The sequence below is a fragment of the Chenopodium album genome, chromosome 14 (genome assembly GCF_948465745.1).
Source record: "Chenopodium album chromosome 14, dcCheAlbu1.1, whole genome shotgun sequence".
In the NCBI taxonomy this organism is placed as follows: Eukaryota; Viridiplantae; Streptophyta; class Magnoliopsida; order Caryophyllales; family Amaranthaceae; genus Chenopodium; species Chenopodium album.
The window spans coordinates 17313840-17385928 of NC_137847.1; the positions used below are offsets into that span (position 1 = coordinate 17313840).

The 72089-nt window shown below is 32.7% G+C and overlaps 2 protein-coding genes across 2 annotated transcripts; both read left to right on the plus strand.

The window, feature by feature from the left end:
• Nucleotides 1-7872: 7872 nt before the first annotated feature.
• LOC145577854 (uncharacterized) lies at nucleotides 7873-8676 on the plus strand. Its single transcript, XM_081635285.1, has one exon. The coding sequence runs from the start codon at nucleotides 7873-7875 to the stop codon at nucleotides 8674-8676; it is 804 nt and encodes a 267-aa protein (XP_081491411.1).
• A 14260-nt stretch (nucleotides 8677-22936) lies between these two features.
• On the plus strand, nucleotides 22937-24846 carry LOC145579031 (uncharacterized). Its single transcript, XM_081636312.1, has 4 exons — nucleotides 22937-23075; nucleotides 23713-24180; nucleotides 24285-24343; nucleotides 24443-24846. The coding sequence occupies exons 2-4, from the start codon at nucleotides 23757-23759 to the stop codon at nucleotides 24599-24601; spliced, it is 642 nt and encodes a 213-aa protein (XP_081492438.1). The 5' UTR covers nucleotides 22937-23075; nucleotides 23713-23756; the 3' UTR covers nucleotides 24602-24846.
• The last annotated feature ends 47243 nt before the right edge of the window (nucleotides 24847-72089 follow it).

The following is a 72089-nucleotide window of genomic DNA, read 5'->3' on the forward strand; positions in this document are numbered from 1 at the left end:
GGGAAAAAATAAGTTTAACTGAGGGTTAATAAGGGATACCCAAGTTCAATTTACATTTTTCATAAGTTCTTATAAATTTTTAAAGTTGAAGTAGTGTTTGAAAAAGTGTTGCTTAGGCACAAGGTATCAGGAGCCATGTGCGTTTTGTTGTCCAGGCAAAAAGAATTTGGTGAAGCGCAATTGAGTTGCACTGAGGCATTGGTGCACTGTGAGATAAGTGAAAATTGGATGAATAGAACACACCCTAAGTAGCATAGATAGGTATTTATGCAAATAGATCAGCCATATAGGCATACACCCACCAAGTATCCATATCATATCATCAAAGTAACAAGTTCCAACCAAATCAATCAGACTATTGCTTTAAATGTAAGCAGAAACATACTATGTCATCAAAGTAAAAAATTCCCGCCAAAACAATCAGATTATTGCCCTCGTAATTGTAAGTAGAAACAAGTCTGTGCCATATTTTTCCTACATGGGTTTATAGCAATTGAAACAAGAATATCAGAGTTCGAGCAAGCATAAAACAGGGCCAAACATGTAGAGCATCAGGTTGCATTAATGCTTCATTTGTAGGGCCGAGGGAGTGAAAAGAGTTACAAGTCTACAACCATGTACATTTACAGAACAAGGTCATAATTTACATAGCAACATTAGCAGAAAATCCATACCAAGAGTACAAATTAGATGAACATAATGTGAAAAAATCAAAAGGGTATTCCAAAATTCCATTTCTAACACACACACACCAATGTAAAATAATCAAAAGGGTATCCCAAATTCATTGAATATCAACATCTTCAACTATTAATTAGTCAAATATTTCATCAAAATATAAACCCAGTATCATCAAATCTGTCAAAATACAACTTTAATCCAATAAATACAGCATTTAAACAAAGTTGAAGATACAAATTGAGATGTGATAATGATGGAAATTTGAACAGAAAATGATTGATTAAAAAAAAAAAAAAAGGATATACCTTAATACAATCAGACTCGCTAAGACACTTGACAAGCTCCTCTGCCAAGCCTTTGCAAGACTTTGCCATAACCAGCCACTCTATCTCTTGCTTGTAGCTCCAAGGATTTCGCAATTGCAGCAATTCTTCTTCTGTGCTTTCGTCTGCCTTATAAGAAAAGTTTTTCTTGAATGATTTTTCAATTGATGTATTCATATATCATATACTGTATGATGTAGTAGCACGTAGATCTATTAGAAATGGACCCAAACCCGAAACTATATGAGGAATTGGGCTTTTGAAATCAACCCGAATTTAGTAGACCTGCATAATGCTCGTGCGATGCACGGTTTATAAATTAAATTACTAATTCCGTAGGAAAATAACAAATATAGTTCAATGGTCGATACAAGAATAAAGGAACGTAATTTAAATAGTATTTTAAGTTATTTGTATTTTTTTATCAATTCATTTTATTAATTGAAAAATAAATTAATATTATTCCACATAATTATGTAAGAGAAATTGACTCATTCATTTAATTTCCTATCTCTCGTAGAGAAAAAAAAAAAAAAAAAAAAAAAAAAAAAAAAAAAACTAAAATTTTCTTGTCATACCTTCCGCTTCAATAGCTACAATCTAATACGAAATACATGTTTTACCTGTCGTATTCACAAAAATCCTTAAATATTATTATTATTATTATTATTAATATTATTATTATTATAAAAAATTTAGCATAATTTTTTATCTAAGTTAATTTAATTTTACGTTAGGTTTGTATAGTAAAAATTTGGAAACTCTATATTTATTTAATATTACATTAGATATGTAGTCTTAAATTACATAGAATGGAAAATATTAATTACAGAAACGAAAAATATATGAATCAATATAATCACAAATATATTATATGATTTGGTGAATATTTTGTGTATAACTTATAGTAGGTAATTAATATTATTGGCTAAAAAAAAAGGAAAAACAAGGGAGGGGATTTTGGAGGGAAAAACAGCACCAGGAAATGACACGTGTCATTCCCGATGTCTGTTTTAGTATTATGTATTGATTGATTGATGATTGATTGTACATATTGAAACTTATGAGACTTTATTAGATCTTATATTTAGGGGGTTGTTAAATATCGCTCTCGATTATCTAACTAATGCCCGCAAAATATAGTAAAATTACAAACTTACCCTTTTTTATCAAAAAAAATTACCCCCTCAAACAAAAATTACCCTCACTCCTTATTCACTCTCTTAATTCCTATTCTCTCTCTAAACAACAACAACCACCACCACCACCACCTCTTCATACTACCCACCACTACCACCACATCCACCTCCACCACCACCACACCGGCGGAGCAGTAGGTCACCGATCTACACAGTGGTAATGCCGAGGAAGGACAAAGGGAAGTCGGTCGCCGGCGGAGAAGAGGTTTTTTTTTCTGGAATTGCAGTAAACGCCTAGATTTTTCGCACATCCTAGGCTGAAACGCCTAGTTCGTGCGAACAACCGTGTGGTTGTACGAAAAATCTGGGCAGTTGAGGTGAAACTCCCAGCTTTTTCGTACAACCACACGGTTGTTCGCACGAACTAGGCGTTTCAGCCTAGGACGTGCGAAAAATCTAGGCGTTTTCCTGGTTTTTTTTTTCGGTATTGGGTTTTAATTGCTTGGCTTTCAATTTTCGTAGTTGTTTATCATTATTAAGAACTGATTGAAAATTAAATAATCAACTAAAGTTGAAGATTTTTGAATTAAAATGATGTTACCCAAATAATCACTAGAGTATGCTTGACTAGAGCTAATCATAACGTGATGAACCCAACTAGTACAAGATCCATAATATTTCCAGATTCATCTAGTTGATGGTGATACTAGTATATCATTACTTTATGTCGGCTAATGCAAGATTAACTAAGGAATAATGTAGAGTATTAAAAAGGTTAATCACTGTTGGTCCCAAATCTTACTTTTAATCAACTCATCTGATCCCGTAATTATGGAGATCAATTTATGTACGGCATGGTCCCGTAATCTTATTTTTTTATTTTTGAGTTGAAAATTAAATTTATGATTTAGTATTTGGTTGAAAGTTTGGATATTTAGTTGTTATTGAGTAGAAATATTATTTGTTGGATTTTGTTATAATTAATTGGTTGATATGTGTACTAGTTTATTATTTAGAAAATTAAATTTATGATTTAGTATTTGGTTGAAAGTTTAGATATTTAGTTGTTAATTATTAGAAATATTGTTTGGTTGATTTTGTTATAATTAATTGGTGTTGTTAGATTTGAATTTTATGAAATGTTTGTTTGGTTGATTTTGTTATAATTAATTGGTTAATTATTAATTATTAGAAATATTGTTTGGTTGATTATTAATTATTAGAAATATTGTTTGTTTGGTTGATTTTGTTATAATTAATTAGTGTTGTTAGATTTGAATTTTATGAAATGTTTGTTTGGTTGAGTTTGTTATAATTGTTAATTATTAGAAATATTATTTGGTTGATTTTGTTATAATTAATTGGTTAATTAATTGGTGTTGTTAGATTTGATTTTATGAAATGTTGATTTAGTATTTGGTTGAAATGTTTGTTTGGTCGAGCTTGTTTGTTTTATATCAATGCTATTTTAAACTCATTAGATTAAAAAGCACAAGTATTAATGCCATTTTATTCTAAATTTAGAATGTAGTCGAGGGTTCTGGTCCACGCCAGGCTAGATCACGCAGCATTAATGCGTCGATTAGGAGAGATAGGGGGCCGGGGATTAGTATACGGGAAGGTAGTTCTTTACCAGAGCGCGACAGAGAAGTGGAGAGTTCTGGGACTTATTTGGATGAGCAGGAGGGAGTCGGTCCTAATCCTTTGTTGAGGACTACTAGCTCGGTTTCGGGTTCGGGTACGATGATGATGGACCTGAGGACGATGATGCTAATGCTGATGCTGAGGAGCTCGATCCTCATCATTTTCATCAACTATATTAGGAATGTCGACACCATCTCCAATGACAAGGGTCCTCCAATATGGATGAATGTCCTTCGAATACAACCCCTTCCTTGCAGCAATCGAGTCGTATATTTGGCATGCACAAGGTAAGCCGTGGGTAGTACGTAGAGCACACCCACATCGTCGATGGATATCCGTATTCAACCCTCGCATCCTGCTCGTCTCACCGAGAAGAATAGATAGACAATAGTGGGATACCTTTCCATTCAACTGATGCAAAGGCTTATGCTTACACTTTTGACCATGACTTGTTTTACATGTCTCCAATCCATTACGAATGGCTATGATCTTGTTCTCAATTGAGCAGTGCACCTGAGCTCAAACCGTGTCTAAAGAACCTGTTGAACAGTCAATCCAACACTTCAATGCTGAATGCTGGCTCTTAACCCTGCAGTTGTTAACATTGCCGAAGTGTGGTACCTGGTTTGTCCAAAACAATACAAACTTCTCCTTGTGTACGAGCAAAGTGTAACACCCCAATTTTTGGAGTATTTTTAGTCAACGATTTCTTTTCAAAAATAAACTTTAAAACTAATTATTATTATTATTTTTGGATTTGAAAAAAAAAAAAAAAAGAAAAGAAAAAAACTGATTTTGGATAATTTACAGAAACTGGTTTGAAAACTGATAAAAAGGAATTTTGAAAGTCTGTTTACTGAGATAATGTAACAAACTCAAGATAAGTTTGACCCTTATCTTGTGAAATTTCTAGAGTCAAAGCTAAACAACTCAATTATATAAACCCCTTAACCTCAAATTTCAATACGTACTATCTTTTCTCAAAAAAAAAAAAAAAAAGAAAATCGAAGCCGACGAACCGAATTCAAAAGTAATCTGCAACCCGTCACTTCCTCCTTATTTTGGTTTTGGTTTTGATAACTAATCACTATTTCTTTAATTTTTTTTCTTTATCGATTCCCTTAATTTGGTGGAGCATAGTATGTTTGAGGTAGTGGATTTTTAGGGGTGAATGTCAGTGATGATGTCGGTGATGATGATGATGATGATGGTGATGATGATGGTTGTGATATGATACATAGTATCAATCGTTTAACCCCTTAATTAGTTATTAGTTGTTGATAATAATATCTTTGGGCTGATTAGATTATAGGTGGTGATAAATAAATTTACGCTCATTTTTTTTTTGTTAATCGTACAACTATCTAATTTAGGTTATTTCTTTGTTTAATTGTAGACAGAGGCTACTAGGTGAACATTTCGGAGGATAATTACCTTGAGTTTTACGCACGATCAAGGTAATTTTCAATGTCCATCATCTCTAGAATCCCGTTAGGAAATTGTTTTGAAATATTGTGTGCCAAATACGTGCTTACGTAATTATATGTGATGAGTGGGCTATCGTATGATATTATGGAATTATATTATATACGAGTTTTCTATTTTGTGTACTAGTATATGTATTTTCGAAAAAATGATTATTTGACATCGTATGAGGTATTTAAAATAAATAAATCTTTGGAAATTGGATGATTTGATTATATGTGATTGGTGGACTCATGTGGGATGACTATGGACTAATAATACTGAAATTGAAGTATTGTTACTTGGGATTAAATTGATTTGTGCAATACTTGTGTACAGTGTAATCGGATGATTTAATCTAATAAAATGTACAGTGAGATTTAATTTAAGAAGGGAAATGAAACCCGAAAGGGTGAATAACATGTTGCCCACTAGTAGTTATGGTTGCTACTAGTTGGTTTAAATTATTGTATATTGCTGTTAGTCTTCCTCCTAATCACTGGGTATTAGTGAGGGGTGTGCACACTAGGGACATTTTGTTTATTTCATGGCTATTTGGGGTAACGCGCGACCCTCTGTAAAGTAGGTGGTGACAGGGACTATTCCTGGCTTACTGGCGTTCTCTTTCCCTCTATTAACCAAAGTAATAAATTGTTATGTGACAAGTTAATTTTGGTGGAGTATTATAATGTCTATGAGACTATATTATGTATAGAATGTTTTGAACTAAAATTATTTATTTTACGGGATGGAGTTGGAATTACTCAGTTTATCTGATTTTTTGGGAATTTTCTCTCTTTTCTTGTTTCTGATTTATTTTACAGGTTGGTAAGAGGGTACTCGGTTACGTGTGAGGAGACGTTAGAATAATCACGTATCTAAGACATTTTAGTTTATTTCCGCATTTAATTATTTTCTTCAACTATTGGTTTCAAAATAATTGCAGTTTTGATGTAATGACTATTTTATTTTGCCACCAATTAGACCACTTAGTTTATTAGTTATTATTTCATTTTTTGCTTTGCATTTATTTTCTACGGAAAATAGGTGTAGCAGTAACACTCCCAGAGTTCGATGGTTGGGTTTTGAAAGTTAAAAAGGTTACTCTTATTGTTTTAAAAAAAAAAACTCGAATTTTGGGGGTGTTACAAATTGGTATTCAGAGCCAAGGTTTTTCAAAAGTTAGGGGCTAAAATGAATTAAATTAAAGACTTAGGTTTAAAATTTGTATATAAGTTTAAAAATTGATTTAAGCTTAGGAAAGCCGTGAGTGTGGGAATCACGATAAGGGATTTATGTGTTTTATAGTACTTTTATACTTATTATGTGGTTATTTATTTTCTTTTATTAGATGGTACGAGAACGTAAAACTGCAAGAAAGTCGAGTGCTAGGAAGAGTACACATGTATTACCTGATTCTCCTTACATGGTTCGTATGAAGTACAATGAAAACATTCGACATTACGTGAACCGTTTAAATCTCTGCATTGAACATTTCCATTACAATGTACTTGAGGGCCAATCGGATTACCTTACTCCGGAGAGACGATCTCAAATTCTTTTACACACACTACACTTAAGGGGACCTTTTTCTCAACTTAGGAAGAAATATGCTAACTTATACATCAATGGTGAACCAAATGATAAATATTATAATGATGGAAGATGGATCCCTACTGTGGACTACCTTGAGAAGGCAATGATGGAAGCCAAGCGAGACTTTGACTATAACCTAGATGATGATGAGGAGGATGAGCCCCATGAAAGTGAAGCTTGTGAAAGTCAAGGGGAAAATAATAATTGAATTTTTTTAAGCTGCGTTTTGGTTAAAATTTTACCAATAAAAGCTAGTTTCTTATGACTAGAAACTATAGTTTTGGTTTATTTGTAACTAGTAGTTTATTGAGCTATTTAGTACTAGTATTTTATTTCAAAGACGATTTTTATTCTCTTTTGGTTTTGCAATAAAATAATTTTGATTAACATATTTATACTTTGCTATTTTATGATTATTAATTAAACGTAATAAAAATCGCTTCATTTTTCTATCTATTGTTTTTATATAGAACAAAGCTCTTATTTTCTTATGCTTACTTTAGTCAAGACTAGTAATGACTTGGTCGGGTGATAGAGAAATCACAAAGCAATGTGCGAATTTGTAGTCTAATGCTAAGTGATGCATTATTTGGTTTGGAATTTGGCCGACTCTATGGATGCTATTGAGATTTAATAAATCGCTTAATTCTTGTTTATATGTGCTGATGTGTTACATGAAAGAATGTGGTTGATGATTTAATTGCAATTCACACGATCTAAATAAGTCGTGTTAAAATGTGTATGGTGGTAACACCAGTGTTGAAATTGTGCAGACTGTGTTGCAAAATTACCACGTTTACACCAGGTCTCGTTGGAGAAGAATTGCACAAATGGCTGAGACTCCTAAACAACTTGCTGCTAGGTTAAGAGTTCTTGAGAAAATATACCAGAACCTTGGAATTTTGTTGCAAAACCAGCTGAATAACAACAACAACCACAACAACAATGACAACGACCCTCAAGCTGCCATGGCTAAGAAACTTGCTGCATTGAAATCTCCACTATTCATGGGGAAGTAAGATCCCATGTTGGTTGAGAACTGGATACGTGACTTTGACAAGATTTTTACTACTGCTGGTACCCCTGATGCTCAGAAGGTGGATCAAGCCACTTTCTATTTACGTGAGGCTGCTGATATTTGGTGGGAAAATGAAGGAGCCACTATAAGAGCTCAACAGAACTTTAACTGGGAGGCTTTTAAGAAAGCAATTAGGGATCGTTTCTTTCCTGAGCATATCAAGAGGCAGAAGTACAGTGAGTTTAGTAGGTTTAACCAAACAGCTGGTATGAGTGTGCAGGAGTATGCTGAGAAATTTAATGAGTATGCAAGGTTTTGTCCTAATGTAGTGCCTAACGAGAGATCCAAGGCTCAGAAGTTTGAAGATGGGTTGACTTTTAGGATCCAAAAGAAGGTGATTGGGGCTGGTACTGCTGCTACTTATAAGGAGGCCTATGATAGAGCTTGTAATATTGAAAGGATTTTGAAACGTGAGCAGGAGGTCAAGGATAGGCATAAGAGGAAAGGGAATGGTGAGAGTTCATCGAACCCTCAAGGTTATGACAAGAGACCACGCCTCGGGGGTAATAGCAATGGGAATAGTGGAAATGGTCAGCAGGGAGGCCGTAACAACAACAATCGAAGCAATAACCACCGGGGCCAGGGACAACAGAATCAGCAAGGATCTCGTAATCGACCATGTCGTAAATGTGACAAGAGCCATCCAGGACGCAACTGCAACGGAGATTTGCTTACTTGCTTTGAATGTGGGGAGGTTGGTCACAAGAAATTTGAGTGCCCAAAGAAGCAGAATGGCAATAATCAGGCTTAGAATGGGCAAGGAAACAACAACGGCAATAATGGAGGTGGTTATGGGAGGAACTCAAACTACAACAACCGTTTCAACAACAACAATTCTCAAGACCAAAATGGCAATGCTCAAGGAGGGAATGACCAGAACAACAACAATAGCGGAGGAAGCAACCACAATGGCAATGGTAGGACCAGTAATGGAATAATCTATGTCATGAACCAGAGCGAAATTGACTCTAATGCCAATGTTGTGACGGGTACTTTTCTCATGAACTCAAAACCTGCTTATATACTTTTTGATTCTAGGGCATCTCATTCTTTTGTAGCCATTTCTTTTGTGAATAAACATGCTTTAAAATCTTCATCTTTGTGTCAAACCAATATAACGATTCCTTCAGGGGAGGTAGTTCCTTGTAGATCCATATACCAAGACATTACAGTTAACATTGCTGGAACTGAGTTGCTTGCAAACCTTATTCAATTTCACTTAACTGACTTTGATGTGATATTGGGGATTGATTGGCTTAGCAAATATAAGGCTAGAATTGAGTGTCATACCCAAAAGGTGTCTCTTAGGGGGCTAAGGGGGAATAGAATCTCTTACCAGGGAGTTGTGTCAAAACCAGGGATCAGTATTGTGTCAGCCATGAATTTTCATTCTTTTATCCGAAAAGGATACCCTATTTATTTATGCCATGTGCAAGATGTGAGTGTAGAAGAGAAGTCCATAGAACACATTCCAGTGGTGAGAGAATTCCAAGATGTGTTCCAGATGAAATTCCAGGGATGCCGCCGGTTAGAGAGATGGATTTCAAAATAGACTTAGTGCCTGGGACTGGAGCTATTTCTAAAGCACCATATAGAATGGCACCAGCAGAGATGAAAGAGTTGAAGGTACAGTTGGAGGAGTTGCTGGAGAAGGGTTATATAAGGCCAAGTGTTTCACCTTGGGGAGCACCGGTTTTGTTTGTGAGAAAGAAGGACGGATCCTTAAGGTTGTGTATTGACTACCGAGAGTTGAATAATGTCACTATAAAGAACAAATATCCATTGCCTAGGATAGAGGACTTGTTTGATCAGCTTAAAGGTGCTGGGATATTTTCAAAGATTAACTTGAGGACGGGATACCATCAGTTGAGGATTGCTGAGGAAGATATACCAAAGACAGCCTTTCGCACGAGATACGGGCATTATGAGTTCACTGTTATGCCTTTTGGACTCACTAATGCACCGGCAGCTTTTATGGATCTCATGAATAGAACTTTTCAGCCATATTTGGATAAGTTTGTGGTGGTGTTCATAGATGATATTTTGGTGTACTCGAGGGATAGAGAAGAGCATGAAGAACATCTAAGAAAAGTGTTGGAGATCCTTAAGGAAAAGAAATTGTATGCTAAATTTTCAAAATGTGAATTTTGGCTAGAGAAGGTAGCATTTCTAGGCCATGTGATCTCAAAGGAAGGAGTTGCGGTGGACCCATCTAAGATTCGGGCAGTTTCTGATTGGCCAAGACCCAAAAGTGTGACTGAAGTGAGAAGTTTCTTAGGGCTTGCTGGATACTATAGGAGATTTGTGCAAGACTTTTCGAGGATAGCTCAACCCTTAACAAATTTGATGAAGAAAACTACTAAGTTTCAGTGGGATGAGAAGTGTGAACAATCTTTTCAAGAATTGAAGCGAAGACTCACCTCAGCACCAGTCTTAACCTTACCATCAGGGACCGAGGGGTTTGAAATCTATAGTGACGCATCTAAGAATGGCTTTGGGTGTGTACTTATGCAACATGGGAAGGTTGTAGCTTATGCATCAAGGCAGCTCAAGCAACATGAACAGAATTACCCTACTCATGATTTAGAGTTAGGAGCTGTAGTGTTTGCTCTCAAGATTTGGAGACACTACTTGTATGGTGTGAGATGTAAGGTGTATACGGACCATAAGAGTCTTAAATACATATTCACACAGACTCATTTAAACGTGAGGCAAAGGAGATAGCTTGAGGTGCTAACCGACTACAACCTAGACATTCTATATCACGAAGGAAAGGCGAATAAGGTAGCTGATGCTTTGAGTAGGAAGACAAGTCATATAGTGAACTTGATGATTTTAGCCAAGGAACTTTGTGAAGAATTTAGGAAGTTGAACTTGGAGGTTGTGGAGTATGGCCAGGTGAACGCTCAGTTGAATGCAATGTTAGTCAAACCTACCAAACCTACCATATATGATGAGATTCGTGAGAAGAAAATATTAGATGAGTGGTTGACCAAGGTGAGAAAGATGAAAGAAGAAGGAGCAACAACTGAGTTTGATGTTGATAATAGCGGAGCAGTGAAATACAAAGGGAGATGGTGTATTCCTAAAGATGAAGATCTCAAAAAGAAGATTTTGGAAGAAGCTCACAACACCCCGTACTCTGTACACCCGGGAGGAGATAAGCTCTATAAGGATCTTAAGCAACATTTTTGGTGGCCGAACATGAAGCGTGAAGTAGCCGAGTTTGTGGCAAAGTGCCTTACATGTCAGAAAGTGAAGATACAACATATGAGACCTGGAGGGAAGCTGCAATCGTTAGATGTGCCAGGATGGAAGTGGGATTCTATCTCTATGGATTTTGTGATGGGATTACCACTTACAAGGGCAGCAAAGAATGCTATTTGGGTCATAGTTGATCGTCTAACAAAGACAACAAGATTCATAGCAATAAAGGACACTTGGAATGTGAATCAGTTGGCAGATTCCTATGTGAAAGAAATTGTGAGGCTACATGGAGTTTCTAAAGATATTATTTCAGACAGAGATCCAAGACTTTTATCAAAGTTCTGGGAAATGTATTAGCAAGCATTTGGTACTATCCTGAAGTTTAGCACAGCGTTTCACCCTGCTACAGATGGACAAACAGAGAGAACAATTCAGACCCTGGAGGACATGTTAAGAGCTTGTGTGATGGACTTTGGTGGATCATGGGACGAAAGATTACCTATGATCGAATTTTCATACAATAATAGCCATCATGCAAGCATAGGAATGGCACCTTATGAAGCGTTGTATGGGAGAAAATGTAGGAGTCCTTTGTGTTGGAGCGATATCAGTGAGTCTTTAACTTTGGGGCCAGAAATGATTGAAGAAACAACGAAGCAAGTTAGGCTTATCCAGGCAAACATGAAGGCAGCTCAGGATCGACAAAAGTCATATGCAGACCAGAATAGGAGAATAGTGGAATTTGAAGTCGGGGAAAAAGCTTTACTTAAGGTTTCACCTATCAAGGGAGTCATGCGGTTTGGTAAAAAGGGGAAGTTGAGTCCTAGATACATTAGCCCGTATGAAGTATTGAAGAGAGTTGGAGAGGTAGCATATCAACTAGCCTTACCCATGGAGTTAGCCAATGTTCATAATGTTTTTCATGTTTCCCAACTCCGAAAGTATGTTCATGACCCTACCCATGTCATCCAACCCGAAACTATTGAGCTAGATGAGACCTTAACTTTTGAGGAACGCCCTGTGAAAATTCTCGACACCAAAACGAGAAGTACTCGGAATAAGGCGGTAAAGTTAGTTAAAGTGCTATGGTCTAATCAGAATTCTGAAGAAGCGACTTGAGAAGCGGAACATGATATGAAAAAACGCTACCCAGAACTTTTTAAGCAGGTACGCTAAGTTTCGAGGTCGAAACTCTTAAAGGGGGGTAGAATGTAATACTAACTTATCTTTTGTCATCGTGTGTGCATTATTCTGAGAGCTACCAAACTTAAAAGTTTGAGGACGAACTTTCATTTTAGGGGGAGTAGATGTAACACCCCAATTTTTGGAGTATTTTTAGTCAACGATTTCTTTTCAAAAATAAACTTTAAAACTAATTATTATTATTTTCAAATTGTATAATTATTATGATTATTATTTTCGGATTTGAAAAAAAAAAAAACTGATTTTGGATAATTTACAGAAACTGGTTTGAAAACTGATAAAAAGGAATTTTGAAAATTTGTTTACTGAGATAATGTAACAAACTCAAGATAAGTTTGACCCTTATCTTGTGAAATTTCTAGAGTCAAAGCTAAACAACTCAATTATATAAACCCCCTTAACCTCAAATTTCAATACGTACTATCTTTTCTCAAAAAAAAAAAAAGAAAAAGAAAATCAAAGCCGACGAACCGAATTCAAAAGTAATCTGAAACCCGTCACTTCCCTTATTTTGGTTTTGGTTTTGATAACTAATCACTATTTCTTTAATTTTTTTTCTTTATCGATTCCCTTAATTTGGTGGAGCATAGTATGTTTGAGGTAGTGGATTTTTAGGGGTGAATGTCAGTGATGATGTCGGTGATGATGATGATGATGGTGGTGATGATGATGTCGGTGATGATGATGATGATGATGGTGATGATGATGGTTGTGATATGATACGTAGTATCAATCGTTTAACCCCTTAATTAGTTATTAGTTGTTGATAATAATATCTTTGGGTTGATTAGATTATAGGTGGTGATAAATAAATTTACGCTCATTTTTTTTGTTAATCGTATAACTATATGTAGACACCCAAATGTGTCTCCCCAAAACCGAACCCAGTGATGAATACCTTTTGCGTCGAATGATTATCGAACAAAGTGAAAGTGTGAAAGGTCAAGTGTTGCGGTTGGTTTTTATTAAAATTCTTTCTGTTTTCGAAAAATCTCTATTTTATGAAAATAGTCAATCCAGTTTAGTTTGGTCCATGACAGGGGTCCAATAATAGTGTTGTTGGATGGGGCTTGCAAAGAGCTTTCCAACGATATATTATAAGCCCAATTCCGATGAATAATGAGGAAGTTATGGCCAAAATACTAAACTGGGCCCGGTTTGATCTTTACATGCGGCCCGATGATCTAGGGGAGGGCCCAATGTTAATTATTATTCCTAAAGTTATTAGAATTGATTATAGTCTTCTAGAATTCTCTAGAATGTTCTCTTTAATCCTAATAAGATTAGAATTAATAATTATATTTTGATAAGTTTTATTTGGAATAAAATATTATTTTATGAAAGATACGATTTCAGTTTCATACGGACTTTACAAATTGATTTTGATTCATATGTGGACTCCGTGTTGAAAGCGCGTAGAAATCCAGGCTGTCGCCACGCGACAAGCCTTGTCGCCACGCGATAGACCCTGTCGTCAGGCGACAAGGTCGGTTTTGCAGCAACAGTGTGGAGTTTTATTCCTTATCAAATTCTACTTATTTCCGGACTGTTTTCTTATAAATAGGGTCCTAAACCTCCGTTTTTAATCATCCACAATCAATCAATTCTCATCTACAATCAATTCTCATCAACAATCATCTTTCTCTCTCTAAAGCTAGAAGTTTTCTCTCTCTATTCTTTTTCTAAACCTTCCCTCAAACACAATTCCTCATACATTAGCACTAGACACACCTAGCCAAGTTCGAAGTTGTCTTCGCCCTAGACGTGAAAGGTTATAATTTCTGAGAGTTTGGTCCCTAATCTCTATTTCAATTATTTGATTTGATTGTTTGATGTTATTAAATTATTTTCCTTGAAGTTACTAACGCATGTATTTTGTTATTAGAAAGAGATACAAGGCATCAAAGTATGTAGTCTTATTGCTCTATTCTTGTAGAAAGCATGTTTAAATTTGTTTAATTCCTAGTATCATGCTTAGGATGTTATTATTGCTTTCTAGTATCATGTTTAGGGTGCCTTTTACTCTTTTCTAATAGCATGTTAATATCATGTTAGGTTTAAAGCTTTGATTTTTATTGTTTAGTGACATGCTAGGGTTTGTTATTAATCTTGTTAGTATCATGCCTAGGATCTTGCTATTATTATACTTTAGCCTGATTATGATTATGATGATTGTTATTATGTTGCTTGATATATTATTATTGTTATTGCTTGATCACGCCTTTTATGCATGTTTAAAGGGAATTTGTACTTGTAGTCACGCTTAATAAGATAATTAATAATCTTGTTTAGGGCTAATATGATTATAATTCAAGTGATCGCCAATAATAGTTTTGCTTGTGCATTAATATTCAACCAACATAGATAAACAGGTTTAGGGTTAATCTGTTGATTGCATGTTAGTCAGAAAGCGCACATGAATATGAGAAGAATAAAGTAGAGGCCTATTATTAGGGCAGGTTCAATCTCTTTTAGGTTGGATTTGTACCCTCATCCCCGAACCCTATTTGGTTCAAGACCTTTTGGAGTTGACGATCTCATGGATCGTTAAGGGGTGTAATCTTCACCTTGTGAACGGTTTACAAGTTCCTAAAACTTGTTGGCGACTCTTTTGCTCTAGCTTCCTTCCCTTTGGACGCCACCATGCTTAAGTGTATGATCACAGTGGGGTTCAAGTTTTGGGTAATGCTTGAAATATTCCCTACACTATCTAATTTAGGTTATTTCTTTGTTTAATTGTAGACGGAGGCTACTAGGTGAACGTTTCGGAGGATAATTACCTTGAGTTTTATGCACGATCAAGGTAATTTTCAATGTCCATCATCTTTAGAATCCCGTTAGGAAATTGTTTTGAAATATTGTGTGCCAAATACGTGCTTACGTAATTATATGTGATGAGTGGGCTATCGTATGATATTATGGAATTATATTATATACGAGTTTTCTATTTTGTGTACTAGTATATGTATTTTCGAAAAAATGATTATTTGACATCGTATGAGTTATTTAAAATAAATAAATCTTTGGAAATTGGATGATTTGATTATATTTGATTGATGGACTCATGTGGGATGACTATGGACTAATAATACTGAAATTGAAGTATTGTTACTTGGGATTAAATTGATTTGTGCAATACTTGTGTACAGTGTAATCAGATGATTTAATCTAATAAAATGTACAGTGAGATTTAATTTAAGAAGGGAAATGAAACCCGAAAGGGTGAAGAACATGTTGCCCACTAGTAGTTATGGTTGCTACTAGTTGGTTTAAATTATTGTATATTGCTGTTAGTCTTCCTCCTAATCACTGGGTATTAGTGAGGGGTGTGCACACTAGGGACATTTTTTTTATTTCATGGCTATTTGGGGTAACGCACGACCCTCTGTAAAGTAGGTGGTGATAGGGACTATTCCCGGCTTACTGGCGTTCTCTTTCCCTTTATTAACCAAAATAATAAATTGTTATGTGACAAGTTAATTTTGGTTGAGTATTATAATGTCTGTGAGACTATATTATGTATAGAATGTTTTGAACTAAAATTATTTATTTTACGGGATGGAGTTGGAATTACTCAGTTTATCTGATTTTTGGGAATTTTCTCTCTTTTCTTGTTTCTGATTTATTTTGCAGGTTGGTAAGAGGGTACTCGGTTACGTGTGAGGAGACGTTAGAATAATCACGTAGCTATGACATTTTAGTTTATTTTCGAATTTAATTATTTTCTTTCAACTATTGGTTTCAAAATAATTGCAGTTTTGATGTAATGACTATTTTATTTTGCCACCAATTAGACCACTTAGTTTATTAGTTATTATTTCATTTTTTGCTTTGCATTTATTTTCTACGGAAAATAGGTGTAGCAGTAACACTCCCAGAGTTCGATGGTTGGGTTTTGAAAGTTAAAAAGGTTACTCTTATTGTTTTAAAAAAAAAAAACTCGAATTTTGGGGGTGTTACACCAAGTGTCCACAACATATTCAATCACTTTCGGCCATCGACTCCACTTGGTTTTCAACACTGCAAGTTCTCTGTTATATGCCTCTTCGGATGTAGCATTAATCACAAGCCTCCACCTCCCATTTTTGAACTTGGCACCAATCTCCTTTTTTTCAAACATGGAAGTAACCTTCGCCTCAACATCTTTGTTAATATGCCACACACACAACATGTGTCTTGTCTTTGGAAACACGCTCTTCAACGCTGCACAAAGGCCAAGCTCCCTATCTGTCAGTAGTACCGACGGCTCTCTATGATGACCGATCAACAACCTCAAGCACTGAAGCACCCGGCGATAACTTTCTTGGGGCTCTGACCTCATGAATGCGTATGCAACAAGAAAGTTCTGAATAGTCGGTGTAACCCCAACAATCTCAAAGAATGGCATGCCGTATCGGTTTGTCTTGTAAGTGGAATCCATACCTATCACGTACGGGTATGTGCGTAGCAAATTTGTCATGATCGGGTGTGCCATGAAAGCATGTTGCAACACATTGTTGGAATCAGTAAAAACCCAAGTGAGGTATTTGCTCTGTCTGGCCAAATGAATCACCTGGTGAACTACTTTTCTTCCCTCGAATTGCTCCATTCTTATTTTACTTCTGCAGTTGTAGACATGCCTGATGTTTGGATGGTCTCCGGGAAACTTTTCTACAAGAGTTCTCATGATATGTCGATGCGGCACTTGTGCCTGAGTCATGTCACGCACTACCTGCTTAGCAGCAATACTAAGACCGCTAATTTGTCGATGTCCCTCGGGATAAACAACCAAAGAATGATTGTGAGTGTCGTTCAAGCAACTAAGTTTCCAACCATTTACTACTCTGACATACTCAGTTTGAAAGGACAACTGCTTTCCTTGCTTTTGGTGTCTTTGCGTATCGCATTCATCATGTCTCTTATCATGCCCTTTTTTCCACGATCACAACTCACATATCGATACGGTCGACCACTTCGATCGGTCTTGTAAGAAGCCTTCACTAACATAAATCCAAGCGGTCGACAAACATTTTGTGCCCATAGAACAACATCCTCAAAACTCGAAAACACTTCGTCTGTCAAAAAATGTCCGCTATAGTCCACACCATCACCATCCTCGGACTCAGAATCCTATATAAATATTAATAAAAGTTAAGAACCAACAAACACGGCTAATAATAATAACAATTCTAACAACACACTAATTATAAAATACTTCATATATTCAATAATATAAATAATGATTTAAACCCAATAATCATTCTAATAACAATATTATAATATAAATTTAATAACAATAATAATTTCGACCACGTAAAATCCAATAACAATCAACGTATACGTAAAATCAAAAAAAAAAAATTCGAAAAAAAAACCCAGAAAACGCCTAGTTTTTTAGAATACTCTAGGCTGAAACGCTTAGTTTTTTCAAATAACCTAGTATGTTTCGAAAAAACTAGGCGTTTTAGCCTATGGTATTCGAAAATTCTAGGCGTTTCCTGGGTTTTGAATTTTTTTTAAGAAAATATCGCGACGTACTGATTCCGTACGGTTTGACGAGCCTTCGGCGACCGTCAAAGGTTGTGTTTATGGTATTTTGTCGTTGTCCATAAGATCTAACGAATTTGATTTAGCAAAATTTAAAAAATTTTGTTTGATTTTGAAAATCACGGTGGTTGGGGTGGTTGACCGATGAGCGTTGGTGGCCGTTGACCACCAAAGAGAACGGTAAAAAGTTTTGTGTACAGTAAAAGTGTGAAATTAAGGTAAAATTAATTATTTTTATAATCTTTATTATAAGGATAAGTACGTAATTTTACTATATTTTGCGGGCGTTAGTTAGATATTCGAGGGCGTCGTTTAGCTTTCCACTATATTTATTATTATTATTATTATTACAATTATTATTATTATTATTATTATTATTATTATTATTATTAGATGAAAGCCCGTGCGATGCACAGTTTTTTTACATTTTATTTTGAATATTTCTTGTGATTTCTTAATCTCTAACAATTTGTTTTTTTATTTAAATTTGTTGACATAAATTTCACATAAATGTTTAAATAGGGTAAAGTTTTTCTTGCGTCATAAGTTTTAATATTTTTTTAGGAAAATATCATGTCATTCATTGGATATATTTAGATAAAATCATTAATATCAAAAGATAATTTTTTTAAAAAAATAAAAATAAAAAACTATATGCTAATATCTAAAGATAATATTCAGTTTTTTTTTTTTAAAAAAAAAGACAATTTTTTTTTTAAATTCTAGTACTTAAATGTTAAATCTCACAAAAAGATAATATTATTAATTAAACCATATAATATTTTGATTAATTTGCTTGCTAGAAAAAGAATAGTTTTTATTATTCACTAGGTGTGAAGCCCGTGCGATGCACGGTTTTACTATTATTATTATTATTATTATTATTATTATTATTATTATTATTATTATTATTATTATTATTATTAATCAAGAACAAAAAAAAGTCATAAACACAATGACATTAATTATTATTATATTCAATAAACTATTGCAATTGTGTTTAATTATTGCAATTAATTAAAAACTACTTTTTATTAATAATGTAACAAAAATTTTAATTTGCCAGGTTTCGATATATTATACGTCTATGTAGTTCTTGAGTTCCACATATATAATTTTATAAAAATTATGATTTATGATAATTTTGTTAAAGTTGGGCTAGGATTAGGATATAGATTATGAGTAATATCCTTACATACAAATTTAAGGATCCAATATGTATGATAATTTTATTGGGAAACTAATTCAATAATTCAATATGTATGACAATTTTATTAAAAATTATCTTTTGTTATTAGATTATTAAGTTTTGAAAGAGATATCTTTTTTTTTTTTTTTTTTTTTTTTTGTAATTGATTTAGTGATTCAAATACATAATTAAATATTAGTATTTGCAAAAGATAATCTTTGTTGTAGAGGTTATGCACATCCTTAGTTCTTAGCTTACGATGTCTTGTTGTATTTATTTGAGGATCTTAACTTTGTTTGCATAATGTATACATATTTTTTTTACAGGTGGTTTTTTCATATATAAATCTCAAGAAAAGTTGTCTTTCTTTGTTAAGCCATATAATAATTAATTAAATTACTATTGTCTATCAAAAAAGATAATTTTTATTATTTTATGTAAAAATGTGGCTTTATCGGTTGATGTTATCTCAAGAAAATATAATTTTCTTACTTAAACCATATAATATCTTAATGAAAGTAATTTATAATGTGACCTTATCGGTTGATGTTAGTTAAGTGGCAATTGACGTCATTGAATCATATAATACTAAAATAAAATATAATGAATCGTTGATTGTGTCCGTCGTTGAGTTCTAAACCAAGAATTTTATAATGTTCAACTTCTAAAATACGCTTCTTTGCCTGTAAATATTGTTTTTTTGACACAATGCCTGTAAATATTGTTGCCACTTGGGATTCTCATAAAATTGTATGTTTATTTATGTGGGTCTTTGAGATTAACAATAGATTGGTTATGTAGGATTAAAAAAATAATGCTAAATTTAAAGTTGTGATAAATTTTTATCATTGAATATGATAAATTATGTTATGCAAGTATGAAGGAATGATACAAAGTAATAATAAAACATATAAGAACTCTTTTAAAAGTTAAAATGTTAAATATTGGAATACATAATGATTTAAAGTACTTGCTAAATAGCCTTATGACGAATAAACTAATAAAAAATATGTAAAATCATCAGTGATTATCTAATGAATTATTAATTAAAAAAAAAAAGAAAAAAAAACCTACACAATTGATGATATTTTCGAAGCTTGAATGCCCTTCTGCCCTATAAAACTTGTTTTTTGAATTTATGTTTAGATAGGAAATCTTGATTGTGAAATTAAGCCTGCAATATGAATACATATATAAACAATTAATTAGTATATTATTTTATAAATAAAATAGCTAATCTTTGAGAAAAATAAGATAGATACTTTTAATTTTTTTAAAATGTGTTGTTTACTAATTCTTTATCGTCGGCTGTATCTTTTTCACTATTTGTTGCATTTTCTTTGTCCTTCATATCGAATAATATAATCTCTAATCACTATGATCTTCAACACCAAGCTCCAAACGCGATACCTAAAGGGGAAAGGATGAAATCCATACCCAATTGCCTCACACTTAGCACGCTTACAACGAGCCGCATCTATTACCACCCGCCTGGGTACAAAATCAGACATCGCAAATTGTTTCAACGGCAATGATCCAATTAGATCAATACAAACATCGAGCCCCCTGGCCTATCATAAGAATAAAGTAACACATCCGCTAGATGGTTAGGTTTGTCCACTCCATTGCACCACCCAATATCAACCTCTTTTTCTACAGAAATCCCATATCTATAACAAATATCAATGAGAGTGTCACGAACAACATTATGTCAATGTTTAATGCCAACAATACCAACACAAGACACAACATGGTCCCCATAATTGTCAACAACGAAAACCCTGGAGCAAGCAGAGCATAGCCTCAACGCTGTAAATAATGGGATACCCAACAGGTAACATAACACACACCTCCACACCGATAAGTTTTGTCATTCATAGTCTGATCCAAACTTGAAATTAGACCGCCCTAAGCCAATCAAAAGTACGATCTCCTTGTTTAGATTTCCACAAAGCCACTTGCCGAGAAGATAATAAAAAACGTTTTTAGTAACGTGTGTGAAATATATATTTGCCAATTTTTTTATGAGTTTGGGGGCAACGATCTCACATGAGTAGTCTCTGTAGTTTTATTAACTAGAACCACATCATCATGAAAGTTAAGTAGGACCAGATGCAACAATCTCAGCATGCCAAAGGAGCTTTGTTTGCAAACCAGCAGACTGTAACTGCGATGCAAGAAAAGCGTAATGCAAAACATTACATGCAAAATTAACACCGATGCCCCCAAACGAAAAAGGTTATATGGCTAGCCTCCACTACCAGTCACTGAACCCTCGTCTAGAAGCGGTAACAATACGCTCCAAGGAAAAGCAAAGCGCTCTGTCGAAAGTGTGTTGATTGGATTCAGAAACCCGAGGGAGGCATGTGCTCATAGCAAAGTAGAGTTTGGAAACTTCAGTACAAGCACAGAGAAGCAACAACTCACATTGGTGATCACCAATCTTAGCATCTGCATCCATGAGCTCAATAGTTTTGGACACTCTCTTTAAAACAAGATCATTGCTAAAATCGAGATCCTTTTGTTGTATTGATCCAATATTCAAAATTGGAGTATTAATATTAGTTTCAAAGTTCTTTATTTTATTTGTCTGTTGTAACCTCAAAGCACAATCATACGTCACACTAATTTAGCGTTTCAAACAATGTTAGTCGACATATTAAAAATTTATTTTTATATCACTATATATTTTTTTTAAGGTATCACTTAAAAAGTTAAAGTTAGTAAATGGATAATGTTTTTTTTTTTAAGACAACTTGTAAATGGATAATGAGGAAAGTCAAAGGATGAAGGAATACTTAAAAAGGAGAAGAAAATTATTATATTCAATTAGACTTGATCAAGTTGATACCGGCCAGACTCGGTCCGATTTTGGGTGGGTTTTGGGCAATTTTCCAACTCTAAATCGGGTAGGGCCCGACCCGTTTTGTAAAAAAATTTGGACGGGCTTAGAAAATTAATTTTGTGCAATTTTAGTTAATTTTATTGGCCCGGCCCAAAATTGACTCGAAAAGCTCGCATGGCCCGGCTAATTTGGGCAGGTTTGGGTACATATATTCTGGCCCAAAAACGTGGCCCGGCCCGGCCCGCCCATCGATCACCTCTATAATTTTTTTATTGAGATTTGAGGAAAACCAAGTTAGTCGTTGGAAATGCTATAAATCCACTCATAAATTCTAGTTTTTTGCTAGGGTTTTCCCTCTAGGTTTCTCCTTGGGATGGTGTTTTTCCTAGTTTTTACTATGGTTTTTTTTAGGGTTTTCCTTCGATCTTCTCATTTCTCCCTTTTTCCTCCATCATCCTTCTCTCCTTTATCACCATTGTAATTATTGGTAGGGGCTACTACTGATTCCTTGACCAATGGCAAGCCCCAAAATCCCTTTTTAATTGCTTATAATAATAGATCCCATCCTTATGCTGGTCTTGATTGGTGTTGATGATTTCTCTTTTGTCATCGGAAGTTCTAATTTTTTGGTGGTGGTTCGTTCGACATTGAATCAGTTGTTAGATCAACGATTATAATTAATTGAATCAGGTTTGTTCAATTAAAAACTATCAAAAATCGCAGGGCCCCTTTGTAGAAGAAGGCTACGGAGGACAGTGATTCAAGAGACGAGGGTATTCATCAATGTCAATTCTCATTCGCGATCATAGTTCTACAGAATTAGATTTGTTATATGATTCAATTTTTATTGTATTTACCGTTTCTGATCATTTGTAGATGTCGTATAATTTTATTTATTTATTTTTTAGGGAAGATGTCGTATGATTTCTTTTTAATGAATTAATATTCCCTTTAAAAAAAAAGTTAGTAAATTTTGAAAAATAAGGAAAAAGAAAAGAATTGAGGAAAATTTAAAAGCAATTTAGCCGTTGGAAAAAAGAAAAGAATTTCGGAAAATTAAACACCAAATCAGCCGTTTCTCTCTCTTCATCTGTCTCCTCCATTTAAGCGTACTCTAAATTCTCCATTGAAGATTTGAAGTGGTACTGAGTTTTTTCTCTCCATAGAAACAGATTCTGAGGTAAGATTTTTCCTAAAGCATCGAATTTCAATTTCACAATCTAGGGTTTTGTTGATTTAATTGTCAGTACAATCGATTTAGGGTTCTTCTAAGGTGGGGACTAATGAACTATTCGTTACAATTACTCTAGATTATAACGAACGATTGTGTAGCTATTGTAGAAATTTTCAATTTGATGTTCTTAAGCTAGAAGAATTTTAATTTGATGTTATTAAGCTAGAAGAATTTTGAATTTTTATGCGGTTTTTCAAGACTAATTTTGATAAATGAGTCAAATTTGGTTGCTAATTTGTTGTAGAATTTTGTTTATAACCCTTTAATGTTAGAACGGAACAATGAAAATGGACCTATTCCTGATGATTTCAGAGGATTTCTGGCTTTACAATTTCCTTAATTATGATCATTTCTTTTGTGGAATTTTGGTCTTCATTAGTAGTGTACTCGAATTCGTATTTTGGGAATTGGGATTGTTCAAGAAATTACAGCCCGTATTCGAATCCGTATTTTTATGGTGCTGTCTTTCTTTGGTTGTTTTGTCGAATTGACTACCCGGAAACACAAACAATTTTAGGATGCTTCTTGCAAGTTAAGTTCCATGTGTGTAATCTCGTTGTATCACTGGTTGATTTCCTTGCAGTTCTGAAACAGAAGTGTACTAAATCTTTCCATTACTTAGCATCAATGACGTCGTTTGAACCTATCATTAAAATAGATGAAAATGCGTTTAGAGCTCATGAGAAGATTCAGCAGCCTCAAGTGGCCAGGAAACCTCTTACTGATGTGACCAACTCTAGAAAGCCGCTTGCAAAAGATAAGTCGTTAGTGAAGAATATCAGTGGTTTCAAGGCTCCAGAGAAGGCGGTGCAGCCTAATAAGGTTGGCAGGAAAGCTCTTGGTGATCTAACAAACTCTAAGAAGCCGACTGCTCAAGAAAAATCGGCTAAAAATAATTACAGTCATACTGTTTCAGCTGCTGTCAAGAAAGAGCAAGTCCAAAGTTTTGCTTTAGCAGAAGGTTTTCTGCATAACCATAATGAGTGCATCAAGCCAAATCGACAATTTATGAGCTTGGATTATTTCCTGGAAACTGTTGCCCTTAAAAGAGGTAACACCTGAGCTGGAAGAAAATCTTGCTGGATTATATACTTTCTATTTATTTGGTTGTGTTGATGTGATAAATTGTACCAAGTACATGGTTTTTAAATTCAGATTCTGTATCTGTTGCAACTCCTCAGCACCCTGAACTGTCTAAGGCCCCGAATATGGAGGTTTGTCTGATAATTATGTAACTTGGTTCTCTTATATTCTTTCCCCAGCACCACTTCTCTATCTGTTTTGCTCATCATACACATGCTTTTATGTTTCAGCTTGAAATTCCAATGGAGATCGAAGAGATGGAATTCGAAACTTGGGATATCTGCGCTTTTGCAAGTCCTTCAGCACCAAAGTCTCCAAGGTCCCCTGATTGGAGTATGGATTTTACTAATTTGGACTTTTCACCCTTGAAGCTGAAGGAGTCACCATGAAAACCCTAGTAATTACAGAGTAACATTCATTTCATTGTGACATCTTGGCTTTATTAGTAGGCTAGTACAGTTCCATGATTGTAGAATAACATAGATTGCTGCTTTCTTTTGTTGCTAGAGGGAGATCAATACTTTCTTGTGTTATCTCCTTGATGCAATATCAAAATTGGAGTATAAATATTAGTTTCAGAGCTCTTTGTTTTACTAGTCTGTTGTATCCTCAATGCACAATTATGCATCACTTGTGCGTTTCTAACAATGTATGTCGGCACATTAAGGCCCCGTCTTTTAGAGCTGCTCTGCTATGCTTTGCTGAGCCCTGCTCTGCTATGTTTTGCTGAGCCCTGCTCTGCTCTGCTCAGATCAAATTTGCTCTGCTCTGCTCTGCTAAAAAAAAATCTGCTCCACTCTGCTCTGCTCTATTTTCAAATAATAATTAATAATAACAATAATAATTATAATTAATATTGAATAATAATAACTAATATTGTATTGTTGATAATAATTTATTATTTTAAATAATTATAATAATTAATAATATTAAAAATTATTATAATAATTATTAATATTAATAATAATTATAATATTTATAAATAATAATTATTAATATTAATATTAATTAATATTTATTATTCATAATAATAATTAATAATAATAATAATTATCAATAATAATAATAAATAATTCAAAGGTATTAAGAATTAATATTTAATAATATTATTAATTAATAATTTTTAATAATTATAACAATTCTTTCAAAAAAATAAATAATACTTAATATTTTTTTTTTGAAAAGCAATACTTAATATTTAATAATAATACTAAATACATAATTTTATTTAAAAATTATTACCAATGATTTAAAAAGAATTAAAAAGCTGCAAAAAATTATGTGCTTTAAAATATGTTCTTCGCAACAACCCTATTTACTCAAAAGTGACAATAAAGGTAGTAACAACGAAGATCAAAGTGACAATGAAGATGATGAAAATGACTATCATATGGAAGTGGATGGTTAATTCACCATGATGTTAAACTCTAATCTAATTATATTCCTATTTTGATATGCGGTTGTAATAATTTGAAGATGTTAAACCGTTGTCTTTTATCTTTCTACTATTAACATATATTAAATATGGTACACATATGTTAATGTTTTCACTCACCTAAATCACTGGTATATGCACTTAATAATAATTATAATAATAATGATGATGATGATGATGATGAGAGTAGTAGTAGTAGTAGTAGTAGTAGTAGTAGTAGTAGTAGTAGTAGTAGTAGTAATAATAATAATAATAATAATAATAATAATAATAATAATAATAATAATAATAATAATAATAATAATAATAATAATATCCAGAAGTTCTCGAAAACTCAGGATATTGGGGCGCGTGCTGCAGCTCATATTTTTTTACTAGGATCGGCTTTTCTATAGTTAGAGGAGTGGGGCCCCAGATTGTATCTCGGCTTCCCACTAATTTTCTATAGGTTGTATAACTTTGTATGTTTTTGAGATATAATAATAATAATAATAATAATAATAATAATAATAATAATTAAAGATTAATAATAATAATAATAATAATAATAATAACAACATTAATAATAATAACATTAATAATGGTATTAATAACAATGTCGAAATCTGCTGTGCTCTACTCTGCTCCGCTATCCTGAAATCTCCTCTGCTTTGCTGAAATTTAATCTGATCTGCTTTGCTCACCCCTGCTCTGCTTGGTTTCACAACTCTGTTTCTGTTTTCCCATCTTTACGGTTTTCAGCTGAAAAGTTGACGTGTTATCAACTGCTTATAAGGATTAAAAATGGGTGACGATGAGGATGTTGGAGTTTCCCATCAAAGCCACTTGATGTGCATTATATGAAGTCTTTGATGGAAGATTAGTACATTTACATTGAAGAAGCTATATTGTGAATTTTACATAAACTTTCAACACATGTTTGAGTTGTTAGGAATATAAAAATATGAGAAAGTTAAGAATAAAAAGATGAGGGAATTTGAATTTCAAACAGACATGACGTGTTAAGGAATTAGTGGTTTTCTCATTTCTCATTTCTCATTTCTCATTCTAGCAATTTCATACATATATATACATATATATGGGAATATGGGATCATGTGAGAACCTAGTGTATGTGAGGACATATTACAACTGTTGGATCAATTGCATCCAACGGCTACCATTTATCTCAGTCAAACATAATTTCAAAAACAAAATTCCAGCGTTTTCTCTCTCGTCCTTCATTTTGACGCGTTATTTTCTCTCTCCTCCTTTAATTTCTCTGTTCTCTGCTCTCTTTCTCTCTGCTATTTACTCTGATTCTTCATCAATTCAAACTTCATCAATTCTTCATTAAGGTGAGTACATCGTTTATACTTTTGTTTTTTTCAATCATTCTTACCTCACATTCAATTGCATTCTTTGTATATCATTTCTGAGTCATTTATCCTTGATTTTAGTAATTATTAACTTGATTTTAGTTTGATTTAGTTTGCTTTTAGTTTTATTTGCCTAATTATTAACTTGATATTAGTTTGATTTTCCTTTTTTTTAGTTAGCTTAAATTTTTTCGTTTTTTTTTTTTTTTTTTTTTGAGAATTGTTTAGTGCTATGGATTCTACTAATGCTACGGATTCTATCAATGATAAAGATTCCATGGTTGTACCTTTGAAAATGAAATGTATGTGTTTTCTTATTTGCTCACTTTATATTTTCTTGGTGAGTATAATAGCTATTGTTTGGATAAAACTTGTTCATTTTATGTTTTGTTGCTCATTTTTGAAGTATAAGGCTTTCCTACTTATATTGAGTTTTTGGTCTATGCTTTAATAATAGTTATATATGAAAATTAAGTGTCAAGTAGTTTTAAGCTTTAATATCTGAAATTCTTTATTAATCTTATGTAAATTGTATTGATAATGTGACATTTCATGCACATGGATTAAAATTTACTCCCATGGTTTGTTTGGGAACCAGGATTTCATTTGAAATTCTGGATTTGTCCCAATCAACTTGTTTGGAAACATTTAGAACTTGGAATTGGATTTCACACAAAGCCAACCCTTTAAACAAATATGTCCATTTTAATGAATTTGAAATCCAATAACAAAAGCTGTCATTTCAAATTTTTGGAAAGCTTTTATGTTTATTGCTGCTGCTTTGTTTCTCCTCCTCTCTTTCATTCTCTTCTCAGCATGGAAGCTCGAATTATTATGCTTGATTTTTCTTTTTTTTTTTTTTTTTTTGCCTTCATGTACATATCATTCGACTGCCATTATTCTTCTCTTGAATGATAATGCTTAGTATAGTTTTCTATCCTCCATTAAAGCTTGAAGCTAATTGTTCAAACTCTATCAAGTATAATAACACATCTTTTAATTACATTGAAACAATATCAAGATTAACGATGTCGGCTCCGACGAACACGATGAAGAAGACGAAGCAAAGCAATTTGAGGAGAGAGAAATCAAATTGGTGTAAAAAAAAAATAACAAGAATAAAGGGATCGAAGAAATTGATAAGGAGTATGTATGATTTCATATTTAGCCTAACTTATGGAGTACTAAAATTTATTGAATGTTTTTAATTCTTAAATTTTAATTGCAGATTTTCCCAAACACTTGGTGAAATTGAAATGTTAGAATACAAATTTTGGAATTTCCCAAACTTGATTTTTGGAATTGCATTTCCAGAATTCAAATTCAAGAATTGAATTCTTTCATTTCAAATGAAATCAAGGTTTCCAAACACTACCTTAGAGGTATTACAATAGGTTTCAAGCATAATTACTATACACACACACCTATCTTTGTTTAAAACGTAAAAAGAAAGTAACAGAAAAATGAGATCATCCGATATCTTTATCTATTGCATAATTACTAATTGATAGGGGTGTCAATTCGGGTAAACAGTTCAGGTTTGGGTTGGGTTTATCAGTTTCGGATTATAACGGGTCGGTTAATAACGGGTTGAAATAATTAGCGGGTCGGTTTGGGTCGGTTTTGAAAATTATCGGGTCAGTTCGGTTGGTTTTTTTAATTGCAGTTTCTATTTGGATCGGGTCTTTATCGGGTCGGGTTCTAGTCGATTCGGGTCATAATCAATTTGGATTGAACTGGGTCGGTTTAAAAACGGGTTTAGCCTGTTTAAAGTGGGTTTCGGTTAAAAACAGTTCGGGTCTTAATCAGGACGGGTCGTAATTGGTTCGGGTCATAATCAGTTTGGGTTAAACTGGGTCGGTTCGAAAATGCGTTTTGGTTCAAAACAGATCGGGTGAAATCGGGTTCAATCATTATCGTTTTAGGTTATAATCGATTTAGATTGAACTTGGTTGGTTTGAAAATGAGTTCACCCAATTTGAAGTGGGTTTCAGTTCAAATCATATCGGGTTAAAATTGAGTCGAATGATTATCGAGTCGAGTTAGTCAAATAACGGGTAGGAATAGGTCATGTTATAATCAAGTCAAGTCATAAAAGTTGGGTTTATCGAGTAGTGGGTTGAAACGGATTAGATCATAAACATATTGGGTTATAGGTTGTAAATCACTCAGTCATAACGGGTTACGGATTTTAAACACTTTGGTCTCAACGGGTTACGGGTCGTAAACGGTTCGGTCACAACGGTTTACGGGTTAGAACGATTTAGATTTATCGGATTTTTGCCGGGGTTTAACGGTTTTCGGTTTAAAATGGGTCAGGTTACTATCGGGTTTAGACGTAATCGGTTTGGGTTGCTTTCAGTTTCGGGTTGTAACAGTTTGGCTTGATAACGGGTTGGGTTAGTAACGGTTCGCACAAATTCGGTTCAGTTCAGTTTCGGGTTGGAAAAAATTAGGTCGGGTTAGTTTTCGGTTTCCAAAAAACGGGTTTTAAACAGTTCAGTTCCTTTTCGAATCGGTTCGAAACAGTCGAGTTTAACGGTTTGGGTCAGTAACTGACAATTTTACTAATTGATGTTGTTGATGCAATCTCAAACAATTTCTCTTCACCTATGCAAAAATCACATGTTGAGGTTCTTTTTTTGGATCATAAGTGGCATGTCCAATTTTTTTTTGTAAGGCTGACACTATATCTATAAATAAGTATAAAATTGCAAGAGAAATTTATATGTAGTCTTGTCCTTTATATATATATATATATATATATATATTTTGGGTTGGGATTCAATGAGAAGAATGAGAAGGGTTGGGGGGGAGGGGGAGGAGGGGTACACATGGTGTACCAAAGAATATTGTACATAAGTCTCCCATTGGTGGAATGTGAATCTTTTTTATGTGTGGGCCATCCTTATTTTCATTTGAATTTCAAACCTTATTTTTGAAATTTTAAATTTTGAATTTCAAATTTATCTTAACCATTTAACTACCTAATTTAATTTAGTATATAATCCTAAAAAAAAATTGCATCTAATTTTTTTTCCTCATTTTTTTCTCTCTCCAAATTTTTTTCTCTCTCCAATTTTTTCCCCTCTCCATAGATAGCAATAATGAATGAAGAACATTCAAGAAATCTGGAATTTTTAGTTTCTTCATGCAATCATTTGCTCCAATCGGTGATTTTTTTCCTTCGACTTGTTTACCGGCCGTTGGCCGTTTTCGCCGGCGTGTTTACAGGCCTTTTTCGCCGGTTATAAATATCAAGATGAATTTTAATGTTAATATTTTTGAAGAATAGAATTATATGAAAACAAATTTGGTTGATACATTAATGTAGTAAAATTTTCGTAGAATGTATATTTGGGAATTGGTTTAATGTTGCTACCGGAATTATAATTAGACACACAAAATTTTGCCGGAATTGTAATGGACATCAAATTTTGTCAGAATTGTAATTGGAGACACCAAAGTTTCGCCGAAAATGTCATAAACACATTTTAATAAATAAATTTCTTTTCACCTAATCAACGTGCTGATACCCCTTAGTCCAATGGTCTAGAATACAAGATTTGTGTGTAATGTCTATAGGTGGCTTGAGGTACATAAGTTTTTTTTATTTTTTTTTTTCAATTTTATGAAATCATATTTTATTTTAAAATATCAAAATAACAAAAACATATAGTTTTTTTTTAATTTCTTTGAAGGGAACAAAGATATACTTTTAGATGTGAAACTCTTTTATATTTAATAAAAAAGTACCTATAACTAATCTTTAATAATATTTTTTTTTTCTCAATGAAAAAAATATATTTTCCAATGGTCTAATAAACAAACTCATTGAGTGATTATGAATAGTCATCTTGTGTTCGAATCTTGTGGAGGTACAAAAGAAACACGTTTTGCTTTTTTAATTTTTATAAATTTTCATTTTAAGTATCATTTTTGTATTTAAAAATTCATAATTAATTGTTATCAATTTAAAAGGAATCACATTTGTAAATATAAAGTCAAAACATACACCATATTTCAAAGTGAAAAAAAAAAATCAAATAACCCTTTTCATTTTAAATGTTTTGCATGTAAATTATTTGTATAATGTGTCCAATAAATTATTTTTGGGCATAAATTTTTTCTGGAAAATAGAATAAAATAATAAGCCAGGAAATTTAGTCCAATGGATACATTATAAAAATTACTCCGTAATTTGTTTTCATCTAATGTATGTGTTGATACCCCTTAATCTAGTTTATTACAAACCCCTTAATGACTATGGATAGTCGTCCTATGTTCGAATCTTGTCGAGGTATAAAGAAACACGTTTTGATTTTTTTTTTTTTTTTTTTTTAAATTTTCATTTGAAGTATCATTTTTGTATTTAAAAACACAAAAATATTTATTATCAATTTTAAAGGAATCATATTTGTATTTGTAAAATCAAAACTTACACCGTATTTCAATGTCATGAAACTTATTGGAACTTATTATACCTTATTGAACTTATTAGAAGTTATTATACCTTATTGAACCTTGTAAGACCTTATCAAACTTATTATACCTTATTGAACTTATCAGACCTTACTGAACTTATTTGAACTTATTATATCTTATTGGACCTTATTAGTACGGGTATATATCCATCATTCGAATTAAAATCGAAATTTAATCACTGAATTATTAATTCGGATCGGATCCGAACTTTAACTCGAACCGGATCGGATTGAATTTTTTTTGAAAATTCAAAAGTTCGAATCGGATTGGATTGACCTGGTTTGAATCCAAAAAACCGAAATAAATTAAATATGAAATCGTTAGTTTATAAATAAGTATTGTTAATATAATCATGTTAAACTATGATTATAATTATTAATATTTATCATGTAACCTACCTATATTTTCAATACTTCTATTAATCGTGTACAGCTATACTTTTAAGAATTAATTTTTTTTATTATTGTATTTTAATTTTTATTATCGAATTAGGCCCAAAATATTTGCAATGTATTTTAATTCGCACTCTCGTATCGGGTCCAAATAATCGAATTTTAAATCAGTTTGGATCGGATTGGATTTGGTGAGGAATGTAGATCGGATTGGATTTGATAATTGAAAATCGAAATTTATTTCGGATCGGATTGGATTTGGGCTAAATTCAAACAAAAAACCGAATGAACACCCCTTTTATTAGACCTTATTTAACTTAATGTAACTTATTAGACCTTATTTAACTTATTGGACCTTATTATAACTATCTGAACTGATCTGAACTTATTAGACCTAAAACTTATTTTTATAAGGTGAAGAGAACAAGCCCTTAGTGAATGACGGTGTGCAATTGAAATAGTTTTAAATTTGACCACCTATTAAAATATCTCACTTTGATTAATATATTTAAGATTGAAAAATGAATTCAGGATCCTAACACTTTTATTAATAACAAATCATATTTCAATTTCTCGTATATATTCTAGGCTATAATTTGAAAATGAAATTCTTATTTTAGTAGCATCATTTTTCAATTCTTTTTAGCCCTTCACTAAATGTTATACTTTTACCTTTTCTTGACCTATATGCGGAATATTTATAATTATGAATTCATGTTAATATCTCTTACCATTTTAACTTTTGTTTCTTCCTTTACAATAAAGTGCGCGTAAATAGACTTTGTATTTTATTATCTAAATATTTTTATGACAACATAGCCCTAATTAATTTCATTGGTATAATTTCTAATTTTTTTTTCAGCTATTCCTAGTTTATTTTTAATCCCCCGTGATTTATTTTAATATTATTTATAATAAGAATTATTAAATGTTTATACTAGTCAAGTATATTAGTTTAAAAAATAACAATAAATATTGCATTGTTTAGTCTTATAAAATATAATGGTCATGAGATCAAATATTCAATACATTCATTTTATTTATATTTTTATTGCACGTAGTCGACATTGAATGAAACAAGATGCTGAGTCAAGTGGTGCCATAAACATGTTTTTGAATTATATTTCTTGGTATCAAGTTACTAATAAAAGTATTCACTGAATATTCTTAGTATATGTAGACGAATGAATTTATCAAATTTTATTATATTGAAGGAGATGACGAAACTTTAGGTATGCGCTAATGGTGAAAAAGGAGATTACCTTTTCTTTCCTAATTACAATTTCCAAAGCTAAATGTTAGTGCCACATGAAATTTTACCACCATTAAGGCATTAAATGTTCATTGTATGGGATTTTAGCGAAAATCTTCCCTCTTTTTATTTTAAGTAAAATTTTTAATGTTAAGTAATTATTTTTGGTTTTATAAAATCATAACTAACAAAAGTAATGAACGAATCATATATCTTTTAAAAAAATCGAAATTAACAACTATATTTGCTCGAACTCTGTGACAGTACATAATTTAGTAATGGATAACATAAAATTTATATGATGAATACTTACAATTTACCTCTCTATTAATGCATATTATTAAAAAAAACTTACAACTTGAACTCTATGGTAATATATAAAACGTACAATTATAAATTACTAAACGAATAACACACCATTTTTTTTTTTTGAAATTTTAACAATAGAAGAAATAGACTAGAATTAGCATATCCAACGGAAGAAATCATTACAATCTATAAAAGCAACTGATACTTCTATAAACTAATTCATTTAGAAAGTGATGCACATAACATAACAAGTATTGTACAAAACTTCTTGCTAATACATATTATTAATACATATTCTTGGTGAAACACATTATTAAACCAAACAATAATATACAATACTATTATCCTAACATTTATAGTCCAATAAAATTTTAATCCTAAACCCTTAACCTAACCCTAAGAACATTTATATGCAACAGTAATCATCATAATATATTGATAAGCGTCCTATTAACATTTAAGAAATCATATTGTCTTTAATAGAATCATCCAATATATTTGACATAAATATAAATAGTACAAATAAATAAATAATACAATAACATACATGCTAATACCCCTTGGTGTAGTTGGCGAATGCTTTCCTATTATGCATAAGTGATCCGTGTTCAAATCCAAACTACACCATTTTTTTTTTTTGGTTTTATTTTTAGATTTCATTCACATAATAGCCATAAAATACTAATGTATCCCAGTCTAAATTAGACTTTTAAATATCAATGATACTAATTATCAATTAAACAAAATTCGAGTCATGATTGATTTAAATTCAATATACCAATTATTATTATTTTTGTTTGCATTTTATTTTTCATTAACCTATTAGCCATAAATAGTAATTTCCTAGTAAAAATTATTACTTTTAAATACTAATGTTACCAATCGTCAATAAAACAATTCGAGGTCTGATTTCTTTAAATCCGAAATTATGAGACTCCCACTACAAAACCAAAACCTTTCCGTATTTCTGAGCATCAAATTCCATAAAACAACATCTTTCCAAATTTAAACAGCATCAAAATGGTATTTACAGGATCAACATAAATATTTGCTACTGATTTATGTCTGATTCATACAAATACAAATATTTTCTCAAAGGCAAACATATGGCAAAACCTTGTAAATTCTCCATCGCTAACAAAATACATACCCACATCCGGAGTACGACTGGCTTGTTCTTCTCCGTTTGACCAATTATGAGAATCATGTTCATTTATATTGTTATTAACCTCAACCTCAACCTCAACCTCAACCTCTTCATTACCAATGTTATTAACCTCGGCTTCTTCATTAAGATCGAATGACATTGCTTCTTCTTCTTCTGTTACATCGTTTGATTCTGCATCTCCGATTGAGCTAATCACATCGTTTATCACTTCATTAAGATCAATGCTCAAACGAGGGGACAAGTTTTTGCTTTCCATTTCACTGCCACAATGTCAAACACACTATTGTATTTTATTTCAGATTCTACAAAATTAAAAAAAGATACTATAAAATAATATTTTAATTTAATATTGACAAAATGATCCTATGTATAAAAATAGATCCTCTAAAATTATTGACAGCAAATAAACCTCGATTCCATTTAACAATGGCTTCCATTACAATGGAACCCAGAAACACTCCTTCAATTAAATAACATTTAACATGAAACAATTATAAAATACACAAAACCAAAACAACATACAAAGTAATCTATTAATCTAAATGATTTTCCCTTTCAAATCAATCGTTATAAAATTTCTAATTTTTTACCCAAATTCAATTTCTTCTAAATTAAACAATGAAAACACTAAATTATCAAAAACATCAAATTAGAAAATTTAAACGAAATTATTCCACAACAAACAAGATTACCTGCGAATATTTGTAACTGATTGATGAAATTGATATCCACACTTGAATAATTTCTTCACAATTCATTCCTTTATTCAAATTGGTATGTTCTTCGCCAAGGAATTAGGGAAAAAATGAAATTTTGGGAGAGAAGATGGAAATTTCGACGCTTAATTGGGAACTTAATTCTATATTATCCATTAATTGATGTATTAATTGTTGGTGCCAATGAAAATAATCTCGCTTATCTTCCTCCCAATGGCGCTGAGCCTGAAATTTTTGCGCCCTTGCTTCCCTCTTCTTTTTTTAGTTTCCCTAACTTCAATGCTGAGTTGGCAAATTCTGATTGGTGGTGTACAATATTGTTTGGTACAATGTGTACCCCTAGCTTTTCTCAAAAGGGTTAAATGTGCATATATTTTGAACTAAATGTGCATAAATTTTACACTAAATGTGCATAATTTATTTTTGACCCCTTACTTTCTTTCAAGTTTCTGGGAAAACTAAAATTTATGCACAAAAAATATGCACATTGAATTTCGGTCAAATTTTTTTTGCACATTTTATTCAAAAAATATGCATGTTTAGTAGAAAAATTATGCACATTAAATCCTTCTCATCCTTCTCATTTTAAGAAACTTCTAATTAGACCCTATATATAACCCTATATATAACCCTATATATATATATATAAATATATATATATATATATATATATATATATATATATATATATATATATATATATATATATATATATATATATATATATATATATATATATATATATATATATATATATATATATATATATATATATATATATATATATATATATATATATATATATATACATATATATATAGGAAGGGTCATATAAGAACCATCCTCTATATAAGAATCTAATCTTATATAAGAACCAATCTGAGCCCTCTATTACCTTTTGATCTAACCACTCAAATTGATTTTATTAATGGCATATTTATAATATTGTAGATTGTTTACAATTCACTTTTAACAAATTAATGTAGAACACAAGGCTACTCCTGACTCCTCCTTCTCTCTCTCCTTAACAGCTTCTCTCTCCTGCTCAAAATTACCCAAATTTCATTAAATTCATCAACTAATTTTCTTAGCTTTTGGATAAATTATTGTAAGTTTATCGATTGTTTTAAAATCCTGATATTATATAATCAATCGATTTTTGCCGTTTTTTCCAGATTTTTTTTCATAGACTTTTGCATATTTTTTTTAGCTATTACAATTTTGTTTTACGATTTTTCCTGATTTTTCCCCCTTATTTTCATCAATTTTGACTTCATTCGATTTGTTCGTATTTTATTTTCGATTTTGCTCATTTTTTATTTTTGATTTTAGTTTTGCGATTTTTTTAATTTTTTTTTTGCCAATTTTCCTGATATTTTCCCCTAATTTTTTCAATTTGTGATTAATATATCCGACTTAATTATTTCGGCTTAAGTTTATTAGTTTGTGTTCAACTTTGTTAATTTCATCATCAAATTTTCTGAATATTGTGTTTGTGTTCAATTTATTTTGAGGATAATTTTTTGATTTTGCTGCATTTTTTTTATTGTGTTTATTTTGAATTTCAGGTTTATCAATTTTCATTCTAAATCCTAAATTTGATCTTATGTAGTCATCTCTTCTTGCAATCAATGGCTTAATGTCTGAAACTTCTTTTTCATATTTTGTTATGAACTACTCTTCGTGATTGGATCATGTTCTAAATATTTGTGTATATGTTCTAAACTATGATGCAAATGTTCTAAATTTAATTCTTACCAATTAATGTGTCATAAGTGAGATTATAATTAAGGAGCCTAGTAGAGCCTTTGAAGATTTTTGAGTGCTTATAAATCATCAATTAGCTACAGTCTACTTGTGTTAATTTGCGCGACAAACTCGGTCTCATCCCACTTTCAAGACGCCTTTAGGTGCAGAGCAAGTAGGCTGTAAGGGTGAATTTAGACACTAGTATGCTTGGTGAGATGGGTATGGGATTAGGAGTTATACAGCTTGTGCTTAGGATTGGAGTGGGTAGTAATGTAGCATTATGGTAGGGGCTTAAATCGAATTTATAGAGACCCCGAAGTCGAATATTGCTCATGTAAAGGCCATTATTTGGGGTATGGAGATAACAAATAACTCATACTACAAATTCTTAGTCATGTTATATCATGTATATTTGAGTGCAAAAACTTATATTATATTTGGTTATGTCACCGGCTGTGACAGTTGGAGAAGAACAACAAGAGTGCTATCAATAAACGCTATAGCCACTTAAGGTGGCTTCTACTTGTGCTTTCCAGGAAATGTAGTATTAAAGTAGAAATTTCTAGTGTTTATTTACATGGAAAAGATGATAATAATATGTTTGCTACTAAATTTGTTGCAGGGATATAGATTTCGTAGGCTTTTGAATTGTACTCAAATAGAAGTTTTGTTTTGTCTTTACTTATTAGTGTTGTTGCCAGGTTTGTTTACTCTGTTAAATTCCTCAATTGAAAAACTGAACCACCCAGGCCCATTCTTTTTGTGATGTGTCGATTATGTTTGTTACTTATAATGAATTTAATATACATTAGCCTACTAACTCAATAGATAGAGCATTGTGCAAATACACAAAAGATGTGGGTTCGAATCCCGCGTAGGCTCATTCGTGTAATGTGGATGCGAGAGTTTGTATGAGTATGTAGAGTTAAATTGTAACAAAGTTTCCATAGTCATTAATCATTTCAAGCTAATTTTTCTCTTGTATAACTTAGTGCTAATTTGGTTCCTTTTTTTTTTTCCTTACTATTAAGTAGATCATATGTAAAGAAAATTTTAGAACATAGGTAGAAAAAATTTAGAGTATAAGAATCTGTCAAAAAAAAAAAAAGAGTATAAGAAAAAAAAATTTAGAACTTAGAAAGAAAATTTAGAACATAGAAAATTTTTTAGAACATAAGTAGAAAAAATTTAGAACATAAACAGAAAAAAAATTAGAACATTTCATAGCAAAATTTGGAACATTTCATAGCAAAATTTAAAACATAAGCAAACAAAAATTTAGAACATAAGAAAAATAATTTAGAACATAAGTTGAAAAAATAATTCACAACTTAGGAAAAAACTTAGAATATAAGCTGAAAATATAATTTTATATTAGTTTGTAAAAAACATAAGCCAATTTTTAGTTTGTAAAATATAGCAATAGTTAAATTTATATTTTACCTATCGAGTTATTATGGTTTATTTTTAAGATAATTTGGTTTCCTCTTATTTTTTGTTAGATAGATATTTTTAGAGATAACCTATGTAGGAATCGAACCTACATCTTCTATGCATTTTGCATAGTGCTCTACCTTTGAGCTAATAGGTTTTAACATACGGACACAAGTAAACATATGCTCTAAAATCTTCTACTTATGTTTTTTGCCTTATGTTCTAAACCTATATGTTCTTAAATTTTCCCCTATGTTCTAAACCTATATGTTCTAAAATTTTCTCCTATGTTCTAAACCTATATGTTCTAAATTTTATTCTATGTTCTATTTTTTTTTTTAACTATGTTCTAAACTAAAGATGGGTATCGTGCCGTGCCTGGCCGTGCCGGGGTGGGGCTCGTGTCGTGCCGTGCCAAGTTTTGGCACACCCCAGCCCACGGCACGGCACGGCCCACGTGCCTAGTGGGCCATGCCATGTCGGGCTGCGGGCCACCACGATTTTTTAATTTATATATATATATATATTATAAAAATATCGATATATATTTATTATAAAAATAACATGCTGGCGGGCCGTGCCGGCGTGCCGACAATCGTGCCCGTGCCGTGTCGTGCCAATTTTCAATGTGTTCACGGCATGGCCCATGGCCCACAAGTGGGCCGCCGTGTCGAAGTCGTGCCGGGCCCGTGCCGCCCGCGTGTTGGCACGGCCCGTGCCCATCTTTATTCTAAACCTATGTGTTTTAAAATTTTCCCCTATGTTCTAAATTTTGTTCTAAATTTTTACCGCCTATGTTTTAAACCTATATGTTCTAAATATTTTCTGCCTATGTTCTAAATTCTATGTTTTAATTTTTTTTTTCAAAAATATTCTGCCTATGCTCTAATTTTTCTTCTAATGTTCTAAATCTATGTCTAACTTTAATTTCTATGTTATAAAATTTTTCCCCTATATTCCAAACCTATGCTCTAAATTTTTTCTCATGTTCTAAATTTTTTTCCTATGTTCTAAAGTTTTTCTACCTATGTTCTAAATTTTTGTCCAAATTTTTTTTTCCTATTTTAATATCATGTGTTCTAATTTTTTTTCCCCCCTATGATCTAAGCCTATGTTCTTTTTTTTTTTTCCCAATATGTTCTAATTTATTTAAACAATGTTCTAAATTTGTTCTACTTATTATGTTCTAATTTTTTTCCCCTAAATTTTAAATTTTGATTCTTAACTTTTACTTGTTCTTTTCCTTGTGGTTGATATAAATCAATGTATCATATCTTATTGTTCTGTCAATTATTTTATGTATGCAACACAACTCCACAAATTAGGCAACTCAAACAGCCCCAACAACTAGCTACTTGTTTTGCACTTAACACACCCATTTAACACTTTACAACCCTCCTATATAGCATCTGCACTCGCTGCTCAAATTGCAGCCACATCAGAGCAAACTTCTTGCAGCCTCACACACATTCCAAAATAACCCAATTCGATCAATAGCCACAACATCTACATTATACGTATAGCTCATGAACACACTCGACCCTTACTTAACCAACTCCCTTGCAAGCCCCTATATATACACAACACAACTATGACTCCTCAATCACACAACAATCCTTGTACAATCCAAATAGAACAACCTAAACCACCCACATGTACAACACATTTCCACCCTCATTATACCGACTGTGCTACAACAAAAACTTCACAAACAAATTTAGAACATAAGCATAATACACCTAAATTTAGAACATATGTGTAAATGAATTTTTAGAACATAATACATATAAAGATAGAAAATAAGCACAATACATACTACTCAAAGTAATGATTTAAAAGCCAATTTTCAAGATTATGTCATTACTCATAATTTAAATTCCTCAAAATTCTTAGCTTCCACATTAGCAGATTCTAATATGTACTCCACTTATACAAAATCATAAATCATTAAAGGTCAATTTTTAGTTTGTAAAACATAGTACTAGTTCAATCTACCTTTTACCTTTCAAGTTATTATGGTTTATTTTGAGATAATATGGTTTACTCTTATTTTTTGTTTTTTTAGATATTTTTAGAGATAACTTATGTAGGAATTGAACCTACATCTCCTATGCATTTGCATAGTGCTCTACCATTTGAGCTAATAGGTTTTAGCATACCTAACAATTAAACATATGCTCTAAAAAAATAATTTATGTTCTAAATTATTTTCTTTATGTTCTAAGACTTTTTTTTTTATTATTATGTTCTAAATATGTTTTTGCCTATGTTCAAATTTTTTTCCTTATGTTCTAACTTTTTTTTTTCTTATATAGCAAACCAAGTTCTATTTTTTTTTTTTATTTTTTTTTTTTCATATGATGTAAACATATATGTTCTAAATTTTCTTTTCCTATGTTCAAAATTTATGTTATTATTATTATTATTTTTTTTTCGCCTAAGTTATGTTCTAAATTCTTCTAGCTATAATCTAAAATTTTCTACCTATGTTCTAAACTTTTTTCTATGTTCTAAAATTATTTTTTCAATTCTGTCTATGTTCTAAACTTTATGTTCTGAAATTTTTTATGCCTATGTTCTAAACTTTTTTTGTTTTCTATGTTCTAAGTTTTTTATGTCTATCTTCTAAATTTTGTTCCTTATGTTCTAAATATTTTATTTTTTCACTATTTTCCTATGTTCTAATTTTTTCCTACGTTCTAAACTTTTTACTCAACGTTCTAAACTTTTTTCTCTACGTTCCAAAATTTTCTTTACTATGTTACTTTTATTCCTATATTTTAATTTTTTTTTGCCAATGTTCTAATTTTTTTTTCCTATGTTCTAAACCATTTATTTTCTACGTTCTAAATTTTAGCCTATGTTCTAAATTTTTTTCATATGTTCTAAAATCTTTCCGCATATTTTCTAAATTTTTTCCTATATTATAAAATTTATTCATATGTTCTAAATTCTTTTGCATATGTTCTAAAATTTTTTTTTTCTATATTCTAAATTTTTTTTTACTTATGTTCTAAAAGTATATTATTCTTAATTTTTTATAAGATTAGTTTCCTCATTGTTCGTGCACTACTACTTTTACCATCAAAGATATAGACATGCTAATAATTGGCGGTTGATTGTAGCTCTTTTTTTCGGTTTGCTTTTCCTTTCACTCTAATTTGTTGTGATAGTAGGAAGTACACCAAAGTTTCACTTAGTTTTGATCCCATTCTGATAACTACGCCTTTAAAATCATTCAACTTAGTGTATCATCACATAAGACCATGGTCTACCAACTGTGCTAATAATCTTATATTTCAATATTCAACAAAAATAGGGATTTAAACACCCCCCATAAAAACGGAAGTAAAAACCTAAAATTCTTCAAAATTAATAGATTATTTCAAAATACCAACATTAATTACAATATTCAAACGAAAACATGATGAAATCGAAAATATGGTGAAAAGGAAAATATGAAACCGAAAATATTCAAACGAAAATGCAGCAACTGGAAAAAAAAAATTAAAAATAGTTCTAAATCTTTGTTCTAAACGAAGTGTAAACAAATGCATTTTCCCTACCCAAACTCGAATAGAGTTGTTCCAAAATTTAGATTTCATAGTATTGAAAATTTCAGCCTAAAATAGCAAAAATGTTAATTGAAAATAGCACAATAAATTCATAGATTGTTCGAAATTATCATTTTAACAAATACCTTTGTATTCCGGAACTAATTTGTGGACTTGTTCTTCCCTTCCTTCCATTCTAGGGTTTTTACTTGCAAAAAAATGCACTAAAATCAAATGACAAAAAAAAAAAAAAAACAAATTCAAACAATGTATAGTCGAAAACAATAAGATTGAGCTCCGTATAATGAACATAAGCAATGAATATCTAACAAATTTGAAAAAAAAGTACCTAAATTTGATAATTTGCGAAATTTATGTTTTCTTTTGCCAAAATTAGTACTTTGATTAAACAATTTAACTTGATTCACTATCAATGTCGTAGAATTCATGCGGAAAATTGATGGAAAATCGTTGTCAAACCTTTGAATTGCAGCTTCAATGGCAGCTTTTGAGAGTTTGAGGAGAGAGAAAGTCATGTACAGTTATGGAAGAAAGAGAAAGTCATGGTTTGCGTTTTTTTAAAGATTAAATTGGTTTTTATTTTGTTTTAATCCTGACCGTTCATCCCAATCTAATCTTACGGCTGAGATGGGTTCTTATATAACTAGGGTTCTTATATAAAGTGGGGTTCTTACCGGATCCCTCCCCTATATATGGAAGGGATTCGGTGAGAATAGGTCCATATGTGAGAATTCATACTTATTTGAGAACTGATCTAAAATTTAGAACATGTGACTCAAATTAAATTTTAGAACATCTGATTTAAGAATTAGAACAAGTGATTAAAAATTTATAAAATCTACTTTATGAAATTTATGACATATGAGTAAAATTTAGAACATCTGATTTTAGATTATGAACATGTGAATAAAAATTAAGAAAAACTTATATAAAATATAGAAAATGTGAGTAAAAAAATTAGAACATACGAGTAAAATTAGAACATACGCTTTAAAATCTTGAACAGATAATTAAAAATCTTAGAACAAACGTTTTAAAATTTAGAACATATAAGTTAAAATTTTAGAACAAGTTATTTAAAATTTATAATATCAAACTTAACTAATTTATGATTTAGAACACTTGAATACTAAATTAGAACATTTGATTTAATTTAGAACACATGAGGAAAAGTTTAGAACATCAGATTTACAATTTAGAACATATGAGTAAAAATTTTGAACATAAAGAGTGTTCTCACATAAGAAAAATTCTCAAATATAGAAGGAGTTCTCACGAGAGCCTTCCCCTATATATATATTACTGTTTTTTTTATGATTTTGTATGAACAGGAACTCTATTGAAAAGGAGTGTGCTGTCAATATTGGTTCATCAGGGACTGTAGAGTATGAGAACCTCAGTGCATACTCAGAAAACAAGCAATATAGATCAAATCAGTCGCTACTAAGGATAAAAGAAATAAGGTTGAAAAATGAGTGAAAGAAAAACAGAAGGTGAGGTTTGAGGATCCTGATGGTGAAGTTGGAGGATTGAATTCAGGAGATGATGTTGATGAAGTGCAAGGATCGAAGTCTATTGTTTATGGGACGTTGCGCAATAGGATGTTGTGGAGAAGCTTTCAAAATATCAGTTGATTGCTATTAGAGGCACTATGTTACTCGGACTCTTCATTTCACCTCACGTACCCATGTCGGACCCTCAACACTCGAAGATGGGTATGACACCCGGAAACTTCACTTTAAGTTCAAAATCATAGAATTTTTTTTTACAAAATAATCGAATCAGACGCTTAGACGCATACCCGTATTGGATATGGGTACCCGAGTCCAAGTAACATAGATTAGAGCTATAGGATTTGGGTCCTTGGAGTTTTTGAAGGTTTTTGGTTGGTAAAGCCCTTTGATGCTTAGAGTTTTTCCTTGAATATATTCGTGATTTCGAGCCTTTGAGAATTACTAAACAACATGTGCATGAAGTCCTAGGGTTTCCAGTTGGAGGCATGGAGATAGATGCAAATGTTTTTTCGAAGGATAAGAAAGTCATTACCCAATGGAAAAAATAGTTCCAAAATTACTCAATAAGCTTACATTGTATTTGAAGGACAATAAGTCAGCTGGGCCAATGTTCAAACACAATTTTGTAGTTCTTTGTGTTTCCACTTTAATGTCAGGTAGTCTTTTCATTTTCAGTTTGATCATTTTACATTCAGTTCGATCATTTTAATTTTATTTTTCTCATCATCTTACTTTCATTTTGATCATTTTAATTTCATTTTGCTCATTTTACTTTCATTTTGCTCATTTTAGTTTCTGTTTGGTCATTCTAATTTAATTTTATTATTTAATGTTAGGAGGACAAAACAAGAATGTTTATCATGACATTTTGAGATATATGATTGATGTTGATAAAATCAAGGATTTAAATTGGTCGAAGTTTATCCTTGATTCTCTTGTGAACGTCGAAGTTTATCCTTGATTCTCTTGTTATCAAATTCAATAGCTGATGTCAATTCTGATTTCAAATTATGATTTCGGAAACTGATTTCAAAATATGATTTCTGAATCTAATTTCAAAATCTGATTTCAGAGTTTATTACAGGTTGTGTGTGTGTGTGTGTGTGTATGTGTGTGTGTTTGTTTGTTTAAGGGAGGAAGGGGGTGCAAAATTGCAGGGGATCCTGCTATTTTTCAAACCATATCTTATAATGCATATTTCGTAAACTCTGTTAGATGACAAAGTAAAAAAAAGATAGAAAATGCCATAAGATGTAACACATACAGAATACAGGAAAGGTAGAACATACCATAAGAAATAATAAAGATCCTGAAAAGTATCGAGTAGGAAGCTCATCCCAATACATCTTCTCCTGGACAAAAGAATCAAGGATAATCTTCGACCAATTTAAATCCTTGATTTTATCAACATCAGTCGCATATCTCATAATGTCATGATTAACATTCTTGTTTTGTCCTCCTAACATAAAATAACAAAATCAAATTAAAATGATCAAACAGAAACTAAAATGAGCAAAATGAAAGTAAAATGAGCAAAATGAAATTAAAATGATCAAAATGAAAGTAAGATGATGAGCAAAATAAAATTAAAATGATTAAATTGAAAGTAAAATGACCAAACTGAAAATGAAAAGACTACCTGATATTAAAGTGGAACTACAAAATTGCGTTCGAACATTGGCCCAGCTGACTTATGGTCCTTTAAATACGACGTAAGCTACCCAATGATAGATATTGAGTCCTTTTTGAACTGTTTTTTCAGTTGGGTAATGACTTTCTTATCCTAGGAAAAAACATTTGCATCCATCTCTATGCCTCCAACTGGCACCCCCTAAGACTTCATGCACATGTTGATCAATAATTTTGAAAGGCTCAAAACCAGGAATATTCAAGGAACAACTCTGAGCATCATCCTATTACACAACGTCGCAACGTCCCCTTAAATAGAGTTCCTGCTCATACAAAATCATAAAAAAAATGAAGTAATATATATGTGAGAGCCCTATTATATGTGAGGACTCATTATAACCGTTGGATCAATTACATCCGACAGGCATAATTAATCCCGGTCAAACAAAACAATTAATTAGAAAACAAATTCCTGCATTTTTTCTCTCTCCTCCTTCCTTTTTCACGCGTTATTTTCTCTCTCCTCATTCAATTTCTCTGTTTTCTACTTCTTTCTCTCTTGATTTTTCATCACTACTTTTTCAATCTTCATCAATTCTTCGTCAAGGTAAGTTTATTGTTTATATTTTCGTGTTTTTCAATTAATTTTTGGTCACATTTAATAACAATCATCGTTGATTTTCGTTTGATTTTTGCTGATTTCAACTCACATTGTTTATTAATTTGTGTCTATTATGTTTTACTTTGTTTTTTTTTTTTTGGTGATTTTTGTTTTTTTTTTGTTTTTTTGAGTAGTTATCAATTTGATTTTAGTTTGTTTTGCCTTATTTTCAAGTTTTTTCGTTTTTTCGAAACCTAGAAATCACTGATAATTTGTGCTATTATGTTGATTTTAGCTTGATTTTAGATTTATTTGAATGATTATTAAGTTTTTTTTTAGTTTTATTTTAGTTTTACTTGAGTAATTATTTTTTATTTGAGTTTTTACCATGATTTATGTTTGATTTTTCGGCTTAATTTCTTCAATTGTGTTTAATTTTTCTGCTTAATTGAATCAGTTTGTGTTGATTATTTCAGCTTAATTTTATTAGTTTGCTTTTGATCTTTTCAATTTCTTCATCAATTTTCTAAAATTTTTGTGTTCAATTTCGTTGTCATACATGTATTATGAGAAGATGGAACAATTGTTTCAGCAACTCAACCTAAATTTTATTGTTCTCTGACCACATAATCTGAAAATTCTTGACAGACTAAGGTAGCCAAGTTTCCTTGCAAGCTCATTTGTAACCTCTATATCTGTAAGATTTTTTGAACATAGGGTTCATGAATTTGGTAGGCTTTGCCATTCTCTCATGTGAATTCTTGTAATGAATTGTCTTTGCTAAGGGAAACAATATTGCGACACACTTTTTATGCATAGGATTTAATGTGCCAAATAGATTGTGAGTGAGTCTTGTGACTATTGTATGAATAGTATTGGTTATCGTAATCTATCCTTAAAAATTATGGTTTCAATTGGAGATTGAAAGGGCTTTTTTTCTCAGGAGTAATGTATGTTTAGTGTGGGACTCTAGGGGGATTTGTCTATTAGTAGTTTGCTATGACAATATTATTTGGTTAGGATTAGCATAAAGAGAGAGGTGAGGAAAGTAGCATTGTCTGTATATAGATGAGATTAGTTGGAGGGGGGTGTAATCAGAAAATTAGGGGGACTCGAAAAAGCCACCTTTTGTTTATCAAATCACATCAAATTATGATCATCTTTCATTCTCCCTGTATTCTCTTCTTCCTCATTTCTATAATTTTATTGTACTTTTTCGAGTTCAGTAAACTAATATGTTGTGCTAATATAAAACATGTTTAAGCATGATTCTAGCAGCCATAGATGAATTTTGTAACTATTAAAACACTTGCTAGACGAAGCTGATAATATTTCTTAAGTTTACTTTCTATTTAGAGACGTGATATGTGTAAAGAGGCAGTAAAGAAATCTCCTCCTAGGGAAGGGTTTTGGGAACCTCATCCCTTTCTAACTCTCTCTACTATTTTCGTCACTTCTTGAACTCAGTGTTCCTAAATCCTATGTTCACTCAAACTATAAGAAAAACTTTGAAATAAAAAACTCAGCCAACCACTCAGGTGGAGTCTGGATAGTGCTTGACACAAGTCCAAGTTTTGTCTTATTGACTTGTTATAACCCCTGTTTAGTGCTGTAGGTTAGTAGCCTTTCATTCAGGGGAAACCACATAACAACCGTTGCTTGAGGTTTCTGGTTTTGTGCAAGATTGCGAGTGTTTTTTTTATTATTAACTTGATTTTTGTTTGATTTTTCCTTTGTTTTAGTTAGAATTACATTAAGTATCATTTTTTTTTAATGTAGAACTGTTCAGAGCTATGGTGTAGTACTTTGTATTTTCATACGTATTTTCTAATTAATTAGTTAAGAATTATTTTATAAAAAGGGTATTTTAGTAAATTTATTATTTGGAGCCAAAATAATATTTGAATTTTGGCGCCAAAAGTATTTTGAAAACTAATCATTATTTTGGATAAGATTTATTATCCATTTATCTTATTTTAAAAATCAGATCATTTACATATTTCGGATATTTTAATTAAAGCAAAATAATATTTTATGAATTATTTTAGATGGCTAAAAATTCCCAATATTTAGCTAGGGATTTTGGATTTTCCATCTGATTTTTCTTGGTTATTTATTGGTGAATAATTGGTATTTAATTAATTAATTAATTATTTATTCTATATTATTTATACAATTGTTTTATTCCTTAAAAACAAGAAAAATCTTCCTAAATAATCCTAGAGAAATCTGAAAATTTGAGCTATGGGAAGCTCAAGATTTTCGGCCCTCTCTAATTATTTTTGGGGAATTTATTTTGGTAAAATTGTATTTTTAATTATCTCCCAAAATCTCTTATTTTCCTTAATTCTATTTCTCCATCTTTTTAATATTTGATCATCAAATTCTCTTGCCTTTTATTCTTCTTAATTATTCCCCAAGTAATTCCAATTTCCTTATTATTTTTCATGACAAACATACCTTCCATATTTAATTATACACAATCACCTTAATATCAAAACCTTCTTTAATTCTTTTACTCACTTCTCCAAGTAATTCCATAAACCCTACTTGCCATAATTCTTCCCACATTCTCTTGCCCAAATTCTTGCATGAGGTAGCCTATAAATACCCCTCCATACCTCTCATATTCTTCACACCAATTCTCTTCTTTTCTTCTCCTCTTTTTACACAAATCATCCCGTTTATCTTTGAAGCCAATTTTCGGGCACTTCTGGTCAGTTTTTGGGGTATTAATGTTTCACAGAAGATTGTTCCTCTCGAAAAATCCTTGAGGTTAAGCTCAAGAATCACCCAATTCGGAGTTATATCAAAGGAGTTACAGCTTCTGCAAGTTCTGCCTATTCTTTCCAACGCAAATCCAATTCTTCTCTTTTCCTTGGTTTCTTATCTTTTCTTCTTCTCTTTTCTTATTCAATTATTATTATTATTATTATTATGGGGGATTTATAAAAATTATTACGAGTATTTTTAATTATATAAAATCAGATTTTTAATGATGTTTATGAAAATTAATTTAAAAGGTTCATGTACATATAGTTAGGGGTTTTAAATTTAATTATTGTGATTATTTGTTAACCTTATATTGATTAAGGTTATATTTATTTGTAGGGTGTGTTCGATCAAGACTCTTGAGGTTCTTTTTGTGTGATTTTGCTAAGCAAGGATCAAGGTACGTTAGGTGGCTAGATACCTTGAAAGCGATTGGTTTGAATAAGCATGTTTAAATAAATTGGTTTTAATAAATAAATTGGAGTATTGATTTTATATCATGTTTTAAATAATTAAAATTATTTTTCATGTTTAAAAGGTTTAATTTTGAAAGCATGTGGAATTAAATAAAAAGGAGTTTGAATTATTATTATTAAAGGTTGGAATTATTGGATTTAAAGAGGATTTATTGAATTATTATTATTAATGCTTTACAAGCATGTTGGTAATCCCACTATGCGGATTTGATTTATTGATAAGGCCTTGGACTTTGTATGACCGGGTCTTTCCTCAAGAATAGCCTTGTAATATGAGGAGACTAGCTTGGGGGGGGGTTTATCCCGGGAATGGTTTCACCTAGATTAGGAAATGTTGGTCTTGTGTTTATTTTTGAGTACTCATGACAATGGTTACTATTTATAGTCTATTATTAATAAGAGAAGAGTATTGAAGTTTTCCGTTGCAAAGTATTGGTTTTATTTAGTAAGTTTGAGTAGCCTTGCGTAATCACGCAGCGGTAATACGCCTAAGTCTATCTCTACGGTATAATTATACGTATTATACTAGTATTTCCGTAGAGGGAGATTTGGGGGTGTTACATATGGATTCTTCGGTTGCTATTGATTCTACTAATGCTATTGATTCTACCAATGCTAAAGATTCTTCGGTTGCTATTGATTCCACTAGTGCTATTGATTGTATTAATGCTAAAGAGGTTGTACCTTTGGAAAGGAAAATGTATGTGTTTTCTTATTTGCTCATTTTTTGTTTTCTTATTTGCTCAGTATAATAGTTATTGTTTGGATAAAACTTGCTCATTTTATGTTTAGTTTCTCATTAATGAAATATCAGGTTTTTTATTTTGTATAGCATATCTGATGAAATGTATGTTCTGTTTGGAGTTGCAGTCATTTGTTAAATTAGCAACTACCTTATTTGCTCATTTGACAATTGTTCATTAGATAATTTATCAGCCTACGCTTCTCTATCATAACATACTCCTTAGGGTCAATTTATAGTTCGTACCAGGTTATTCCTTAAGGTCAGTTTAGGCTATTAGGAGAAGTCAATTATGCTAATCCTGATGGCATATGCTTTAGCCGAGGACACCTACTACCATTAAGGCCACCCAAATTGATAAATTTTCTAATATTTTTGGGCAGAGTCCTAAGCTCCCTACAAAATTTTAGATTCAGTGTTTCCAAATTTTGAAGATTTGTAATTGAATTAGGAAATTCTTCAATAGTGAGCTAGGTAGATTTTAAGTGAATGCAGACACAGTGATTTTTCTCCACAAATAATTATTCATTTTTTTATATGAGCAGGCCATCTGTTGAGACATATTCCGCTGCTAATGTTGGTGGTGACCAAGATGTAGCATGCAACACAATTAGGGGTTGATGGTGGTTCTACACAGCCACAACATAAGGGAAGGAGCTTCACGACAGTTGCTTCTAAGGACAAAGGAAAAAAGGTTTTAAAGGAAACATTAAAGAAAGACAAACAGATGATTAAGGTAGAGGAGATGAAATCAAGCAATGAATTGTAAGGTTTGAAGTCAGGCAATGAAGTGGTAAGTTTAAAGTCTCACGCTCATAGGACATTGCATAGTCAGATGTCACCTTCATCCATTGTTCACGTTATGGAATCAGTTTCAGTTTCAGTTTCTAAAAATCAGTTGAAAGTAGTTAAAGCTATAGGATTTTGGTCGATGGAGTTTTTGAAGGTGCTTGCAGTTGGGTTTATAGTTGGTGCAACACTTTGATGTTAAGACATGCTCATTAAATATTCCTGATTTTGATCATTTCCGTATTACTGAAGACAATGAGCATGATGTTCTTGGGTTGCCAATATGGTGCAAAAGATTAATAAATTTTTTTTTTCCACAAATAAGAAAGTCATTCAGCAATGGAAAAAGCAATTCCAAAGGAACTCACTCTCTATCAAAATGGGGGAGCTTAAAGTGTTTTTAAAGGAGTATAAGTCACCTGGTCCTATGTTCAAACAGAACTTTGTAGTTCTTTGTGTGTCTACACTGATGGAAGGTAATATTCTTATTTTTATTTTTCTCATTTTACTTTCAATTTGCTCATTTTAAATTTAGTTTGCTCATTTCTATTTTATTTTGCTCATTTAAACTTCTGTTTCCTCATTTCTCTTTTGTTTTGCTCATTTTTTTTGTTAGGGAAACAAAACATGAATATTAATCCTGATATTCTTAGATTTCTTTCTGATGTTGATAATATCAAGGACTTGAATTGGTCAAAGTATATCCTTGATTTTCTCGTGAAGGCCAAGCTTTATTGGGAAGCGCGTCCAACTCGTTCTTTTTCCGGGTCTTTATTGTTTCTTATTGTATTACTATAATTTTTGTTTATTTTTAATATAGTATTTCTTAATTGTTTGTTGATTTTTAATTTACTAATTTTTCGTTTCTTTCTTGTTTGTAGTTTTTGTTTTTTTATCGATTTGTACTTGAGGAAGTTCGAATAGCACGTGAAACTCCAATCTTGAAAGGGCGGACAACTACTATGTTGTCAACACGTGAGAAATTGGAACTCTTTAAAGGGAGGCTTGGAAGTATTTGTGCTAAAAAGCCTAATGTTGGTTCTTCGGCATGAAACAACCTAACATGGTATTTAACTACAATTTTTTATTTTATTCTTTTTTCTTCTTATGCTACATTTCTAAATTTTTTGTTTTTATTTAGGAAAAATTCATTCTATCTGAAGTGGAAGCTCAAGTAGGTTCCAATAAGGATCATATGTACTGTAATATTTTATGTAGGAGATCTTCTTAGGTGTCTTTCCAATTGCTTGTAGATTTGAATAGGTATAATTGTTGCTCATTTAATAATGAGCAAATAATTCTTGTTTGGTGTGTCCAATTATTTTCATTGTGGAGTTTTTCAAATTATAGTCTCATTAACAATAAGAATTTTTGGTCTTGTATGCTCATTTACTCCTTGATTTATATTCCAATTGAACAAGCAACTTTCAAAATAGCAAATAATTCTTGCTAATTTGTCAAATGAGCAAGAAATTACTTGTTCATTTGAAAAATGAGCAAATTTATCTTTGCTTATATATCAGTTGCAAACAAAGATTTGCTCATTTTTTCAAATAAGCATATTATTCTTTTTTCGTTTTTTAAATGACCAACTAATTCTTGCTTGCTCATTAGACAAATGAGCAAAAAATTAATACTTTTTTGCTCATTTGACATATGAGCAAATAATGCAATTGGTTATGTCTTATAATAAGCTTGGTTTATATTTGTTGGGATATTTTCTTTCAACTTGTTCTAACTTTCTTTTTTTTTTGTTTTTTTTTTGTTTTGTTTTGCTTGATTTTAGAAACAATCTGATCCAATGGTATAAAAAAAAAAAAAAAAACTGAACAAGATCCAAAGAAGGTATTTATATGGTTTTTCTGGAAACCAATACAAATTCTTTGCTCATTTTTAGACATTTTTTGAACAAGATCGAGTATTGATCCCCTCTAATTCTGCACTCCCCCCCACCTCGTAAACACACACACAATTATTCTTGTTCATTTGTCATTCTTGAATAGTTGTTATTTTTTTTTTCTAGAAATGCCTTATGGATCTTGCAACAGCTTCAAGTAACTTGGTATTGGCAAACATGGAGTTTTATGAAAGCATGAACAAGTTGTTAAGTATATTCCTAATAATGAGAAAATACATAGGTAAAAAGAAGATACGTTAGGTATATGTGATGAGCAGAGCTTGAGTTCACAAGCTGTGCTGGAAAAAGAATCTTTCTTTCTTTCAAGATGAGGAGTATTGGCAAGATCCAGCTATGATTGAAGCTTGGGATAGATTTTCCAAGATTTAAGCAAATGAGAAGAATTTTGAATTCTCAGTCTGATTGTCCAACCGTAACAGAAGTAGTTGATGTTTCAAAGATAGCTACTGAAAATGTTCATATGGCAAATACTCTTATTGAAAATGGTCCTACTGCTGCAGTTGAAACTGAAAACGCTGGAGAAGGTTCAAGTATGCGAGCTGGTTTGAGATCTTTAACTAAAAACGGATGTGGAACTTCTTCTTTCAGTTTAGGATTAGACTATCAACATAGTGATGATCTGAAGAACTCCCCAAGCAATGTACCAACTATACGACCTTTAGTTGCTAATGTGACTGGAGATGTTGGTCCTTCGATGTTCCTGTTCAAAAGGTTTATGTTCCAAAGTAATGCAAACCTTTGCCATGAATGCTTCTTAGATCACCTTTTAAGTCCCGCATTACCCAAATTTACTCTTCATTATCACAAGATTTGAAAAGCATCTTGGAAGCAGTGTCTTTTTTTTTTTTTTTTTTTTTTTTTTTTTTTTTTTTTAGAAAAGGCAAAATTTTATTAATCACAAAAAGAAAGAAATTAACTGAAGGTTACCAAACCCCTAGGCATAGCCAATCAAGCTCACTAGCCTTAATCTTTCTAGTGCTAACACTAGTACACTACAAATCCTATGATATACATCAAAGCAAATTTTATCTACAACAACACTATGACTATCAATTCTAGCATCCTAGATGTCTCTATTTCGTTGCTGCCAAATACAGTAAACAATTGCAGCACATAAACTCCGAAAAAGGAAGCAGAGTTTGATGATGATAAAAATCGTTCGTAGTGTTTTTTTTTTTTTTTTTATCTATAGAACTTGTTATCTTGTACACTAACTCCCATTTGTTTTTTTCCTACTAATAACTTTCTTTATTCTTTTTATGCAGTGAACAAGTATTTTTATCAAAATTTAATGGAGAGGATGATCTTGAAAATATGAGATTTCTTCTTGAGAAGCTTTATACTCAAAATAAAGTTGATTAAGACGTCACTAATGCTTGGTGTAGCATTCTGAATTATAATGAGCAATTTAGAGACTCAAATTCTCCTATTCGTTTCTTTTTTGACCTTAGCTTAATGCTTTTGTAAGTTAAAAGTCTTTCATTTATTTTGTTTTATTGAATTATTTTATAGTATTTTTGTTGTAATTAATTTTTTTTTCCTTAAACATGTAGGATTGTCTTTTTCACTATGAGATAGATTATGTTGCCCTTCGTGATAAGATGTTTCATTATGTTGCCGAGAAGCTATACAACAAATCAGTTGTACCAAAGAAGGATATTTCAGCTTTTTTTCTTCCTAGTTTATGAAGCAGATCATTACTATTTGGTATGTTTTAACACTGTCACACAATATGGTAATATTGAGCTTTTTTTATTATAGCGAAGATGCTGGAGATCATGAACAACTTTTACAACATTTGCTATGGCTTAAAAGTTAATCTCTATTCACATTATGCTTGTTTCTTTTAAGTGAATAATTAGATTTTATTATGTTTGCTTATTTGATGTTTTTAATTTCAGAGAAGTTGTAGACACCCATTTGTGTCTCCCCAAAACCAAACCCAGTGATGAATACCTTTTGCGTCGAATGATAATCGAATAAGGTGAAAGTGTGAAAGGTCAGGTGTTGCGGTTAGTTTTATTAAAAATTCTTTCTTTCTATTTTCGAAAAACAACTCTATTTTATGAAAACAGCCAATCCAGTTTAGTTTGGTCCATGAAAAGGGTCCAATAATAGTGTATTTGGATGGGGCTTGCAAAGAGCTTTCCAACGATATATTATAAGCCCAATTCTGATGAATAATGAGGAAGTTATGGCCAAAATACTAAGCTGGGCCCGATTGATCTTTACATGCGGCCCGATGATCTAGGGGAGGGCCCAATGTTAATTATTATTCCTAAAGTTATTAGAATTAATTATAGTCCTCTAGGTTCTCTAGAAGGTCTTTTAAGTTCTAATAAAATTAGAATTAATAATTATGTTTTGATAAGTTTTACTTGGAATAAAATATTATTTTATGAAAAATACGATTTCAGTTTTCATACGGACTTTACGAGTCAATTTTGATTGATAAGTGGACTCCGTGTTTGAAAGCGCGTAGGAATCCAGGCTTTCGCCAAACGACAGGTCTGTCGCTACGCGACAAGCCTTGTCGCTACGCGACAAGGTTGGTTTTGCGGCGACAGCGTGGAGTTTTATTCCTTATCAAATTCTACCTATTTCTAGACTGTTTTCTTATAAATAGGGTCCTGAACCTCCGTTTTTAATCATCAACAATCATCATCAATAATCATCAATTCTCATATACAATTATCATCTACAATCAATCAAGTCTCTCTAAGCTCTCATCTCTCTAGCTTTTCACAAAATTCCGCATACACGAGATCTAGGAACACCTAGCCAAGTTCGAAGTTTCCTTTGCCCTAGACGTGAAAGGTTATAATTTCTGAGGGTTTGGTCCCAAATCTCTATTTCAATGATTTGATTTAATTGTTTGTTTTATACTTTTCCTTGAAGTTACTAACGCGTGTATTTTGTTATTAGAAAGAGGTACGAGGCATCAAAGTATGTAATCTTATTGCTCTATTCTTGTAGAAAGCATGTTTATTATTTATTAATTCCTAGCAACATGCTTAGGATGTTATTATTGCTTTCTAGTATCATGTTTAGGTGCTTCCTATTTTCTTTCCTAATATCATGTTAGTATCATGCTAGGGTTGGAGCTTTGATCTTTATTGCTTAGTGACATGCTAGGATTTGTTATTAATCTTGTTAGTATCATGCCTAGGATCTTGTTATTATTATGCTTTAGCGTTGATATGATTATGGTTATGATTATCGTTATTATTATGTTGCTTGGTGCTTATTTATTATTATTGCTTGATCACGCCTTTTATGCATCTTTAAAGGGAATTTGTACTTGTAATCACGCTTAATAAGATAATTAATAATCTTGTTTAAGGCTAATATGATTATAATTCAAGTGATCGCCAATAATAGTTTTGCTTGTGCATTAATATTCAACCAACATAGATAAACAGGTTTAGGGTTAATCTAATGATTGCATGTTAGTCAGAAAGCGCATATGAATACGAGAAGAATAAAGTAGAGGCCTATTTAGGGCAAGTTCAATCTCCTTTAAGTTGGATTTGTACCTTCATCCCCGAACCCTATTTGGTTCAAGACCTTTTGGAGTTGACGATCTCCTGGATCGTTAAGGGGTGTAACCTTCACCTCGTGAACGGTTTACAAGTTCCTAAAACTTGTTGACGACTCTTTTGCTCTAGCTTCCTTCCCTTTGGACGCCACCGTGCTTAAGTGTATGATCACAGTAGGGTTCAAGTTTTGGGTTATGGCTTGAAATATTCCCTACAGTTTTTGGCAACCCCACTGGGGAGGATTTCTATTTTAATTTCTAAAATTTATTTTGGCAATGATTTAGAATGAGCGGATGAGACTCGAAAAGTTCTAAGTATTTCATGTGCGTAATTTTGATTAGCATTATTGTCATATGCATAAAAAAGGTCCTCATTGGATAGACCATCCGAAATGAGTAAAAAACATAGGATTTTTACACGTAGGAAACTTGAGAAATATCTTTCACAACTAGAATTGAAATAATACTGCGAAATCTGGAAAATTCTAAGAACGTAGATACCTGTTGAGGCATGTAGGAACTAGCGTTTAGAAAACAGGTCTTGTCGCCTGTAAAGTGCTTCTTTCGCCTGGCGACAGTTCTGTCGCTTGGCGACAGGGATACTTTTGCGGCGACAGTCCCTGTAGTCTGGCGTCAAGTTCTTCTAATACCGAGCCAGAACTCTGCCTTCTTTTTTTGACCATTTCTAGCACTGTTGGATCGATTCTACTTCCTGATTGAGTTTTTCTCTCTTTTCTGAAACCCATATGTGTTCTACATATGGACATAACCCTCTGGGGGTTCACGCTCCATCTACCCAATCGAACGCTCCTGGCAACGACGGGTACATCCGACTTTGTGAATCCACCAAACCGTGGAAGCAAGTTTTTAACTTGCGGGGTCCCATCCATACGCGCCAACCCTTCCAAAGGTAAGGCTTCCGCGCGATGCATCCGGACTCATAACCATGGACCCTCTTTAACTAACCCATATCCTTGAACTTTAGAGAACTAGAGCCATGGTTAGGTTGCAAACTCATTGCATCATATTGTGACTATTTGAACTATTTGTGCATTCATTGCTTGTGCATACCCTATATGTGCTAACCGTTTGTTTGACTTGTGTTTAAGTCTAAATAAACTAATCAATGACTAAAAAGGACTTTTTCTAACTAATTAATTAACTAATTTGACTAATTAAAGACTAATAAAGCAATCAATCTGACTTAGTACGACTGTAGGCATGTCCCCTTAAAGTAAAATTACTGGAAACAGTCCCAGATTAATGTTCCAGAAATGGCGCAGAAGTTTGGGCTGTGGCGCCGCAGTTTATTGTTTGTCGCCTGGCGACAAATTTGTCGTTTGGCGACAAGCTTCAAACTATAGCGACAGTTCCGTTGTTCCGGCGACAGTCCAGATTCTTACTCGAGTCATCATGACGAGTCTAATTAAACAGTTTGCTAATCAGTTCGATTATTTTATTAATAAACAATACCTTTGTTAAGTCCTTAATTGAGTCTAGTCACATAGTCTAGCCGCATGGTCTTACACAAGAGCCTTAACATGTCACATACACTCACTAGTGTTAGCACACACTTTATATAGTCACCATGACCATGTCTTAGGTTCATGCATGAGTCGGTTTTTTCCGTTATTTGAGTTGGGGGTACATTCTATTCCTAATTTTTTCATATCTCTCCATCTACATCATCTTTCCATTCTCTACATGCTTTCCCCATATCGCAATATTCATGCTTCCTACCTTCTTCCATCCATTGCATATTGAATAGAGTTGAGTCAAATAACTAACAACGAATATCCCTTAATTTCCCTTTCCACAGTACTTGGTCAAGGAGAGAAGGACGATTAATCAAAGACAACACCTTTATTCAAGTTCAACTTTTTGATAAGCCAATCGGTCGAAAAAGGAAAGCTAAGAAGATAATGGCAAGTCAGGAAGAAGTCAACGAACTCAAGGGACAAGTGGCTAACATGGCTGAAATGTTGAAGAATCTGACTCTTCAAATCAATGACCCTGTGAGACAACAGCAAGTGGAGCTCATCCAGGAAATTTTGAGCAGATTATCCAATGACTATAGATTCCAGGGCATTAGCTCACAAGGGGTCTCAGTGGACAAGGATCTTCTTCCGCAGAAGTTCAATGCCAACGACATACCAAAATTCAAGGCAATGGATAACCCTTATTTTCATTTAAGAGCCTTTGAAACTGTAATGAATATTAAGGGAATAGATAAAAAAAGCTTTTCATTCTGTGTTTTCTCTATCTTTAGAAACTGTTTGTCAGCAATGGTACTTTTCTCTTGATAAAGAGAAAACCTCTACTTGGGATGCTATTGTAAACGCTTTCATTGATAGATATAAATGTAACATTCAAGTCGAAACGGATTATAGACAACTTGAGATGCTAAGACAAAAAGAGAATGAAGGATTTACTTCTTTCTTTAATAAGTGGAGGGAAACTTCCGCTAAGATGATTGAGGTGCCCTCCGAAAAAGAATCTGTGAGGATGTTTATCAAGAACCTCCAAGAGAAGTATTCAAAACATTTAAAGTATCAACATAATTTGAATACTTTCAAGGCCGTCTATGATATCGGTATTGAAATCGAAGATGACCTCGCAAAGAAAAAAGCTACTAACAATAGTAACCACAGTGGCTGGAAAGGAAAGAAGAACGACAATCCTTCTTCTTCTAGAAACGCCCACTCTAGTAACAATATTAGCACCTTTGACAATAACGGTGTCTTAGCTATGGATAATCAAGGATATCAAAAGAAATCCAGGAGAGAGTTCACACCCATTGGAATGACCTACGATACTACTTTCGATCGTCTCTATGATCGAGGATTAATCAAACCCATTGGCCCTACTGAGGATCCAACGCTAGAAAAGCGATCTTCAAGATGGGATCCCAATTCCTATTGCAAGTACCATCAAGGAAATGGTCATACCACCGATGAATGCTACAGGTTTCAAAATCTTATTCAAGATCTCATAGAAGCAAACAAGATCCCATTGCTTCTAGCTAGCGAGAAGACTGGGTGATGTTGAAGCGAACGACACAAGACAAAAGGCGAACGTCAATGACAAGATTTCATGATCTCTTTTTCTATTTCTTTTTCATTTTTTTCCTTTCTCCAACAAGTCTAGCATAGGCACCTTTCTTAGATTTATTTTGTAGGTTTTTTTTTTCTTTTTCTCTATAATAAAATAAGCATTTATTTCCTTGCATATGATCAGTGCATTTCCAAACCAAAAAAAAAAAAAAAAACGCCGAGCTAAGCACAAGGTATACCCATGATTAGAGGCACCTCTTGTAGCCATATCATACCTCTCACCTTTCAAGTAATTCCTTTCTTGGTAAACCACTTTGAGCCTCGTCTAACGATAAACCTTTCTTTCTTCAACCCACATCTACCTAACCTTGGGATGGGATAGTGTGCAATTTATGCAATTTTCAAAGAATAAAAGCTTGAGTGATTTTATAAAAATTTCAAAAGAATAAAGTAATATAAGTGTACAAAAGGGCAAGTGTTCCAATGTCATTGACGTGAACATGTCTTTGATATGAACACGTCTCAGATTGCGTCTCTTATCGAGTGCTTAGTACCGTGCCTGAGAAATATGAATGCCAAGTGAGTGATAGACCGCATGATCGGGATTGCCCACAATTATAGAAAAGATTCAAATATGAAAAATGCAAAAGCAAAAATGAGAGCAAAAATAAAAAAAAGAAAGAGCTCAAAAGTGAGAAACCTCAAGCATAATAATACAAAGATTCAAAAGCAAGGTTGCACACCTTGGGGGCTTATCTAGGGTCTTGAGCCTTTATCCCTTTCTTCTTCAACCTTTAGCCTAACCACGTTACAACCCTTAAAAGACCTCTTTGAGGTATACACATACTTGTGCGAGGTTCGGCTAGAGCTACGTTTGGCCTGATTCCTAACGGATACGTAGGCAACCTCACATTGGGGTGCGGCCGTAATAAAAATGCATTCATATTTACATTCATAATTGATCATATTAAGGGATCTCCTATGCTCATCCCTATCCATGTAGAGCTAGACTTGGGGGCTTGATCCCTACGTCATTAGATTACCTAGCCTAAGAGTCACCATCATTTGACTCTTCTCAAAATACTTTTTCCAAACACTTAGCCTTTGCAGCCTAACTATAGTATCACTTTCACACACATCACAGATACATGACCAAATAGTCCTTCCCTTAGGAACCCTTTGTCATGAAATCTTAACACAACATTGAAGCATACTTTGTCATAACAAAATCACTCATCACTCATCATTGCATCACAAAGTATGAAGTGCTTAGCCTTCGTGCCTAAGTTACCCAAATACTTTCATCATTGAGTCAACAATTAAGATAGCCTAGGATGAGTTAATCCTTGCACCTTGAGAGATAGTATCAAACAACATTTGACTAAGCTTATTCAACATGCACCATAAAAAACTTCTTCCTTTTTGTGCCTTTCTTTTTCGGGAGAAAGCCGGTACCCTCCACAAAAATGACGGAAATTTTTTGAATTCTTGCTTTTTTGCATTTTCGAGTCGCACGATCACATCACAATGCACACACGAGTCATGTACACATTGAGTCATGTCGTGTTATCACATCGAGTTAAGTCTACGCACACGAGTCGATTTGAGTACATCAAGTTACACGTTGAGTCAAGCAACACTAAGTCTTAAGTCAACCCTAATTACATGAGCAAAGTCCTATAGTTAAAAATATAAATGCAGGTACATTTTAGTGAGCAAGAGCATTCTCGAATTTTTTCGAAAAATCGCGAATGAAAACCTGACTCCAGCGTCAGACGACAAGGCTGTTGCCTGGCAACAGAAGAAAAGCGCGGCGCCAGAGTCTTCCAGCAGGCGCCAGTGCGGCGACGCAATGCATGGCCCCATGTTAAATTATGCGGACCTCATACAGCAATTTCGGGTTCCTTGGTACGCCAGTTAGCCCCTATAAACAAATTGACATGATTAGTAGTCGGCTCGATTACAATCGCAGTAAGTGATTGACCTGACGACGATCGTCTCACTTAGCTTAAAGGCCTAAGCATTGGCTCATTACAAGCACCAAGGCATCGGTTCAAAAGCACGCACTTATACGACAATTTTTCCAAGATTGGATTGTCATCCCCAACTGACAATATTTCCAAATATGGATTGTCGCGCATCTTCTTATACGACAATTTTTCCAAGATTGGATTGTCATCCCTTCGGCAATGTTTCCAAGCATGAATTGTTGTACTCCTTCTCTATTTGGCAAGTTTTTTCAAGATTAGATTGTCATACATTCATAAAATCTTCGACAATTTTTTCAAGATTAGATTGTCATACATTCATAAAATCTTCGACAATTTCCCAAAGGATTGTCGTAGGTCTCTATTCATCATAAATTTCGGTAAAGGTTCCTTAACGTGGATTGTCATTCATTTCAGTAAGTGGCAAATTTTCCCGAAGTGGATCGTCGGTCGACTCTTTTTTGCAAATGTTCCAAGACGCGGATTGTCAATAGTGGCAATATTTTCCTAAAAGGATTATCGCATAGCGTTGGCAAATTTCCAAGGTGGATTGCTTTCAAGAGTTATATTCCAAGATGTGGATTGTCGATCGTAGCAAAGTGCTTATGACAGATTGTTATGAAGCATTGGCAACTTTTCCCAAAATTGGATTTTGGCAAATTTTCCGAGATACGGATTGTCGCTTCATCGTAGAAACATTTCCAAGGATGGATTGTTACGTGCATTGAAAATTTTCCCTAAATCGGATTGTCATACATCATACAAGAGTCGTGTTGACAACTGTTCCTGAAGAAAAGAGGATAGTCATCACCCAAAGCATCAACAGCAAAATTCAAGCAGCATTAAGGATCGACAGGCGTTGATCTTCGATAATTTTCTTCGGAATATTATCACGACAACTAAAGGTAATTTCAAGCGGAGTTATCTTCGATCGTGTTCCCTAAGATGTGGAAGATGGTCGCAAAGCGGAAGAGGATCATTTCAAGCGAAGCAATATTCGATAGTGTTCCCTGGCTTGCGGAAGATTATCATAGCGGAAATTGGAGGTAGTTACAAGCGTAGCAGTCTTCAGGCGGGATGGCGTTCTTTAGCTTGTGGAAGGTCCTCAAAACAAAATGCAACAATACAAACTGGTTACCTTCAGAGACGTGTGCTCAACGGTGCAAGATACGCGTTTCTTAACTCTTTTATCTGTTTAACTAACGCTAGTTTGCAGGTATCGGCGTTACAAGAATGATTTGGGATCGCAGAACGTTCCGAATCATTCTCCGTCCCTATCGGTACTTTGACTTTCGTTTTCGAAACTTGCGTTTCTCCAAACTCAGTCAAAGTGGGGGCTTGTGTAAACACCCATTTGTGTCTCCCCAAAACCAAACCCAGTGATAAATACCTTTTGCGTCGAATGATAATCGAATAAGGTGAAAGTGTGAAAGGTCAGGTGTTGCGGTTAGTTTTATTAAAAAATTCTTTCTTTCTGTTTTCGAAAAACAACTCTATTTTATGAAAACAGCCAATCCAGATTAGTTTGGTCCACAACAAGGGTTCAATAATAGTGTAGTTGGATGGGGCTTGCAAAGAGCTTTCCAACGATATATTATAAGCCCAATTCCGATGAATAATGAGGAAGTTATGGCCAAAATACTAAACTGGGCCCAGTTGATCTTTACATGCGGCCCGATGATCTAGGGGAGGGCCCAATGTTAATTATTATTCCTAAAGTTATTAGAATTAATTATAGTCTTCTAGGATTCTCTAGACGGTCTTTTAAGTTCTAATAAAATTAGAATTAATAACTATGTTTTGATAAGTTTTACTTGGAATAAAATATTATTTTATGAAAAATACAATTTCAGTTTTCATACGGACTTTACGATTCAATTTTGATTGATAAGTGGACTCCGTGTTTGAAAGCGCGTAGGAATCCAGGCTTTCGCCAAACGAAAGGCCTGTCGCTACGCGACAAGCCTTGTCGCCAAGCGACAAGGTTGGTTTTGCGGCGACAGCGTGGAGTTTTATTCCTTATCAAATTCTACCTATTTCTGGACTGTTTTCTTATAAATAGGGTCCTGAACCTCCGTTTTTAATCATCAACAATCATCATCAATAATCATCAATTCTCATATACAATTATCATCTACAATCAATCAATTCTCTCTAAGCTCTCATCTCTCTAGCTTTTCACAAAATTCCGCATACACGAGATCTAGGAACACCTAGTCAAGTTCGAAGTTTCCTTCGCCCTAGACGTGAAAGGTTATAATTTTTGAGGGTTTGGTCCCAAATCTCTATTTCAATTATTTGATTTAATTGTTTGTTTTATACTTTTCCTTGAAGTTACTAACGCGTGTATTTTGTTATTAGAAAGAGGTACGAGGCATCAAAGTATGTAATCTTATTGCTCTATTCTTGTAGAAAGCATGTTTATTATTTATTAATTCCTAGAAACTTGCTTAGGATGTTATTATTGCTTTCTAGTATCATGTTTAGGGTGCTTCCTATTTTCTTTCCTAATATCATGTTAGTATCATGCTAGGGTTAGAGCTTTGATCTTTATTGCTTAGTGACATGCTAGGATTTGTTATTAATCTTGTTAGTATCATGCCTAGGATCTTGCTATTATTATGCTTTAGCGTTGATATGATTATGGTTATGATTATCGTTATTATTATGTTGCTTGGTGCTTATTTATTGTTATTGCTTGATCACGCCTTTTATGCATGTTTAAAGGGAATTTGTACTTGTAATCACGCTTAATAAGGTAATTAATAATCTTGTTTAAGGCTAATATGATTATAATTCAAGTGATCGCCAATAATAGTTTTGCTTGTGCATTAATATTCAACCAACATAAATAAACAGGTTTAAGGTTAATCTAATGATTGCATGTTAGTCAGAAAGCGCACATGAATACGAGAAGAATAAAGTAGAGGCCTATTTAGGGCAGGTTCAATCTCTTTTAGGTTGGATTTGTATCTTCATCCCCGAACCCTATTTGGTTCAAGACCTTTTGGAGTTGACGATCTCCTGGATCGTTAAGAGGTGTAACCTTCACCTCGTGAACGGTTTACAAGTTCCTAAAACTTGTTGGCGACTCTTTTGCTCTAGCTTCCTTCCCTTTGGACGCCACCATGCTTAAGTGTATGATCACAGTGGGGTTCAAGTTTTGGGTTATGGCTTGAAATATTCCCTACAGAAGTGCATTTTCAAACTTTATGCAACATGGAGGAAATCTATAGAGTTCTGTTTTGGCAAGTCATATCTAGCGTATGGAGTTTTCTGTGATTAATTCTTTATGGAAGTCTTTGGATATCAATCATTTGCACTGTAGTGTTGCAATGATGAGACTCATGGAAATATACTGCAACTCCACAGTGCAAATGATTGATATCACTTGCCCAAACAGATTTCTGTAGATGATTGATATCAATCATTTGCATTATGTAGTTGCAGTATGTTTCCATGAGTCTCATTATTGCAAATCCACAGTGCAAATGATTGATATCCAAAGATTTCCATGAAGAATTAATCTAAGAAAACTCCATCCGCTTGATATCACTTGCAAAAGAGAACTCTATAGATTTCCTCTACATTGTATAAAGTTTGAAAATGCACTTCTCTAAAAATAAAAACATCAAATAAGCAAACATAATAAAATCTAATTTCACCTAAAAGAAACAAACATAATGTGAATATATATTAACTTTTAATCCATACCAAATGTTGTAAAACCTGTCCATGATCTCCAACATTTTCGCTATAATAAAAAAGCTCGATATTACCATACTGTGTGGTAGTGTTAAAACATGCCAATTAGTAATGATCTTCTTAAAAAGCTGAATATCCTTCTTTGGTAAAACTGATTTGTTGTACAGTATCTAAGCAACATCATAAAACATCTTATTCCGACAGGTCACAGAATCTATCTCATAGTGAAAAAGACAATCCTACATGTTTAAGAAAAAAAAAAATTTTAATTACAACAAAAATACTGTAATAATTCAATAAAAGAAATTAAATGAGAGACTTTGAACTTATAGAAGCATTAAGGTCAAAAAAGAAACGAGCAGAAGAATTTGAGTCTCTAAATTGCTCATTATAATTCAGAATGCTACACCAAGCATTAATGACGTCTGAATCAACTTTATTTTGAGTATGAAGCTTCTCAAGATGAAATCTCATAATTTCAAGATCATCCTCTCCATTAAATTTTGATAAAAAATACTTATTCACTGCATAAAAAAATAAAGAAAGTTATTAGTACAACAAAAACAAATGGGAGTTAGTGTACAAGATAACAAATTCTATAGATTAAAAAAAAAATATTACAAACGATTTTTATCATCATCAAACACTGCTTCCTTTTTCAGAGTTTATATGCTGTAATTGTTTACTGTATTTGGCAGCTATGAAATAGAGCCATCTGGGATGCTAGAATTGATAGGCATAGTGTTGTTGTAGATTAAATTTTTTGTGATGTATATCATTGGATTAGTAGTGTACAAGTGTTAGCACTAGAAAGATTGAGGCTAGTGAGCTTAATTATTGGCTCAGGGGCTTATGCCTAGGGGTTTAGTAACCTCAGTTTAATTTCTTTCTTTTGTGATTAATAAAATTTTGCCTTTTCTCACAACACAAAAAAAAAAAAAAAAAAAAAAAAAAAAAAAACACTGCTTTCAAGACGCTTTTCTGAACTTGTGATAATGAAGAGTAAATTTAGGTAACACGGGACTTAAAAGGTGATCTAAGAAGCATTGATGACGAAGGTTTGCATTTCTTTGGAACGGAAACCTTTGGAACAGGAACATTAGAAGGAGCTGCAGAAGGACCACCATCTCCAGTCACACGAGCAACTAAAGGTTGTATAGTTGGTACATGCTTGGGGGGTTCTATCATCACTATGTTGAGAATCTAATCCTAAACTGAAAAGGAGTTCCATATCCTTTTTTAGTTGAAGATCTCAAACTAGCTCGCATTGAACCCCCTCCAGCCTTTTCGGTTTCAACTGCAGCAGCAGGACCTTCATCTTCAACAAGAGCATTTGCCATATGAACATTTTCAGCAGCTATCTTTGAAACATCAATGTATATGGCTTCTATTACGGTTGGACAATCAGCCATAGCAAAGACTGAGGATTCAACGTTCTTCTCATTTGTTGAAATCTTGGAAAATCTATCCCAAGCTTCAATCACAACTGGATCTTGTCAATACTCCTCATCATGGAAAAAAGAAAGATTCTGATTCTCTAGCACGTACATCCTGTGAACTCAACCACTACTTATCACATATACCTAACACATCTTATTTTAACTTCTGTATTTTCTCATTATTAGGAATATATTTAACAGCTTGTTCATGCTTTTCATAAAACTCCATGTTTGCTAATACCAAGTTACTTGAAGCTTTTGCAAGATCCATAAGACATTTCTTGAAAAAAGAAAACACAAATAACATAAATATAAGGGAAATTTGTCAAAAATAACACCACCTTTTAGCGATCTTCCAAGAATAAAACGACCTTTGTATTATTCCAAAATAGAACGACCTTTGATACACATCTGCCAAAAATAAAACATGACTGGTTGGTAACCTATTTTAAAGGTTACCTGTGACACGTGTCACACTATCATTGGTTAATTTTTTAAAAAAAAACCTTACAATTTCAAAAAAAAAAAAAAATTAAAATTGAAAAAAAAAAACAGAAAAAAGGAAAATCCTTCCCACCACCGCCACCTACTCGGGCTGCCACTATCATCGGCGCCTGAATCCCCTTCCCCATGCCAACTTGGCCATTTCGCCAAGTTGATCAACTTGGCCACTATCGTCTGCACCCCCTTCCCCCTTAACCCACCGCCAGAAAGTCGAAAACCCCTAAAACCACTTGATCAATTTTGGGGATTTAGGGTTTTTGGATGGTGGTTCAAACGAGGAAGGAGGTGGAGACAGTCGGTGGAGGGGCGAAATGGGTTCGTCGGCACAGGGGAGGGGGTTTGTTCAGCAGCCGGTGAGGGGAGGGGGGTTTTCGAGGGGAGGGAGAAGGGTTTTAGGGTGGAGGAAGGTGGTTTAGGGGAAGGGGAGGGGTTGGGTGGTCGGGCTGGTACCGCCGAGTATGGAGCTCTAGTCAAAGGGGGGAAGGAGGTGGAGACGGCCGGTGGAGGGTTAAAATGAGTTCGCCGGCACAGGGGAAGGGGTTTGGCCGGCGGTCGGTGAGGGTAGGGGGTTTTCGAGGGGAGGGAGAAGGGTTTTAGGGTGATTTAGAGGGAGGGGAGGGGCTAGGTGGTCAGGCTGGTACCGGCGGGTATGGAGCTCTGGTCGCCGGCTGTGGTGGCAGCCCATAGGTGGTTGTAGGGTTGTTGCTGTTAAGGGGGAGGGGTTTTCCTTTTTTATAGTTTTTTTTTTTTTTTTTTTAAGTTTTTTAATTTAAGTTTTGTTTTTTTAAAATCATTATTTTAAAAAAAAATGTTAAAATAAAAAAAATATTTTAACCAATCACATATGTGACATGTGTCAAATGTAACCTGTAAAACAGGTTACAGGTTTTTTGTTCTATTTTTGGCAAATGTGTATCAAAGGTCGTTCTATTTTGGAATAATCCAAAGGTCGTTTTATTCTTGGAAGATCGCTGAAAGGTGGTGTTATTTTTGACAAATTTCCCTAAATATAAATCGAAGGACTAAATAAGACAAAGCAAACTGAATATCGAATGATCAAAATCATATAAAATGAGGAAAATTGATTTAGATTCTGATTCAAGAATGACAAATGAACAAGAATACTTATGTGTGTTTGTGTGTGTGTTTAAGGGGTAGAGGGGGGGGGGAGTGCAGAATTAGAGGGGATCAATACTCTTGTTCAAACATTGTCTAAAAATGAGCAAAGAATTTATATTGGTTTCCAGAAAAATCATATAAATACCTTCTTTGGATCGTGTTCAATTTCTTCATTTTTTGTACCAGTTGTGTCAGATTGTTCATAAAATAAAGCAAAAACAAAACCCAAAAAATAAAAAAAATAAAAAAAATAAAAATAAATAAAAAAGAAAGTTTGAACAAGTTGAAAGCAAATATCCTAACAAATATAAACCAAGCTTAAGACATAACCAGTTGCATTATTTACTCATCTGTCAAATAGCAAAAAATTATTTGCTCATTTCAAAAATGAGCAAGCAATTGATTGCTCATTAGACAAATGAGCCAGAATTAGTTGGTCATTTAAAAATAAACAAAGAATAATATGCTCATTTGAAAAATGAGCATTGCTTGCTCAATTGATATATAAGTAGGGGTGTCCGTTCAGTTTTCGGTTTGGATTTAGTCCAAATCCAATCCAATCCAAAATATAATTCGGTTTTCAATTTTCCAATCCAATGTGATCCGAATTTCTCTCCCAATCCAATCCGAATTAAAATTCAATTATTTGGATCTGATCCGAAAATCCGAATTATAATATATTATTATTTAGCGCCTAATACGAGTATAAAAATTAAGCTTTAATATAAATACAAGTTTTCAAATCATGATTAAAAGAAATAGTTCACTATCAAGCCATTAATTAATTTATACAAAGTCTCCCTAATTAATTTTATGTAGTAGTAAGTATTTGAGCTAAAATTCAAAAAACAAAGAAATCCATGTTTTTTTTTTAGAAAAGAAATCCATATTTATATAAGCTTAATTTTACTATTCTGTTTTCGGTTTTGATTGGATCCAAATAGGGTCAATCCGAAAATCCGAAAATCCGAATTTTCAAAAAATCTCAATCTGATCCAATTTAAAGTTCGGATATGATCCGAATTGATAATTCGGTTTGGATTGGAATAGATTTCAGTTTTAATCCAAATTATGGACACCCGTATATATAAGCAAAGATAAATTTGCTCGTTTTTCAAATGAGCAAGTAATTTGACAAATTAGCAAGAATTATTTGCTCATTTGAAAATTGCTTGTTCAATTGGAATATAAATTAAGGAGTAAATGAGAAAATAAGACCAAAAATTCTTATTGTTAATGAGACTATAGTTTGAAAAACTCCACCATGCAAATAATTGATATTTGTAAACTTCTAGGAAGAATTGGCCCCACCAAACAAGAATTATTTGCTCATTTTGCAAATGAGAAATAAATTATTTGCTCATTTGTTAAATGAGCAAGAATTATACCTATTTAATTCTACAGGCAAAGGGAAAGGTGCTTAAGTAGATCTCCTACAGAAAATATTACAGTACATATGATGACCTTATTGGAACCTACTTCATCTTCCACTTCTGATGGAATAAATTTTTCCTAAATAAAAAACAAAAAAGTTAGAAATGTAGGATTAAAAAGAAAAAAGAATAAATTAAAAAATTATTGTTAAATACCATTTTAGGCTGTTTCATGCCAGAAGAACCAACATCAGGCTTTTTAGCACAAATATTACCAAGCCTCCCCTTAAAGAGTTCTAATTTCTCACGTGTCGACAACATAGCCAATGTCCACCCTTTCAAGATTGGAGTTTCACGTCCAGCTCGAACTTCATTCCTCAAGTACAAATCGATCAACATACAATAACTACAAACAAGTAAGAAAAGAAAAAATAGTATATTAAAAGTAAACAAATAAGTAAGAAATACTACATTAAAAATAAACAAAAATTATAGTTATTACCATAAGAAACAATAAAGACCCAGAAAAAGAAAGAGTTGGATGCGCTTCCAAGTAAAGCTTAGCCTTCACAAGAGAATCAAGGATATACTTTGACCAGTTCAAGTCCTTGATATTATCAACATCAGAAAGAAATCTAAGAATATCAGGATTAATATTCATGTTTTGCTGACAAAAAAATGAGCAAAACAAAAGAGAAATGAGAAAACATAAATTTAAATAAGGAAACTAAAATAGAAATAAGCAAACTAAATTTAAAATGAGCAAAATAAAAATAAGAAGATTACCTTCCATAAGTGTAGACACACAAAGAACTACAAAGTTCCATTTGAACATAGGACCAGGTTACTTATGCTCCTTCAAAAACACTTTAAGCTCCCCCATTTTGATAAAGAGTGAGTTCCATTGGAATTGTTTTTTCCATTGCTGAATGACTTTCTTATTATTTGTGGAAATATTATTTTTATCAATCTTTATGCCCCATATTGCAACCCAAGAACTTCATGCTCATAGTCTTCAGTAATACGGAAATGATTAGAATCAGGATTATTTAATGAGCATGTCTTAGCATCAAAGTGTTACACCAACCATAAAACCAACTCCAAACACCTTTAAAAACTCCATCGACCAAAATCCTATAGCTTTAACTGCTTTCAACTGATTTTCTGAAACTAAAACTAAAACTGATTCCATAACTTGAACAATGCATGAGGGTGACATCCGACTGTGCAATGTCCCATGAACGTGAGACTTCAAACCTTCCACTTTATTGCCTGACTTCAAACCTTTTAATTCATTGTTGTAGGGAATATTTCAAGCATCCCACACTTGAGCCCCACTGTAATCATACACTTAAGCATAGTGGCGTCCAAAGGGAAGGAAGCTAGAGTAAAAGAGTCGCCAACAAGTTTTAGGAACTTGTAAACCGTTCACAGGGTGAAGGTTACACCCCTTAATGATCCAGGATATCGTTAACTCCAATAAGTCTGGAACCATGACTGGAAGTTCGGGGATGAAGGTACAAATCCAACCTAAAAGAGATTGAACTTGTCCTAAATAGGCCTCTACTTTATTCTTCTCGTATTCATGCGCGCTTTCTGACTAACATACAATCATTAGGTTAACCCTAAACCTGTTTAATCTATGTTGGTTGAATATTAATGCACAAAAAAAAATATTATTGGCGATCACTTGAATTATAATCACATTAACCTAAACAAGATTATTAATTATCTTATTAAGCGTGATTACAAGTACAAATTCCCTTTAAACATGCATAAAAGGCGTGATCAAGCAGTAACAATAATATATATCAAGCAGCATAATAATAATAATCATCATCATAATAATATTCTCAATCTCATGAAAGCATAATAACAATAGCAAGATCCTAGGCATGCTACTAACAAGATTAATAAAAAATCCTAGCATGTCACTAAACAATAAAGATCAATGCTATAACCCTAAACATGATATTAACATGATAGAAAGAATAGGAAGCATCATAAAAACATGCATGATATTAGAAATCTTAGTTATCAACCTAAACATGATACTAGGAAGCAATAAAACATCCTAACATGATAATAGGAATAATTAAAGCATGATTTCTATATTAAAAGAATAACAATTAAACTACTTACTTCGATGCCTTGTATCTCTTTCTAATAACAAAATACACGCGTTAGTAACTTCAATGAAAATAATAAATCAAACAATTAATTTAAATAATTAAAATAGAGATTTGGGACCAAACCCTCAGAAATATTGAACCTTTCACGTCTAGGGCGAAGGCAACTTCGAACTTGGCTAGGTGTGTCTAGAACTTGTGAATGTGGAATTTTGTAAGAGGGAAGTTTAGAAAAAGAATAGAGAGAGAGAAAGCTTCTAGCTTTTGAGAAAGAGAATCGAGAGAGATAATGGTTATGAATGATTCTTGTTGATTATTGTTGATGGAAAACGGAGGAGATACGACCCCTATTTATATAAAAAATAGCTCAGAATCAAATCAAGTCATATTCGGAATAAAATACCTCCTGTCGCCAACGACTGGAGTTAGCGCCAGACGACAGGAGCAGCACCAGGCGACAGCTGTCAGCGCCAGGAGATAGCTGTTAGCGCCAGGCGACAGATTTGTCGACTCGTGCTAAGTCAAAATTAAAACGCGCTTTTTACGCGAAATCATCTTCTTAATACGATTAAGCAGGAAATTCCGTGTTTGTCAAATTAAAATCATATTTGTGCCAAATCACATATTTTATTCAAAATAAAACTCTTTAAAATATAATTATCAATCCTAATCTAAATATTCTAGAAGTTTAAAATCAATCCTAATAACTTTAGGAA

Excerpts from the sequence above, each read along its gene's own strand:
- LOC145577854 (XM_081635285.1), top strand. The coding sequence starts at position 7,873 with ATGTTGGTTGAGAACTGGATACGTGACTTTGACAAGATTTTTACTACT.
- LOC145579031 (XM_081636312.1), top strand. The coding sequence starts at position 23,757 with ATGACGTCGTTTGAACCTATCATTAAAATAGATGAAAATGCGTTTAGA. Across the intron at positions 24,181-24,284 it reads AACTGTTGCCCTTAAAAGAG|ATTCTGTATCTGTTGCAACT; the intron begins GTAACACCTGAG and ends TTTTAAATTCAG. Across the intron at positions 24,344-24,442 it reads CTAAGGCCCCGAATATGGAG|CTTGAAATTCCAATGGAGAT; the intron begins GTTTGTCTGATA and ends TTTATGTTTCAG.